This window comes from Populus euphratica, unplaced genomic scaffold (genome assembly GCF_000495115.2).
Source record: "Populus euphratica unplaced genomic scaffold, PopEup_1.0 scaffold64.1, whole genome shotgun sequence".
NCBI classification, from domain to species: Eukaryota; Viridiplantae; Streptophyta; class Magnoliopsida; order Malpighiales; family Salicaceae; genus Populus; species Populus euphratica.
The window spans coordinates 451,357-523,445 of record NW_011499923.1 but is presented as its reverse complement, the minus strand read 5'-3'; the positions used below and the strand labels follow the sequence as shown (position 1 = coordinate 523,445).

At 31.4% G+C, this 72,089-nt stretch overlaps 6 protein-coding genes across 8 annotated transcripts; 5 read left to right on the top strand and 1 right to left on the bottom strand.

Moving 5' to 3' along the window:
• Positions 1-4,968: 4,968 nt before the first annotated feature.
• On the top strand, positions 4,969-9,976 carry LOC105135365 (uncharacterized). Its single transcript, XM_011040217.1, has 10 exons — positions 4,969-5,194; positions 5,569-5,665; positions 5,777-5,881; positions 6,020-6,097; positions 6,846-6,901; positions 7,405-7,462; positions 8,099-8,224; positions 8,348-8,443; positions 9,176-9,247; positions 9,738-9,976. Exons 1-10 carry the CDS (start codon positions 5,088-5,090, stop codon positions 9,798-9,800), a joined length of 858 nt encoding a protein of 285 aa, XP_011038519.1. The 5' UTR covers positions 4,969-5,087; the 3' UTR covers positions 9,801-9,976.
• A 655-nt stretch (positions 9,977-10,631) lies between these two features.
• CDC5 (cell division cycle 5) lies at positions 10,632-18,000 on the top strand. Of its 2 annotated transcripts, XR_844163.1 has the most exons (5): positions 10,632-11,006; positions 11,415-13,133; positions 14,873-15,154; positions 16,270-17,433; positions 17,589-18,000. XR_844163.1 is itself a non-coding variant. In XM_011040216.1 (4 exons), exons 1-4 carry the CDS (start codon positions 10,830-10,832, stop codon positions 17,302-17,304), a joined length of 3,213 nt encoding a protein of 1,070 aa, XP_011038518.1. In that variant the 5' UTR covers positions 10,632-10,829; the 3' UTR covers positions 17,305-18,000. The 2 variants fall into 2 exon arrangements, 1 of the variants encoding a protein (XP_011038518.1); XM_011040216.1 differs by having other exon boundaries at positions 16,270-18,000.
• Positions 18,001-23,158: 5,158 nt separating this feature from the next.
• LOC105135362 (probable low-specificity L-threonine aldolase 1) lies at positions 23,159-27,400 on the top strand. Its single transcript, XM_011040215.1, is given in 11 exon segments — positions 23,159-23,374; positions 23,987-24,434; positions 25,602-25,713; positions 25,896-25,946; positions 26,051-26,122; positions 26,229-26,361; positions 26,472-26,530; positions 26,738-26,755; positions 26,757-26,830; positions 27,036-27,102; positions 27,193-27,400. Coding segments are annotated over 10 exon segments (1,071 nt in total). The 5' UTR covers positions 23,159-23,374; positions 23,987-23,991; the 3' UTR covers positions 27,235-27,400.
• An 11,061-nt stretch (positions 27,401-38,461) lies between these two features.
• On the top strand, positions 38,462-40,163 carry LOC105135361 (protein LIGHT-DEPENDENT SHORT HYPOCOTYLS 1-like). Its single transcript, XM_011040214.1, has one exon. It carries the CDS (start codon positions 39,172-39,174, stop codon positions 39,763-39,765), a length of 594 nt encoding a protein of 197 aa, XP_011038516.1. The 5' UTR covers positions 38,462-39,171; the 3' UTR covers positions 39,766-40,163.
• Positions 40,164-42,496: 2,333 nt separating this feature from the next.
• LOC105135360 (protein LIGHT-DEPENDENT SHORT HYPOCOTYLS 1-like) lies at positions 42,497-44,193 on the top strand. Its single transcript, XM_011040213.1, has one exon. It carries the CDS (start codon positions 43,202-43,204, stop codon positions 43,793-43,795), a length of 594 nt encoding a protein of 197 aa, XP_011038515.1. The 5' UTR covers positions 42,497-43,201; the 3' UTR covers positions 43,796-44,193.
• A 15,484-nt stretch (positions 44,194-59,677) lies between these two features.
• On the bottom strand, positions 59,678-68,868 carry LOC105135359 (putative lysine-specific demethylase JMJ16). 2 transcript variants are annotated; one of them, XM_011040211.1, is made up of 12 exons: positions 68,316-68,868; positions 67,388-67,698; positions 67,173-67,247; positions 66,746-66,823; positions 66,076-66,603; positions 65,695-65,919; positions 65,188-65,349; positions 64,185-64,553; positions 62,173-63,589; positions 61,963-62,066; positions 61,041-61,238; positions 59,678-60,382 (listed from the first exon to the last, which is right to left on the bottom strand). In XM_011040211.1, the coding sequence occupies exons 2-12, from the start codon at positions 67,691-67,693 to the stop codon at positions 60,050-60,052; spliced, it is 3,795 nt and encodes a 1,264-aa protein (XP_011038513.1). In that variant the 5' UTR covers positions 67,694-67,698; positions 68,316-68,868; the 3' UTR covers positions 59,678-60,049. The 2 variants fall into 2 exon arrangements, with proteins under 2 accessions (XP_011038513.1, XP_011038514.1); XM_011040212.1 differs by having other exon boundaries at positions 67,173-67,244; positions 68,316-68,867.
• Positions 68,869-72,089: the final 3,221 nt, after the last annotated feature.

Below are 72,089 nucleotides of genomic sequence, written 5' to 3'. Positions count from 1 at the left end.
ATACTTTTAAAGCTTTAAATTTAACCCCAATAATTTAATTATTTTAAATTAATAAAATTTAATTTAATTTTGCTAAATCAAGTGACAAAATATTTTCTCAAATCACGAGCCACATATATAAATATAAAAAATAAATCATTAAAACCAATTACAAATCAAAATAATATTAAAGAATCAGATAAAAAATAAATAAATTGAGTGACCAAAATATAAAAAAATAGAACTAAATAAATAAATAAAACAATTCACTATAAAATATTGTTGTAATTCACATTACTCTAAGAACATTTCAAGCATATTTAGTTTTCTTTTTAATTTAATTTTTATTGAAATGACAAGTAAATGAATTTTATCTATAAAGAATGTGAAGTTTCTAGGTTTTTTTTGGGGTCAACACATACATTTTTATATTTATTAACTTGGTAACCCTTTGAAAAGGGCTAATTAAAAATATATGGTTCAGTTACAATCACACAAGCTAGCATATGCAAGGGACACCAATTAAGGTTTGTTTGAAGGTTAATGGCTTACACAATTTATTTTAACTTTATTGATAGTTATGATAGTGTGAATCATGTAATTCTACGATAGATAACTTGTTTATAATTGAACTAGAGAGGTTGATTAATTAACTTCTGTTCTAGAAAGCTGGCCTGAGATTATACTTTATTGTTAAAACAAAAATGGTTTATCACATTGGTCCTTCTATTGTTTGTTTATTTTTGTTTTTATTTTTTAAATTGCATTTTACACCATAATTAATTATTATCAAATTTAATAGTTTTACTAATAAAAACTTTACTATTTGATAATGTATCGTAATTTGGCACATGTAAGAGATTGCATACTCTCTCCTCAAATCAAAGACGACATTCTCTCTCCTTTTCAATATTCTTTCCTTCATGCCCTTCTATTTACTCTCTTCATCATTTTTTTTTTGTTTCAATCAAAACCTTAAATTGTCACACACAAAAGATCAAAGTCCATACCAACAATTTTTTCTTGTAATTTTTTCTAACCTAGAAAATTTCACCATACCCCTGAGAAAACTCAACTATACGATTTTAATTTTTTTAAATAATAAAAATAGGAAGCTCACTTGGTTTTTACTAAAGCCACACGATTCACTTGGTAATTGGCAGTGTAGGTATAATTTGGAAGTGAATAAAAAAATTATTTATATTTTATATTGTAAAGGAAAGTATGAGATTTATTGTATAGTAAATTAAGTGAAAGTTATAATGAATGAGCTTTTCTAACTAGTTTTTTAATGTTATTATATGAATATTTATAATATAAAATAAGATGGCACTTAAAACTTAATTAATATGTTAATGAAATTAATTTTTATGAGTTTATTTTTTTAATTTTTATAATTATATTTAATATTTATAACTGTTTGGATACAATTAAATAATATCTATTCAATTTAATCTATAATATAATTTTTTTTTATTAATAGTCATATAGTTGTATTAATGAACTTAATGTTTCATTATAATATTTCAAAGTTTATATAAACTTCTTACTACACAGAAAAAAAAAATATACAAAAAATATTTTTTTTTGTAATTTTTTAGAGATTTAAAGGTCTTAATTTTATTATAGAGTTAAAGTCTATCTATGTAATAAATAAACATTTTAAAAATAATATTTAACAACTATAAACCAACTTTTTTATTTTTGTCCGTGCCTAAATAGTTTACCAATAGATAAAAGCCCATCCCCAAAGTCTATTAACATCATAAACAAATTATTTAGAGATAAGAACAATATGGTTTTCCTTTGTAGTGTTTGAAGTTGTAAGACAGTTGCTGAGCGGTTCTCTAAATGCGAGAGACTGAGATTAGCCGCAGAACATGACTTCTTTCTTAGGTAAATTGGTTCATTTTTCAAACTAATTCAAAATACTAGGTTTAAGGTGATTTAATTTGAAATTAATGATTGCGTATTTGTGTGTCTGCAAGCTAACAAGATATGTAAAGTGGGAGACATGCGTCCCTGTAACAAATACCACTTGGAAGCATATTGTAGAGCCTGTTATGTAGCTTTACATTGAAACAACATATGGGTCTATGATCGAGGACAAGAAACTGCACTCGTTTGGTGTTATCCAGACTTTGCATCATACCAAGTTAAAGAACTTTCTATAGTTAAGAATGGGCAGAACATGGTGAGAATTATGGGGTTTAATTTGGTAAGGTTATGTAAGAGATGTGATAATTTTTTTTTTCAAATGAAGTGTTTGATGAAATACTACAATGAAATTTTAGCTCTTTTTTTTTTAATTTTTGGAAAAAATCTAATATAAGTTTAATGGAAAAGTGGTAATTATATATTTTATGCCAAGTTGTATTATTAATATTGGAAGGGTTTAGTCATTAAATGAATAAAATGACAATCCTATTAAAAAAAATCAATGTTTTAGGCATGTTAACATGATGATATAAAGTATTATGAAATTATAAATTTTATAATTTAAAATATAATTTTAAGAAAATAAAGACAAAACTAAAAAAGAGCAAACTATAAGAGACTGGGTGTAAATAATATATTGACACTACAATATCATTGCATGCTACATTATATATTGCATTGTGTAAAAAAATAAAAATTATATCTTATTGTTATTTGAAAAGGTGTTATATTACATTATATATAACCCTAAATTCTAAACCACTACTTGACCTAGTTATATTCATAAATATTTAAATAAAAATTTGATATCTTCAACAAAAACTAATAAAATTTTTGAGTAAGAGTGTTCATGAATATAATTAGATCGAGTTTGGAATTATAATTATATACAACCTAATTTTTAATAATTTACAAATTATAAACCCGATTCATTCAATTTTTTTAAATATGAGTGTGTTAAATATATTAGGTTATGTTAATTTTTTTTTATGGGTATTACAAATATTCACAAGTTCGGCTTGCATTAATAATTCAAGGCAGGAATGAGGTTTTTTATGGTTATGTCATGAATTAGCAGAGTTATTATATTTAACCATAAATCCATGATTCATCCCATAAAATAAGTCTCTTGTTGAAATAAAAGACAAAATAAATTAGCTAGTGTATGAGTGTGGATGTGAATGGAGAAATGTATGAAGGGAAAATTACAACATGAAAGAGATTGTTTTAGTCTATGTTTCCAAAAATTAGAGCATATAACTTACATGGACGGGATATCACTTGCTTTTTTTTTTTGATTTATATGGGTGTTCAGGCTAACTTGCGCGTACCACGACTAATCTCACGGTCCACTGAACATCCTGCAAGCCCAGTGAGCATGTAAGGTACCGTGGGGATGACAGACGTGCACAATAAGATTCGAATCCGGGACAGAGAAAGAAAACAAGTCCTTTCCACCACTGAGCTAAGACCTCAAGTGTAATATCACTTGCTTTCTTACTTGATGATCAGGTATATTTATACATTCAATCTTCAAATTTATCTCATGATAAAGGAAAATATTTTTATATGACGTTGGTGTGAGCTTGTATGCCATACTAGGCATTGATGAAGACGCAAATAATAATATTTTTTTAAAAAATTTGTTGTATTATTCATGTTATTGATAAAAATATTGGTTTTTTTTGCTGTGATGTTTTGTCATTTAATTAGTGATAATGATGATTAGCCATTGTAGGCATGAAGAATAGGCTAATTAGACATTCTAGTCTTGGAAAGTAGTGTTGCAATTATCATAAAAATATGTTGTTTGGATGCAAATAAAAATTTGTTTGTGTACTTGTTAGTGCTTCCAGAGGACTTATGTGTGTTGCAATCATGCTAATGAAAAATGCAATCATGTAGAATGCCAGAGAGAAAAAAAAAGAAAGAAAAGATAAAAACTTTAGTCATTTAATCTATAACTAGAATGGTTAGCTATTAGAATATTCTAAATAAATAATTATTTTTAAAATAAAAAATATTACATCACCAATCAACAAACAAGTATCTAATGCTTGCCAACCCACCCTTGTTACTTCAGATACACACCATCACCTATTATGAATTATGGTAACAATTTAATTGTCATGTTTATTTTATAAAGAAATTTAACAGTCCTAACAATCCAATAATCCATGTTGTATGTTTATTTTTTAAAATTATATAATAAAATTAATTTCTAATCAATTTATTTATTAAACAAGCCTAAATCCTTTTAAAAACAATTTTAAAAGTATACTTCCTACATTAACCTGGTATATTAAGGGGTTGTTTAACATTGTGACATCGACTGTTTTTTAAAATATTTTGTGATTTGAAATATATTAAAATAATATTTTTTATTTTTTAAAATTTATCTTGAATATCAATATATCATAACAATATATAAAAATAATTTAAAGCAAATAAAAATAATTTAAAAAAATATGTTTGTACTAAAAAACAAAACAAACATGCATAAATAATTTTCTAGTTTGAATCTGAAAAATAATAATAAATCAAATAATACTTAAACATTGATTTTATTAGTTGAATATATTGGACAGTAACCAATTTATATTAACTTCATTTAAGAATAATACTAATGCAACAATTTGGTTTTTAATTAAAACCAAAAACAATTTATAAATTGATATTATCAACTCAAAAAACCCCTCACATATTCCATGTATCAACACCAAAATTAAGAAAAATGCATAGAAGCTATAAAAACAAATCATAGAGCTTATTAAAAAGCTCGAGAATACATGTGTGTGTTGCTATTCTAAGATAATATTTAATATTGTAGGAATGATTATTTTTAAAATTATTTTTTATTTAAAATAATTAAAAATTAATATTAGTATATTAAAATAATTAAAAAATATTAAAGAAATTAATTTTATTTTTTTTTCAAAACTTTCAAAACGCACAGCGTACCGTGAAAACAAGTACGGCCATGGAGTCTTCCAAAGCCTCATGGGAGAGATTTGTAAATTACTCAAAAGAAGGGGAAAGAAAAGGGATTCCCAGGAATTGAATTGAATTCCCCTAACGGATAAACCTGTAAAACTAACACACTCCAATTCAAAAACCCTTGAAAAAACCCTAAAACTCAAATTCCACAATTCCCTTCCACATTGAAATCAATGGCTTTGGCTGTCTCAAATGTCCTTAACTGCCCAAAACGCCAAATTTCCCAAAGGAATTACACTCTCGAAAGCTCAGTTTTAAAATCCCCCCCTTCTTTTCTCAGGTAACTATGAATTATCGTTAAAATCCCGATCTTTGCATAATCTCAGTAACCAAACAGAGAGTCTCATTGAAATGTCACAAATATTAGTATGTTTTATATAAAGGAGCTAAACCTTTTGCTTGGAGTTTAGTTTATGCAGTGATTCTTAATGGGTACAGAGGCTTATGAACTGTTTGTTTGCCGAGAAAATTTTACAAAAAGAAAATATACCAAAGTTTGAGTTTAATGGGTTTTCTTATCTTAAGACTCAGTCTTAAATGAAAATTAGTAAATTCAGTTGTGTATAAGTATACGCATGCCATCTTTGTTTTTGCTTATTGGTTTAATTGCATTGGGGTATACAATAATGTTAGCATTGTTTTTAATTTTATCAGATTTCCTAGAGTTGAAAGGCAACATAAATGTTTTATTTATGCTTCTGCGTCCGCAGCAGGAGGCTCTAGGTCAGATAATGACTTAAACCCATATGAGGTAATCTTTGATAATTCTCGGTTTTGCAGTAAGGATTTGATGTTATGGAATTGTTGTGTATGGTGGTGTGATGCTTTTTGTTTGAATTATTTTTGGGTTTGGGTGTTTCAGGTTCTTGGTGTGAATCCCGTCGAGGGGTTTGATATGGTCAAGGCAGCGTATGCAAAAAAGCGCAAACAGGCCCACATAGAGGGTGATGAAGTAGCTGCTGCTCAGGTATGCTACTACTTTATCTCACTATAAAGAAAAAATATTCTGTTGATAACTTTTTTGTACTAGCATATGTCTTTATAATGAGGACTTTGTCTTATGCTGGGATTCTTGTCTTGTGGTTTTACCATACATGACTTTCAGCTAGAGAAGGCATATGATAAATTGATGATGGCTCAGTTAAGTAATCGGAAGAAGGGTGTGACTTATGGTTCATTCAAGGTATGTTTCATGATTTGATATTCTTTTAGAACCTTTTCGAATTGATGAATTAAACGTGAAATATTAGATGATATTTGTGGTGGTTTCCATGTTCTTCTGTCCAGGGAAAATTGAATGAAATTTATAGTGTGTGGGTTTCTGGATATATATATACACTTAATTTTTCTAACGACTTGATATATTATAAGAGTATAAAAAAATTATCAGCTTTAGTGACCATGTAAAAAACAACTAGAAGAACTTAATATGCTCCTAATAAGTACACAAGCTATCTAGTTTAATCTACACATTCATGGAAGAAACCCAAAACAGGCTTTTCTTACACTAAGTTCATGATTGCTTTTCTTTTTACTGAGTGAAAAACTTATCAGTTACCATGTCAGCTTTGAAATGGTTTGGCAATCTCTTCTTAACCACATAACTAACTTGGGATATATCAAGAACCTCGTGCAGTGCAACATTTTGCTTTGCAACTTCTGGTGGCTGTCTTCACCTATTCCCACCCATATTGGTGTCCACAAGGGTGTATGGAATTTATAATTAGAATATCAGGACTAACAAGATCAAGTAGCAAAGCTGTATTCTTGATTACATGCTTTTGTGCAAAACATTTTTGAAAATTTCGTAGATATTTTTTAGATACCTTATTTTAAAGATGTTTCATTGATGTTCTGATGTTCATTTCTAGGATCCATTTTGTTATCATATTGATTATCCTAATATCCTTGTATATATTTTTAAAATGCAGGTCTCAAAGGACATAAAATATGCTGATAAGCAGCCCATTGTACCATGGGGACCAAGGTCTTGTGATTGCTCCATATCAGTATTTTAAATAGAATCTGGTGCAGAATTGACTTATGTGGTGCTGTGTACTTTAAATCTTTATGTCCTGTATTACCTTTATTTGTAGTTTATGATTCTGCTAGCACCCATAGAATAAACCTCAGGGAGAAAATGATGAAATTGATAATAAGTTACCGATAGCATAGTTATACTTTGGCTGCCTGGAGAGGTGAGGTCTTTCTAAAGTGAAGGTGTGAGGACTACTTCTCTGTCAGATAATGGGAAATGCCTTGCGCAGCATTACACATAAACTTATTGGGACGGCATTTTGTATATTTTATAGAAGTTATGTGCAATTTGTTTTTATCTTTTAGTTTTTCTTTGCAATTTCCATTGAGGATGCGGACTGATTTACTTTGCTTTGATGAACTAGTAGATATCTCAGAATAGTTCCTTTTCTTTTTCCATGTATGTTATATTCACTCCTTCAGCAGTAATGTTAAGTCTTCAATATGTTTCAGGTTTTCCAAGTCCAGTGAAAATGACATGCGCATCAACCTGGCAATATCTGTTGCATTTGTAAGTAATTAATTGATGTTCTTTTGTGAAAATTCTCTGCATTTTGTGAGTGCCTGTGATATGCTTGGGCAAGGAAGTCATTAGCTTCATTTATCCATGTCAGCAATTTGGAAGTTGGTGGGCACTGTCATAGGTTGTTGATTCTACTGTCCATTTGTCTGTTTTTCTTATTGTTTTTATCTCCGAGCTTAGTTTTATGAACTTGCAATTCATATAATGACATTTTTTTTTGGTGTGATTGATTTGGTCAATTTAAGTTTTCATGATGAGGATTTATAGCTCTTTGAACCCCTTCTGCAATATAAATGAACTTATGTTACTCTCAGGTTTTTTCTGCAACCCTCAGAAACATGCTCTTTTCTTTGTTCTTTTTTCTCTTTATATATGAGTAGAAAATGTCCACAGAAATTTATCATGCTAATACTGGGTCTTGGGTGTACCAAAAATGTCAATAACAGAGGGCCTAGTTAAGTGGCTAATAGTTGCACTAGTGATTCTGATCAATCCATCAGGAAGAATTGTTGTGTATAGGTGTTAGCTTGTTATAAATGAATACTTTTCAGGTCTTTAGTAGCAATGATGCTTTCTTTGTTCTTTGTTGGATTCCATTCTCAAGTTGTGCTTGTCTTTCTGCAGACAGCTTGGATTCTTATCAAACGCAGTGCTGAATATAAACCTCTTCAGTTTTTGGCTTTTGCATTTGTATATCGAATTTTTGAGAAGTTAAAAGCCTTTGAACCTCCTGTTTCACAAACATATTCAGTGAGTGAAATTTATAATAGTAGCATTCTTCCGTCTCATGGGACATTAGATGTGGAGGCACTTTCAATAATTTTGACATGCCATAATAAGTTTTTCCAACACCTGAGATGTTTTTGGCTGCAGGAAGAAGGTGAAGAAGAGGGACGAACGCTGCGCTTGGGAAAACGGATTCTTCGTTCCCTCGCACTAGTGTTTGGCTCTGTTGCTTTTGCTTCCTTGGTATTATACACTTCCCTACCTTTTGGTGTGGTTTTGGAAAGGTTGTCATTAAGTTCACATGTCTGTGGCTTCAATATGCAAATGCTCCCTGAGCTAAGTTCTTGGAGAACTAATTGGGATGCTATGCAACACACATTCAAATAGAAGTAGTCAATCCTGAGTTTCTTATGATTGAGAAGAGAAATGTTCCAAAACCTTTTCTGTCCCTCATTAGTGCAAGGCTCTAAATAATACTAATAACTTTCCTCTGGCATTTGCATTATGAATTTTATGGGTGATGGACCAGCTTTTGGGGGGGGGGGGGGGGGGGGGGGGGGGGGGGGGGGGCCGATCTGCGGCTGGCTGTGGGGGGTGTTGTATGCTTCAAAGTATTTGATGAAGATTCTGTAAAACCATTAAAGAAGACCTTTTATGTTTGTCCCTCCTCTAAATCCTTGTTTCTGGCCAATAAATTTTTGAAAATGTTCATGGCTAGACCATCACCAGTTAAATCATGCTTAGTTTTACTTCCTGTTCCTTTTCCTTTAAGATCTTTAGGAAAGGACTTCTGCAAGATCACCAGTTAAATCATGCTTAGTTTACTTCCCGTTCCTTTTCCTTTAAGATCTTTAGGAAAGGACTTCTGCAAGCCATTGGACAGGATTATGTTTGCCTCTCTGATTTCTCTACATTAGAATCTTAGTTTGGTTTTAGATTATTGTTCATTGATAACCATTGGCTGATACCTTGCAGGCTTACACTGGTATTTTGAATTTGATTGAGATGGCTGGCAGTTACATACCTGTTTTTCTTTACAATAATCAGGTAGTGACCTTGACATATTGTCCTGAATAAAGGAGTTCTTCGTATGTATATTTTTTGTGCAAAAATACATTCGGGGATCACTTTGGGTTTATGTGATTTTAACAGATAATGAAAATTGCTTGTATTCTTAAGGTTCTTTGTAAACTGGGAATGGCAATTAGATCTCGCATGTGTGCATATGGGCTAGAAAACCTAGTTTATTTGCATTTGCTATTTGATTTTGCAAAATCCCCTAGATTTCGGCATGCACTGTTGTGGTGATAAAAGTGATCTCGTTGCAGTTTTTCTTTGACCTGTGTGCTGGATATAATAACAACACGGCTTTACCTGCTTCATGCATCAAATATTAGCTTGTGTGAAACAGGCAATTATTTAGTTCTTGGATACATGCTCAACTGGTTATATTAGTTATCCGATGGTGTTTCTGTCTATATTTCTATATGTTGAACGCAATGATGTCTGCTCTAATGTAATATGTTTTCACCTGCAGGAACTGCTAATCACCACTGCCACATCAGTCATTCTCTACATCCTGGCATCATATTATCGGTAAAGAATCGGTCAAGAGGTTGAAGGGGCATGCAGAAATCCTTAATCCTGTATCTTGTTTTTTCCCAGTTCATTCAGTTGTCAAACGAAATGAGGAACCTTGTAAAAATGGAACGGTAATACAGAAAGAAAATTTTGGTTAAAATAGCGTGGTTAGATATTTGACTCAATTTTTATTTACAAGTGTGGTTAGTGCAGAAACAGCTCCACCCAAATGTGCTCTTAGTGGACCTCATTTACAAACCGAAATTCCATAGAATCCACGCAAAGCTTAGTTTATTGTCTGGAGTACGATAAAGGTTGTATTTTAAAGGTTTTTTTTTTAAAAAAAATATATTAAAATAATTTTTGATTAAAAAAACACTTACAAAATTAAGTTTTCTAAAAAAATTTAAATTTTAGATAAACATTTTTTTTGGTGCAATGCCAGTTACAGCCTGAATAAAGAGAAGCGGATTTCACAGAAGTGATGTAGAAATGTATCTCCTAAGACACCTGTTCTTACATTCTTACATGGTTATTATTTTTGTTTAATCGACAACTCGTTTCAAAACTTGGGTTATAGAATTAACAGCTTAATTTATATAAAAAAAATCAAAATAATATTATTTTTTAAGAAAAACTTTTTAAAATCGCTATGTGCTTTCAGGTCAATCTGAAAGACTCATTTGACTTGCTGGGCATAACCGAGTGCCTTTGCCTGGGGGTATTATCATACGTATCGAAATATCTAAGAAAATGGGCAAGCCCAAAGGTATAACAGAAAACGCCCGAAGTCCGATACAACAAGCTTCGAAATTGGATGGCCCAATAACTTATAAACTTCTTCAACTCAGATTCATTCATTATCAATCAGGAAAAAAAAAAAAAAAGAAGATTTGTGCGCAAAGTCGCATATCTCATGCTTTGCTAGCTTGCTTGCCAGAGTGACCAGAAAGAGAAACACAGAGACCCTAAATCTTCTGCTTCTGCTTCTTTTTCATAGAAAATCTAAAAGCGAGCTTAGTGGGATTCAAAAGAAAAGGCAAGCAAGATGAGGATCATGATAAAAGGTGGGGTATGGAAGAACACGGAGGATGAAATTCTAAAAGCGGCTGTTATGAAATATGGCAAAAACCAATGGGCTCGTATTTCTTCTCTTCTTGTTCGTAAATCTGCTAAGCAATGTAAAGCTCGTTGGTATGAGTGGCTTGATCCTTCCATTAAAAAGGTATGTATTTGTCCTACTTTACCTTTTCTTTATTTATTTTTATCCCTCTTGGATTTTGGTACCTGGGTTTGATTTTTTTTAAAGATAAATTATCGTTTTATTTTTTGGATGGATAATGACAGTGTAGTGTTTTTATTAATAAATGGTTAAGTGGGATTTATTTTTTAGGGTTTTTTGAGTGATTATTTAGTAAAAGATCGTTTTTTAATTTTTTGGGGTAATAGTCTAGTCCTTTTTTTTGATAAATGGTTCAGTGGGTCTCTAGAATTTTGAATGGTTTTGTGAGAAAATTAGGAAAAAATAAGCATTTTTATCTGCTGCAGTGATTTATGGATTATGAAACTGTAGTGGTTTTATTTATAAATGCAAGACAGTGAATTTTTTTTTTTTATGTTGGGATTTATGCAGACCGAGTGGACTAGAGAAGAGGATGAGAAATTGCTTCATCTTGCTAAGCTCATGCCCACGCAGTGGAGGACGATTGCCCCGATTGTTGGGCGTACTCCTTCACAATGCCTTGAGCGTTACGAGAAGCTGCTTGATGCAGCTTGTGTTAAGGATGACAACTATGATCCTGGTGATGATCCACGGAAGTTGCGTCCTGGCGAGATTGATCCGAACCCAGAATCTAAGCCTGCTCGTCCCGATCCTGTTGATATGGATGAGGATGAGAAGGAGATGCTTTCGGAAGCACGAGCTAGGTTAGCAAATACTAAAGGTAAAAAGGCTAAAAGAAAGGCTAGGGAGAAACAGCTTGAAGAAGCGAGGAGGCTTGCTTCCTTGCAGAAAAGGAGGGAACTGAAGGCTGCTGGTATTGATAATAGGCAACGGAGAAGGAAAAGGAAGGGGATAGACTATAATTCTGAAATTCCCTTTGAGAAGAGACCTCCTCCTGGATTTTATGATGTTGCTGATGAAGATAGACCTGTGGAACAGCCTAAGTTCCCGACCACTATTGAAGAAATTGAAGGGAAGAAAAGGATGGATATTGAAGCACAGTTAAGAAAGCAGGATGCTGCAAAGAATAAAATTGCTGAAAGGCAAGATGCCCCATCAGCTATTCTACAAGCAAACAAGCTGAATGATCCAGAAACGGTTAGGAAGAGGTCAAAATTGATGCTTCCTGCACCACAGATTTCAGATCATGAATTGGAGGACATTGCGAAGATGGGGTATGCTAGTGATCTTCTTGCAGGAAGTGATGAACTCATGGAAGGGAGCGGTGCAACACGTGCTCTTTTAGCAAACTATGCCCAAACACCACGGCAAGGAATGACACCTCTACGAACCCCTCAAAGAACTCCTGCTGGTAAAGGTGATGCTATAATGATGGAAGCTGAAAACCTAGCACGGTTGAGGGAGTCGCAAACACCATTATTAGGAGGAGAGAATCCTGATTTGCACCCTTCAGATTTTTCTGGAGTTACCCCTAAGAAACGGGAGATTCAGACGCCAAACCCAATGCTGACTCCTTCTGCAACTCCTGGCGGTGTTGGTCTGACTCCCAGAATTGCTATGACACCATCAAGGGATTCTTTTGGGATCACCCCAAAAGGAACTCCCATCAGGGATGAACTCCATATAAATGAAGATATGGATATACATGATAGTGAAAAACTTGAGCAACGAAGACAGGCTGATCTGAGAAGGAATCTGCGTTCTGGTCTTGGTAATCTTCCACAGCCCAAGAATGAATACCAGATAGTCATCCAACCACCTCCAGAAGACAATGAAGAACTAGAGGAGAAGATTGAAGAGGATATGTCTGATAGAATAGCGAGGGAAAAAGCCGCGGAAGAAGCCCGGCAGCAGGCATTACTTAGGAAGAGATCAAAAGTACTGCAAAGGGAACTCCCTCGGCCTCCTATGGCATCATTGGAATTAATTAGAGATTCTTTGCTGAGAGCTGATGGGGATAAGAGTTCCTTTGTTCCTCCTACATCAATTGAACAGGCTGATGAAATGATAAGGAAGGAGCTTCTAGCCTTACTAGAACATGATAATGCAAAGTATCCACTTGAAGAGAAGCCAAGCAAGGAGAAAAAGAAAGGCTCCAAGCACCCTTCAAACAGATCTGCTGCTTCTATCCCTGTGATAGAGGACTTTGAAGAAGATGAGCTGAAACAAGTATATGTTTATTGTGTCATTGCTAAATTACATATTCTTCCTTTTCATAATTTTATTATTCTTTCTGTGGTCATGCTTCGAATGTCTTTATTTTTGTTTGTTTGTGTGTGTGTGACCTTATGTGCTTGTGCTTAATGTAGTTGATTATGGACTTGGCTCCTTGTCAAGCATTTACTTTTGTTCAGCACATTGTGTCTGTCGTGTATGTAGCTGCATAAATACCACATTTTAATGTTCCTAATTCATATTTCCTATGCCTTTTGACTCTTTGAAGATAATTATATCAAGGAAAACCTTCCCAAGTTACTTTTGGTGTCCATGGCAGTTTCTCCCTTTGTGCAGCCTAAGGATTACACTTTCCACGACCCACCCACCCACCCACCCACCCCACACACACATATTTTAAATTCATTAATAAGTATCAGAATTTCAACTTAGCAGGATTTGACTAATTTATTAATGTTATAAGCATGGGTAGCATTCAGACATAGTCAATGTCAGTACGTGGCTATTTTTTCTTCCCTATATTGCAGTAATGGAAAGTCTCATTTTGAACTACATTCTTAACTGAAATCATATCCTTTTTCCTTTCAAATTTTGTCTGCCAGAAGCCATGCCTTTTTGACATGCTACATTGTGGAAGATCTTATCTCATTTTCTATTATTTGACCTTGACATAGAGGCTCAACAGAAGCCGAAGATTAGGAAATGAGTGACCTTGTGGCAGATCATTGATGAGAAGATACAAAGATGGTTCTAAATACGTGCTGTTACCTTGTATCTGTGCATTTATTTTGGTTCCAACTTTATACTAATCCCTGTGATGTAGTTGTTTTGCTATTCACCTTGGCAATGGGTATTGCAGCTGGCTATCATGTTACATGATGACTGAGCTTTCAAATTAATTACCTTCTTGGATGATATATTGTGGTTCTCCCATTGTATTCAAATTTTTTCATGCATCTTCCATTATTTCAACGTTGCATTTCTCATGATTCCCCAACATGGTGGGTCCTATAATTTTGAAGTCTGATGGAAGATATGTACATTAGGAACATAGAAGCTTTATTTTGCACCTCTACCTCTTAATTTAATTTCTATTCTAACTTCACTGAATTCTGAACATGTTCTTCCTGATTTAAAGATTTAGGGTAAAAACTCAGCTATCAAATTGTTTTTGCAGAAGTATTTTTGAACTCACTTTATGCTGTGTACATCATAGTTTACACTTCTATCTTTTGTGGTATCATTGCCAATTCCTTCCTTGGAGACAATGTGCCAGAAAATGCTAACAATTCACTCTTATGAGTTTTGTAACACCTATGTGGCCACAACCTATTTACTACGGGCATACATGTTACAACCTGTTTACCATGAGTGAGTGCATGGGCATTCTACTTGCATGTCATTTACCATGAGTGAATGTTTGTCAATGCAGATGGATTTGCCATGTATCTTTAAACCCATATATTTCCTGATTTTAATTTATGTTCTCTCATTGCTTTTATCTTGGTAGTCGTTTTTTTTTCCATATTGAGATACAGCATACAAGGCAATAATTTACAATTTGTGTTGGATATGTATTCAATAAATGCAGATTGACTATTTTTCTGGATGTTCTTTTGGTCTTGTATTCGTGATATTGAAAAATGTATTGTCAATGAGGACCTTACAAGCATTTGTAGTGAAGAGTGATTGTCCATTTGCTCACTGACTGACGATCACATTCTTCTATGCAGGCTGATAATTTGATAAAAGTGGAAGCTCAGTACATACGTGTAGCTATGGGACATGAAGATGAATCCCTTGATGAATTTATTGAAGCACACAAAACATGCATAAATGACCTCATGTACTTCCCTACTCGCAATGCTTATGGTCTCTCCAGTGTTGCTGGAAACATGGAGAAACTCGCGGCATTGCAGAATGAATTTGAGATAGTGAAAACAAGGTTAGAGGCTGAAAGGGAGAAGGCATTACGGCTTGAGAAGAAGGTCAATGTTCTCACTCAAGGTTATCAGGTATAATGCGGAACAACAACTGGTTCTTTGTTCGGACTGTAGGCGTGCTTTATGTTACTGCCACTCCTTTGGCTGGTGTTTTTTTTTCTTTTTTGGCTGTTATTTTCTTTCCTTTTGACATGCAACTTGTCATTGATTTTCTCTCTCGTGGCAAATTATATGAACTTTTTTTCCCATTTAATTAGTAAATTACTGTGTTAATTGGTATTTGTTTCTGTTTGTTTGAGTTTTCACAATCTTTTTTCAGTTCTCAGTATCTGCATAGTTTCTATTGTTCAAATTGATGTTTTTAGTGAATTTATGGTCACTGGATTTGGTGATATCAAAGAGCACATTAAAAGAGTGTTGCATTTTATCTTTGTTGTAGAATATAGTTATAGCCCTTTGATGGTGCCACATAAATTGCTGCGAGATTATTTGATTATTTTGTTGGAGGTCCATAGGTTCAAAAGAATTTATTTGGCAGTTGCTTTATAATCAACTCCATCAAATTCAGAAGCACCAAACTCTGTATTAAGATCTCTATGCAACATATCTTCCTGTGATATCGTGCTTTCATTTTTCTGTTTTTCATATTATTCTCTTTCTGTTTCTGGATATAAGAAATAAAATAATAGCTATTAGAACCAATTGAAGGAGATTTGTTTGTTAGCCTTAAGCACAAAATGTGGCCATGGCTCTCTAATGCTCACTGTATTAAGATATCCAATGCAATATAACTTCTTGCAATATCATGCTTTTTTTCTTCTCAGTTTTTGGTATTTTTTCCTTTGTTTTTTTCAGTATACAAGTAATTAAATGTTAGTGATTGAAACCTATTAAAGGAGAATTGTCTGTTAGCTGTGAGCACAAAATATGGGCATGGCTCTCTAATGCTATGTTATACAATTAGTGAGACAAAAGGAGGTAGGGGCCTTTTCCACCTTTCACCTAAGCTGCACAGGAAAGGCTGAAAGCCAATCCCAGGGAACTTTGTAGTGAGACCTGTAGATTTACTGACTTTAGAACCCAAGAATACTGATCTCTAGTATGATCTTATGTTTTTCCCATTCACCCGTAGAGCTTGTCGAGATCACAATTCGTAGGTTACTAATTGCTGATTTTTGAATGATCAGATACGGGCAGAAAGGCAACTTTTGCCTCCAATTGAGGTGACCTTAAAGCAGATGGACACTGCTGGAACAGAACTGGAGTGCTTTCAAGCTTTGCAGAGGCAAGAGCAATTAGCAGCATCACACAGGATCAATGGTCTTTGGGAGGAAGTTCAGAAGCAAAAGGAGCTAGAGCAAACTTTGCAAAGGAGATATGGAGATCTTGTTGCTGAGCTAGAAAGGATACAACAGCTCATAATTAATTACAGAGCACTAGCCATAAAACAAGAAGAAATTGCTGCAAAGAATCGTGCCCTCGAGTTGGCCCAAGCCACAGCAAAGCAAGCTGCTATACTGAACACTGAACCGTCTGAGCCCATGCCTTCTGATGAACTTGGAAGTTCTTTGCCAGTAGGTTCATCTGATGAAAAAGGTTCAGATCAGCAAATGGATATTGATTCAGAGAAGGTGCACGGTGCCCGGGCCACAGATACAAGCTTGACCAACAATGTGTCTTCTGAGCCTATGCCTTCAGATGAACTTGGAAGTTCTTTGCCAGTTGGTTCATCTGATGAAAAAGTTTCAGATCAGCAAATGGATGTTGATTCAGAGAAGGTGCACAGTGCACGGGCCACAGATACAAGCTTTACCAACAATGTGCCTTCTGATGAGGTGCAGAAAACACTTGTACAAGGTAGCGGTCATGAAGCTTCTGGTACTTGTCCCTCTGGTTCAGATATAAATAACCAAAATGGAGTTCCAGGTCCAACAGGGGACTCAATAAACAGAGGAGATATTATATCTGACGTTGGCGTTGCAGTGGAGAATAAGGTGAATGATGATTCTGTTGGAGTGGATGCTGGTGATGCTGTTATGATTACAGAAGTCATGAAGGACAGCTCAGCTGCCATTGAAGGAGAGAGTACACAAGAAAGAGTTGATGGCTTTGCCACTGCTGATGTGATGCAGGTTTCCAGTGGCGGAGATGATAAAGTAAATCAAATGAAGGATGAAGGAAAATTGCCTGTCATTGTTGTGGATCTTACTAGCTCTGAATAGGCGAGTGCAGAATTAGATGGGGATGGTGTCCTAATTTGTTCATCAAGGGAGAGAAACTGCTGAAGAACCCATGAAAATACTCCTTTATTCTTCAATAATTTCTGTGAATGAATGAAGCACGGTTCCAAGGTTAATCTCTCATGTTGCTGCCTGATAATGATACGATTATTGTTGTAGTGATTAATCAGGGATGTTGGGGAGTTTCCTGTCTTTCTTGTTTTTTTACCAGAACTGGAGATGGAAGCCCATCATTTCGTTCTGTTTTGAATGACCAAAAGAACCAGGTGAAGAACTAATCTGATTGCATTTTCTGTTCGGTGTAGCTGTTATTACGCTGAGGAACCCTTTATTTTAATGAAGGATATATGCTGTGCTCACTTCTCCTGTCTTGAGTATTCAATTAATGGATGAGAGATTTTGTAATGAATCAATAAATAGTAGCTGAGGGCCACGGACCCTGGTCTGTTCGAGTTTGTCAGATGGGTTTAGTGCCCCATTGGGTTGAGCTTATCATACTTGTGTACTTGTGTCCCATTGGTTGAGATTTTTTCTAAATGTTCTTGCCACAATTTAGAAGATGGTAAGAGACGAGTTTCCACGTAATGGCACACTTCGGCTATAATATTTGACAAGCTTCAAAAATGGTGGCCTGGAGCTATGTCTTCTTACAGTTTTTCTTATGTCATCAGCTTTGCTCCAAGAATTTTTGAACCTTACCATTTGGGATTTCTCAATATTGAAGGTCCTTGCATTATAAAAAGGCTAGTGATGCTTAGGGTTCAAATTCCACTCGCACAAAGAGAGGACTTCTCTCTTTTATTATGTCGCTAAAGATTTTTATATTTTATCATAGGGCTCTTAGCCCTATTGGTAGGTGGCCTCTTCTATCATGATGAAAACCATGTCGCATAATGTTTTAGATGGTGTTTGGTATTCGGTGTTTTTAAGTTATTTTGATGAATTAATGTTAAAAATAAATTTTTAAAAATAAAAAAATTGTATATTGCTAAATAAAAATCATTTTAAAAAATGATATCTATCTTTTCTTACACGTTGAAGACTAGCTAACCAAGGTTACTTGGGCTCGTCTCAGTAAGAAGTAACACACGCACAAAAAGAATTCATTGGAGCATGGAAAATCCTCCTTTGATTCCCAAGATAAACCTACAGCATTAAAAAAAAAAAAAAAATTTTAAAATAAATTTTATTCTTAAATTACATAGAATTGATTTATTAAATATAAATAAATATCCATTTCATTTTATTTTCTTCAATTTATTTTTTTAAAATACGTTCTAGCAATCCATGCAATTTCCTTTTATATTGTTCAAGATTTTGTAATTGGATTTAAACTGTTTCAACAAGTTATTTTTTTTTTAGATTAACGTGGGTGTCCGGGCTAGCTTGCATGCACCACGACTAATCCCACAGGAAGTTAATGACCATGTAAGCTTCCAGTGGCCATCATATGAGTAACCAAGGACTTGAACCTGAGATTACAGAGGAAATAAACCCCTTACTCCCAAGTCTTTATCACTTGGCCACCACCTAGATAGTTTTTTTCAAGATACGGTCTACCAATCCATGCAATTTCCTTTTATATTGTTCAAGATTTTGTAATTGGATTTAAACTGTTTCAACAAGTTATTGTTATGATAAGCTATGTCCATAATAGAGTGATGGTGGTTTCAATAAAAAAAAAAAAATTATTTTTCTTTCATGTATATAATATTAATAACTCATTTGTTTCGATTAACAAGTTATTGTTATGATAAGCTATATCCATAATAGAGTGATGGTAGTTTTAATAAAATAAAAAAAAAATTTCTTTCATGTATGTAATATTAATAACTCATTTGTTTCGATTAATCGATGTAAAATGTTTTTTTTTTTTTTTGCAGTTCTTCTATGATCATTACTTATAATTTAAATCAGATTATTAAACTAACGTGGAATCAGCTGTGTGCTCACCATTCGGCTTCCGTATCCGCTCATCCGATGCGCTTTTGGGTTTTGGCGTATCCAATCCTTGGCTACTGTTTTTATATGTCGAGGAAGCGTAAAATGAACCTCTCTTCCTGCTGGGGGGTAAACGATTTTTCTTTGCAAAAACAAATTAGAAAAATTAATTAAAAAGTATTATCACAATTTATAGCTTGTTATTATTTATAATAAAGACTTCCAATACAGATCATTAAATTAGCATGAGAGGAAGACAAAAAAAATAAAAAAAAACCCTTTAAAACTCTAATTAAACACCAAAAATACCACTAGAAAAATCTTAATAAAATTATATGAGTATAATTTTTTTTATTAATATAGATATCCAAATCAATTTATATATATCTTGATTAATTCTATAAATCTTAAATCTAAAAACTATATATACAATGTTATACAATGTTCTCGGCTGCTATTGATGATGCTGGTGGGAGTGATTTTTCTAGAATATCTTTTGGGGCCTTAAAAAGTAATAGAATGCAAAATATTCTGAAGTTAACGACCATGTAAGCCTTCAGTGGCCATCATACGAGTAACCAAGGATTCGAACCTGAGACCACAAAGAGAGCAAATTCCTTAATCCCAAGTCCTTACTACTTGGCCACCATCTAGATAGTTTGTTCTCGACTGCTATTGATAATGCTGGTGGGAATGATTTTTCTAGAATATCTTTTGGGACCTTAAAAAGTAATAGAATGCAAAATATTCTTGGATCTCACTTTCCTTTTTTATGTCAATTTGTTTTTGCAAGATAATGGGTAGCATCTCTCATTGTCTCTAGATCCTCATTCCATTTATTTTTTATTTAAACCTGGAATCTCTTGAAGTAGAAGGAATCCCATGTCTTGGCTGCTTTTTTCGTGACAGGAGCAATTATACATTCATAATTATTTTGTATTGTATTCTTAATAGCGCGTGATAAAATATAATATCAGTTTTTATTTTTTATTTTAAAATATATTAAAATAATATTTTTTATTTTTTAAAAATATATTTTTAACAATAACAAATAAAAAAAATCTAAGCATTATCTATTTTGAAGTAAATTGTCTTGCATTTTAAAGCCTCGATTGATGATATCTAGATGATCTGGTAGTCGCTAATTCAAGTCATAATTCAATGTTGAAAAGATAATGATATCAATGACGGTTAAGTAAGGTATTATAGTACACCTTGTAAAAGTTGTTTTCAAAATATATATTTTTATTTTTAATATCAATATATTAAAATAACCCAAAAAATCTAAAAAAATAATTTAAAATAAAAAAAATAGTTTTTAATAAAAAAACAGAATCAACCTTATACTAATTATAGCTCAAAAGTAACAAGAGGCCCATATTGTTTTAAGAGAAAATTGTCAATTAATAAGTCCCAAATAAAATTGGCCCATTAATTAACATTTACATATATTTTTTTATTATGTTAATTTCTAAATTAATTTTTTTACATCGATAGAAACCACTTATATTAAACATGATTTGACCGACCCTCGTTGTCGTGGTTAGATCTAAATAAACCTACAGTTGATTTAATTAAAACTAGTTAATTCTTTTTTTAAAAAAAATGTCATGATAACATTTCAAATTAAATTAAATTGACTAACTCTTAAATCAAGTCTTGCACCAAGTCAACTTTCAGATTATTTTTTTAAAAAAATTTCTTTGCATATTATATACGCTAAGCATAAAGAATACAAGAAAATTTATTCCTAGACTTGAACGTAAAAGTCAAGAATGAATGAATTAGAAAGCATGGCCCTTTAACCATTAGGATTATTGTACGTAAATTATTCAATGAGCATGCAAGGTCTATTTATTACACCAACCAATCAAAAAATTACTAATATAGTTCATATGGTAATCCTAGCCAGATAAAGGGCTGAGGTTGTGTGATCTGATTAAATAAACTATTCAAGGCAAAATCAAACACCATTTACAAGAAGAAACACACAAGAAAGCTACCTTAATTAACTGTCGTTTTGCTGGATTATGTGCACGCATTCCACCAGTTAAGAGCATCATCAAGTTGCTGTCAGAAGGGAGAAATCACATAAATTTATTCTAAAATTACGTTAGAAATAAATTTATTTTATATTTGTTCAACCATGCATGTATCTGTCTATGCTGGTAGAGTTTTATCCTGGCATTCTCTATCTGTAAGCAGTACTGATTTAGTTAAAGATTTCTTGTCTTCTCTATTAGGTTGGGTTTGTATTTTGGATTCTTGTTCGAGATTTTTGCAATTTTAAAAGGCTCTGAGAAAGTAGAGGGTTTCTTTCATTTACAGTGGCTGGCGGGTCAGGTGGGTTTCTTGGAATTTTGTTGAATTACATTGTATATATTTAAGGAGTTTTTTTTAGCATCATAAAGGTAAAGATCTGGCTACCGATTAAAAAAGATTTGATAAAATAATATATTTTAGTATGATCATGTTTCTAAAAAGCCACAAAGTAGATGTTTCGCTTCAAAAACACATATTAATAAAAACTTAGACTTGAATTGAAGAATACATAATAAATACATAGCAATACTTTATCTTTTTCAAAATCAATAAATGCTTTCATTTTCTCTCTACAAAACCCATCAAACACCTTCATTTAGCTCATTAACAACCAAAAATCAAACCCATTAAAGGTATATAAGCATTATTAGATGTTTTTACGTGTAAAATTGATTAATCTATTTCTCATCATTGCTACTATCACCACTCTAATTTTTTTTTTACCCCAATTTTCTTTTTTAGCTACTATCACCACCTCAATTCTCTTTTTTAATCTTATAAGTAAGGTAAACATATTATATTCTTATAAGGTAAACATATTATATTGTTATAAATTTATATTTTATTTGGTTAAAATAAAATAATTGTTTGGGTTGGATTTAGGGTTTGTTGAATTAATGTGAAATTAATTAAACATATAATTAATTATTATTGATTTAATATAGTTCAACATAAAAATAAGTTAAATTAATTATGAAATATTTATTTTGATTAATTATATGTTGTGTTTAATTGATATGAAGTTGTCAAATTAAAAATATAATGTGTATTGTTGAAATCAATTAATAATATAATTAATTACACTTTATGATTTCATGAATGAAAACATAACTACGATAAAATTATGACGAATTAAATATTTTGTTAAGTTGTTGATAATTTAATGAATTTTATATTTTTTAATTATATTAATTTTATATTTATTTATATTTTATTTAATATAATTGAGCATTAAAATATTAATAAAATCCCGTATCATAAATTATGTTTAATTTATGATTAATTTGTTTATTATTAAATTTTAAAAATTTAATTGTATTTAATTTGAATTTTACCGATTAGTGTAAGGATAATGTAATTTAATTACAATTACATCCTATTAATTGAATTTTTTTATTATTATTATAATATCTTATAATATATTAATGTTATGTCATTACACTAACATTATTATTTATGATGTAAATAATAATTTAATACATAATAATAAAAAAATTTATTATTAAATGATAATTTAGATATATCACGTGAAAAAAATGAAAGAAATCATTTGATATAGATTTTGGTGGAGTTTAACATACAATAATTAGGATAAAGCAATTTAGTTGCTGGCTGATTAGGTGACTTTATTGGAATCTAGTCAAATTACATATATATATATTTAAAGATGACATGCACGACTTTTGATGGTTTCTTGGAGCTATAAAACGTCACGGGTTGTGGGCTTAAAGAAATTATGAAAGTGTTCCTTTTGGGCTCAACTTTTGTGCTGCAAAGTGTTATAGCTGAGACATTATCGTTGCTGGTAATTTAGTGCTTTTTGTTGTGGCTTTTGGTCTGTTCATGCTGACATGCAAGTTAGAGATGGCTTATCTGAATTTATATACGCAATTATACCTGTTCAGAGTGTAAATACAAGTACTTTCTGTCGAAATTCTCATGTTTCAGGCATATGTGCAGAATTTAAGGAAGTGGGTAGCCAGTCCAATTGAGAAACTGTCTTGATATCAAGTTTAAAGGTTCAAGATTTTTAGAGGTTAAGAACAGAAAAGAATAGGAAGTTGCACGGGTAGTCCATCTCTCTCTCTCTCTCTCTTCCTTTATCAAATTCTTTCGTCGGTTTTAGCAAAAAAAAATCTCTCCAGTTTCCCTTAAGACTAGTTCAAGATGCTTTGGACTCGCTCTGCCGAGCCCTCCAGGTTTTTGCTTTGACCAGGGCATCTCAACAATATTACCAGTGACTAGGACAAATCCCACTTCAATTAAGGATCAAGTTTAGTTGAATTTGGTTTCTGACCAGATCTTTAACTTCGGTTCTGTATTAAATAAATTTCTATGTTGTTACTCGTAAAAATGACTGTTGTCATGACTTGTGAGTTTTGTGGTTACCTTATTTTTGGTTACGAGGGGGTTAAAACCCAGCAGCCTTGTGGTTAATTTAATTTTCCTTCACAATAGATAATTTCAAGCATTGCTCTATATTTTCAAACTTTGTTAACGATTACAAGGATATTTTAGTGGATCAACCAAAATGGTTGCAGAAAGTCGACACTGTAAGAATTAATCTGTCTGGAATTATTCATTTGAAGTCATGAATTCACAGTTTTGTAGATGTATGTGGCGGTATGAATCTCGTAGCATAGACTGACATATTTTTTTTATCTAACATTGTACTTCTTAGCAAGAATGGTGACAAGAACGGTGGATCTCCGATCTGACACTGTCAGCAAACCAACTGAAGCAATGAGAGCTGCTATGGCAAATGCTGAGGTTGATGATGATGTTTTGGGTCACGACCCGAGTGCGTTGCGGTTAGAGACTGAAATGGCGAAAATCATGGGCAAGGAGGCGGCTCTATTTGTTCCATCAGGCACCATGAGTAACCTTATTAGTGTGCTTGTGCATTGTAACATTAGGGGAAGCGAGGTGATACTTGGAAATAAGTCTCATATCCATATTTATGAGAATGGAGGCATCTCAACAATTGGAGGTGTTCATCCTCGAACTGTGAAGAATAATGAGGATGGAACGATGGATATTGATTTAATTGAAGCTGCAATCAGAGATCCAAGAGGGGAGATTGTTTATCCAACTACTAGACTTATCTGTTTGGAGAATTCACAAGGCAGGTGAGTATTTTTTTATGTTGCACAATGGTTTATCCTACTTGTTTCAGAGGGCCTGGTTATTCTATTATACTAATCTTTTGTGGCTTGGGAAGCTGAGTTCATATTTTAATGTTGGCATATTCCTTGAATGTATTTTATTGTTATCACCTTGCATGTGAGGACAACATTGATTTCTCCCTTGGTTGTCTGCCATTGTTAAGGAGCTCAGTGATAGTATCACTGCAGATAGAAGATGCACATCTCCTAATTTTGAATTAAAAAAATGGAGTGAACTTCACCTTCCTGTAATTTGCTGGGAGGGACAGTTGATAGATTTTGTTTGATAAAGGCTTTTTATTTTATTTTTTCACTTTCCTTTTGCTTTATTAGTCTTATGCCAAGTGTGATGCTTCTGACAAGTAGGTTTGCCATCTGCAACTGATGTTGGTGACTTCTACGAATGTTAAACAATAAATGTTTCTTATAGTACAACTGGATGGATTTTGAATTTTAACAGAGAATTACTCATCTAGAATTGGATTTGAAGGAACTTTTAAAGGAAAGTAAAAATTAATTATGTGACTCTGAAACTTAATGGAGCATCAGGATTGTCCTGGTGAATTCATGTTCTCTGTTGTTGCTTCTTTATTGACTCAGATTTGGAATTTTTGTTCAACTGAGTTGATACTGACTAGCATATCCACTGCTGAGATATTTATCATCTTTTTGTTTTTTAAGCAGGAAGATGATTTTACTCTTGACAATTCTATGTATCAAGGTTATGATCAAGAATAAATCAACCCTCCTGCGAATCAACTGGGACATATACATGCTCCTTTAGTAAATTTTAATTCATTAACAGTGAATATTATCATCTTGCAACCCTCTCAGAAACGTGAATATGTATGAGAAATACAATAACTTGTTATGTTCTGTTTTATGCTCGTAATGATTCTGCACCTAGGAATTCAGAGTTGTCTTGAATGATTTGCAAGGATAATTTACCTCTACAACATATTACTATTACATAGAAGATGATTCAAATGTATATATGGATTGTCTTCTTTCTTATTATCTAATTTTCTGAAATTTCAGTATCATTGGAAAGTGATTCATAGTTTTTTGTGGTACCTTCGACTTATTTAGTTCAGCTGTTGTGTCTTATGGGATGATTTCTAATCAATGCAGCTGCGGTGGTAGATGCTTGTCTGTAGAATATACTGACAGGGTTGGAGAATTAGCTAAAAAACATGGTTTGAAGCTTCACATTGATGGGGCTCGCATTTTTAATGCATCAGTTGTGAGTAAAAGAGATTTCAATATGCTGATTTATGAATACTGTAGTAAGTTGGAGCATGCATTGCTCTATCATCCATCTGTTGATTGAGATAAAGCAAATGCTCCATTTTTTTTTTCATGCTAGGAAAAAGCATATGCAAGCTAAAGTTTACAGTATCTGATTCAACAATATTGATATCTCAGGCACTTGGAGTTCCTGTTAGTAGGCTTGTACAGGATGCAGATTCAGTTTCGGTATGATTATGTGGCCAAGAAACTAATAGTCACTTTCTTTCTCAAATGATACATGTTCAATTAAAGAATTCTGCTCCTTCATTAATCTCAAAATTTTGAACCAGGTGTGTCTGTCAAAAGGTTTAGGTGCACCAGTTGGCTCTGTTATTGTTGGTTCCAAAAGCTTTGTTGCCAAGGTAGGGATGGAGATTTACACTGAGGAATAACACCAGCTATTCTGTTTTCTGGAAGAAATAATCTCAAACTCTTTTTTTTTTTTGTTTTTGCATATGTTCTCTTTAGGCTAGAATCCTAAGAAAAACCTTAGGAGGTGGAATGAGACAAGTCGGTGTCCTTTGTGCTGCTGCTTTAGTTGCTGTACAAGAGAATGTTTCAAAGCTTGAGGATGATCACAAGAAAGCAAAGATGCTAGCAGGTACATGGTCTGGCTATTTATGTGTCTTACATGCCATTGTTTCTGACCTTTCCCTTCCATTGCTTTGCAATATAGAGTTACTGAATGTCTTTTTAACTTTACTTCATTAGAGGGGCTGAATCAAATTAAAGGACTAAGAGTGAATGTTGCTGCTGTGGAAACCAAGATTGTAAGTACCTTTATTGCCAAAGTTCTCAAATGTGCAAGTCACAGTTCTTCACTTCAGCTTGGATTGGAAACTTCTCTCTAGCTATTGCTTCCCTTTGTTTTGTCGAGTAATTTTTCATTGTTCCAACAAGATTTTGCACGAATATGAGAACACCTCTGGAACAGCATGGTACATTTACAGTGTACATTTATAATTTTGTTTGACCAGATATACATCGACGTGGTAAGAGGGCGCAGCAGAAAAGCTGTGCAAGAACTTGGAACAGCATGGTATACTAATAATGCAAGAGAGTCCAATCAGGTGCGTTTGAACCCCAAATATACCCATGAATCTAGAAAAAAAAAGTAGAACAAAGACCACACATTTCATTTAGTGTTGCATCGCACGAAATCACAACTGTTATTTATACCAGCAACCATAGCGAATTTTAAGGTTATGGTGCATGAAGATGTATATATAGCCTTCTAATGTTGAGCTGTTCTCTCATCTTTTTTACCACTTTCAGCATTAGGGTTGTCCTTCACCACCAAATTTCAACAAGCGATGTGCAGTACACTCTCTCCTGCTTTCAGGTACTCGATATCACACTGCTCTCCATTTCTATTGCTTAATGGTCATTCAAAAGCTGAAACTTGCAAGCTCTGCTCGTTTTAATATTGCAGCAAGCTTTGACTGGGGCGGTGAAAGAGGATAATGGCATCTAGTGGAAGAAATTGCTTTGCCACAGGTGGTTCAGTGAAAATGTTCTTGGGGCTCATGAATAGTAAAATATTTGTCTTTGAATCGAGTCTTTTTGTGGTTAAATAGTGTAATAAACAATGAATTTATCAAGTCCAAAAGCGATCTCTGCCTACATCTTGTGCATTCTAAGAGCATATCTATGTTATCTTACAATCATTTGAGGCTGCCAGCTAAAATACAGGTGCAGCGGTGAGCAAAATAATCTAATTAACTACAAAATTAATTGAAAAAATTAATCTGGGATATCACACCGAAAAAACCATTAGAAAATTTTCAATTTTTTTGGGTCGTTTCATATTTCGAAAGCCAAATTGAACCAAGCTGGTTTTTCTTAATAGAAAGCCTAAAAGGAGCCTAGGTTTATTAAATTGTTTAAAAAGCCATAAAAAAAAATTCATGTACTAATTCTTTTTAAAAAAAAGAAAAAATTTTAAATTGTTTAAAAAGCCATAAAAAAAATTCATGTACTAATTCTTTAAAAAAAAAAGAAAAAAAAAACGAAATTGAACCATTTTGATCGATCCGGTTCTTTAATTCAAAAATACAAAAATCCCTCAAAAATACAAAAATCCCTCCTAATGAGCCACTTTGATGTGGGAGGCGTAAAATCACTAGGAAAGGGACCGTCAATTAGTACACATAAAATGTTAGTTTTTATATTTAAAAAACGTTTTAAAAAATATTTAATTTTGAAATTTTTTTATAATTATATATCCTTTTAATATTTTAATCTTTTATTTTAAAAATAAATTTTTTAAAATAAAAAATATTTTAATATATTTCTAAATAAAAAACATTTTTAAATAACTACAACCGTAATATATAACATTATCAATTTCAGCTGGAGGTGTAATAGTTATAAAATAAAAAACAAAAAATCAATTCATGAATACAAGAAAATTACCTAAGAAAATTAATTTTTCTCCTTTAAAAGTTAAACCATCGTTATAATTGCTACAAAATTGAATAAAATTAGATTTCAAAAACCGTCTCGGCAGCATTTTGTGGGCATGTTCATCCTAAATATTGAAGTACAGATACAGAGAACTGCTTTGAAGGTTCCTGGTTTGTTTCTTCTGTTTATTTACAACTGAAGAAATCTAGAGCTAGTACTTGAACTTAGATGCTCGAGGTTGTGAAAAAGTCATAATTAATTTGACAGTACACAGGCATTTTGTTTTTCAAAGAGAGGTTAAGTTACGTAATTTTCTAATTAATATGGAAAAATCTTACAGGATATTTTCTTTCAGAGTTATTATGATAAAAAAGAAATGGGATTTCTATTTTCTAATTTCTGAACCTATCCACAAAAATATTAGAAAAAAAAATATTACATATATAATGGAACAATTCGCACGCAAAACATCTAGCAATTATATATTTTAATATCTGTCATGTGCTTGTGTTAGGTTTTCATGTGTTCTCGATTCCAGCAGCCAGAAAAGGGAGCCAATTATATGTCACCTCCATAGCAGCCATGCAATCCTCTTTGTAGCCTGTGGATTCCAATGCAGGAGATGTGTTTGTTACTCAGAATGGAAGTATATACACTTGCCTTTTTGTATGATAAGAGTATTATGCTCTTTTATCTAGGAAGGGATATATTATTCTTTTTATTTATTTATTTAACCACAGTGATGATAATCGAACCCAGTAAGATATTGAAGCATGCACAGAAAACGTCCACAGAAGCAGGATCCGATGCCCTTCTCAACACAGACAGGTCTTGATTAATATTCTTTAATTTCCATCCCTTTTTGTAATAGTCTAAAGGCTAAAGATTTAGAATTTTCTATCAGGTTTAAATCTTATAATTAATGGTTTGAGATTTAAGGATTTGGTTTCTATTGTGTAATTCAAAATCAAGTGAATAAAAAGTTTATGCATGTTCTTATAGGTGTTCATCAAGAACATGAGTTCTTACCTATCGCATAAACCTTTTGTTTTCTGGAAAAACATATTATTGGATGTGGTTGCATAAAAAATTGTGATACCATATGAATAGGGGATCGCTATGTCGGAAACACTTAACAATCTTTTGTGAGAGCGGATCTATTATTTTTTAGTTCAACAAGAGGCTCAATAATGCACACAAATAAATATAAGATTTACTATAATAACTTTCTATATGAATATCACTTTTATGGCTGTGAGAGAATATTATATCTAAAATATCTAATAATCTCTCGTAATTGTAGCCTCGTGTTATTTTTTAATTCTTCAAGAGATTTCAAATTGCATAAAAAAAAAATATTAAAAAATTATATATATTTTATCTTAAAACCTCACCTAATAATTTAAGATTTTAGTTGAGATGATTAATTCTTTCATGTAGTATTAGAGTCTTAATCACTAAATAATTATAAGTTTAAATTTTATCATTTTATCATCACTAAATAATTATAAATTTAAATTTTATCATTTTTATTTTATTTGATAAAAATTAAATTTAAAAAGATTTTATTTGAAGAAATATATTAAAAAATTATATAAATTATATTTTAAAATATCATCCAACAACTTAAACTTTTTAATTGAGATAATTATGTGAGATAACTCCTCCCCTTAAATCCCACCAAGCTCTGCCTAGCTAGGGTTTGAATTTAAAAGCTTTGGTTGGACATCCCAAGTCATAATCTCTTTGTTTTTTTTAAAAAAAAAGTCAACATAAAAAAATTTGAAATTAAGCTTAATACCCACTAAACATGGAATTAATCTAATCATCACAACAACAATGATGAACAAACTTCGACCGCCTCTAGCATGGGATGTAAACAAACAAATTCAATTCTTAGAATTTGTAAAAAATTGAATTCTTAATCAAGTCATAACTTCTAATTGCTTAATTATGAGTAATGCTAAGAGGTAATGTTGTTGAGAAAATGGGAGTTTCTGTGTATATATCATCTGAATCTGAAAACATTACTACATAACTATATGTGCAAGTCATGTCATCTTGGAGACAAAAAACTGTATTGCTTTATTACTTAAGCTAAATAATAGAAACTGCTTTATATGTAACAACAACAACAATAATATAATGAAAATAAAGACACCCGATCTTCTTTTTGTCGGATCGCAATTTTATTTTTTTATATATAAAATAAAGATAAAAAAAAATTCAAAATGCCAGGAACCGTTGGTAAGGGATGACGGGAAAATTACAGAGAGGAAACGATAGGTTTTCTAAAAAGGAAAGAGATATCAAAGCTGTCTACTCGAGCCATCACACCAAAATAACTTTGAATCATAAAAACAAAAACCTCCATCACGTCCATTAAGTTTAAAAACTTGTATTTTAAGTTAGATAGCTACTGGATTAAAAAAAGAAGAAGAAGAAATTGAACACCAAAATCATTTCTAAAATCAAATTATATGTATAAATATATATAAAAAGAATTATCTCCATTCAAGTATTTAATTTATTAAATAACTCTTAAAAAATGAGTTAATACTTTGTATTATGCTTTTTTAACAACAGTACTGCACTCTTCTTAGCTGCTAAATTAATAGTAATTAATGATCAAGTTATTTATTGGCTCGAATCTACTTCTAGCTAGGTTTTATATTCCTGTGTTGTAAATAGTGTTTTTATTTTTTTTTTAAAATAAAAGTAAATAAATATTCTTTATTGTGAAAGGAAAGCTAATGCAAGAAAATCAAGCCAGTTCAGGAAAGCAAGAAATCAAGGACAAGAATCTGCAGAATAAAGTCCCTGCCACTGTCAATTAATGTAGATTGATTTGGTTGTTATTTGTTTCCTTGCTTGCGAGCAAATCAAGCTTTAATTATAGGAAGTAGAATAGGATTCTGATGCAATAATAACAACACAAATGGCTGTAGTATTTGTTTTCTGTACAGTAACAGTAAAAGAGCAGAGTTCTATTTTAATACAAAATCTTTCTTCAATTATTTTTTTATTTTTTTAATGCTATATGTTAAAAAAAATTAATTTTTTAACATATATATATATATATTATTTTAATATATTTTTAAAAAATAAAAATAAAAAACAATTACCACCCCGCAATGAATCAGATTAGTTCCTTGCTCGAAGTGGAAGGTTAGAGGCTACCCTTTTACAGCTGTGTCTTCCCTTCACATATGCACGATAAAAGCTAGATTAATAATTTCAGGGTAAACTTCATACTCACCCTTTTAAATTCAGTAACTTTCAATTTCGGTCCCGTAGTCTAAATTATATCAATATCATTCCTAAATAATTCACGAAAACTAATTATATGCCCCTTTTTCAGTAAACGCTGTTCAAGACTCTAACAAGCCAGGCCTCTTACAGTATGAATTTGCGGCCAGAGATCATAGATGTGATGTGGGATGCCAACCATTGCCACGCATGAATTTGGTTTTATAATTTTAATTTCAAACTTAATGTAATTTTATTCCTTTAGGGTTAGTAAACTTTGGTTTTGAGAGTTTTACACAAATAATTCAAGTTTAGTAGCAATAAGATTTGTATGTTCAGCAGCAATAAAAATAACCCGAGTTATGAACTCCTCTAGATGAAATTATTTTTTTATTTATTTTATTATATAATAAAAATATTAAAATTAATTCATAATAAATTAAATACTAAATAATAAAATTTAATAAAAATTTAATACTAAATAATAAAATTAAAAAAAACAAAGGGTGAATAAAAAAAATCATGGACCTATTAAAAAAAATCTAGGTATTTGGGACTGAGATAGACCCGGGTGTTTGGTCAATATTTTTTTTAAATCCCCCTTAAAAAAACAGAGAAAATAGGTTGTCTAGAGACCTGTAAAAAAAAAATAATAATAATAATTTTTTTTTGGGAATCAAATGTTATCAAACCATTAAAATAATAGATTAACCTAATTCACCGTTAATATAAACATTTAAATCAACCCTAGTTCTTTTAATTATTTTGATAGTGTACCCAAATATATATTGTGACTAAATAATTTTACTAAAATGTAAAATAATTATATCTTGGCGTTATTATTGTTTTTTTTTTTTTTGGTATCCAAGAACCGAACCAACGAGTCTTGAGTTACACAATGAATTTCGTTTTAATAGATTTTATTTCAGCCTTTTTAGATATTTTGAACTTAAGACCTCTTAATGGGAGTTGGAACTCTTAAATATGTAATTATTGGGTTGTTCTTTATCCAGCGTTTACTTATTATTTCAGAATAAAAATATATTTCAATAAAAAAATAAAAATAAAAATACCATTGAATAATTTTAAATTAAATTTTTATATTTTTAAAATAGAAGTTCTAGAATTATTATAACTAGAATTATTATATTATTATTAATTTCAACTACTCAATATAAACTAAAGTATATATAAAAAATAATATTCAATTATATTATTATTTTAAATATATAAGCTTGACCATAATTTATATTAAAGATTTTTTTTTTGTTTACCATCAACCAAATAGAATACAAAAACCATTATTTTATTTTGTATACCATTATTATCTCATTATCTTCTCAAGACAGCAATCACTAGGGGACATTCTTGGATCTGATAGTAGAATGCAATTGAATCAATAAATCTTAGCGTTCATTATTTTGTGATTTGCATACAATCGTGGAAAAGATTAAGGTTAAACTCCCGAACCTTTTTGTAGTCAAAACTTTAAGTAGAATGTAATTGCTCTTATGCTAATTGTTTTTCAATATGATAGTAAAATGTTTACTGAGCACGCACCCCAGATTCTGGTGAATGGCTGGCGCCACACACCCAGGGGCAAATAACGCGTCTGAAGTTCAAAAAATGACAAACCCTCTTTAAGGTTTGGAACGAAGAAACACCTTTCTAATGCACTACTTACAGATGCAAAGAAGGTTCTAATCACAAGGTGCCTCGAATTGTTGATTATCTTCACCTTTTTCTTTCTCAATAGTAGCTGAGGCCAATTTGATGAATCTGGTTCGTCTTATCTCACGGCATGTTACTACATTCATGTATTATTCATGTTCTCCTGTAGAATCTCAAGCTGCATCAGTCCAAAAGCTAAAGTAAAGGAGGGAAACGAACCTGCAGATATGCCCCATATCATCCATGTCCGTGATCACCCCCCAATTAGGATTAGTTGTAATGTGTACACCATGTATTTATCCACGAATATTTTCTGCCGGGTGTCCACAAGGTGGCGTGCAGTTTGGTATCGGAATAATAGTTGTCGTTTTTTGAAGTTTTTTTAATCTAAAACTACATTTTATTCTTAATATTAATATACCAAAACTATATAAAAACATTTAAAAAAAAACAATAATTTAAAAGTACGAAAAGAAGCAGTATCATCTCTTATGAATTACATCTCCATGGCTTGGTGGGGGAAGGAACAGCTTGAAGATTGTTAATGATTGAGGCAACAGTCGTGCCCTCAGCATCTGAGCACCGGTTGCAACGTTGGAATCTTTGTTATCGCAAATTTACTCACGTATAACTGTTCCTCCAATAATTTGCCTATGAAAAGAAAAGGGAAGAAGACATTTTGCGTGAAGGCACATCATCTTTACACATCCTCGTCAAAATACCCATGATAAAAAAAGCTAGGTATAAGGGCCTATGAAGATCTCTTACAGTAACCCAGACATCAAAAAGATATCTAGGATTAGGAAAATACCACCATACCTGGCTAGCTAGCAAGTAGCTACAATTTGAGCTTACCCCACCAACCAAATGCCCAGGTACCTGTCACCCTTTTAGTTTTCAACCAGTGAAAAGGTTCGCAAGCTGTCACTTACTGTTCTTCGAAATCTGTTTTTGTTTAATTATATAAAAGTTTTGTAGTAGATATTCATAAGATATAATGAAGAAAATGTAGTTTTTTTAGTCAAAATTATCTTCTCTTGTTTATATGTTTAACAGTAACATGTTTTTTTATTAGAAAGTTTTTCTAAAAAAACCCAAATCTCGGTATGGTAAGATAATTCTTTAAAAATCATTTTAATAAATTTATTTAAATAAGATTTCATTCTGATATTAAAAAAGTAAAAGAAAAAAATTAAAGGTTATTTAATATAAAAAACCAAGCGTGCCTGGCCTAAGAGAAAATGTCCAGGTGTCCATTGTTATAGAAGGCTGGGCCCGCATACCTGACTTTATTTCTTTTCTTTTAAACAAGAGAGACAACATGTCATTCAGCTCAATTGTTTTTTTAAAAAAAATAAAATGGACAGCGTGCTGTCTTTTGGTTTATTTTTTAGTCATCTCCGGTCATTTGAAAGTTTTTCTAAAAAAAAGCCAAATCTCTGTATTTTTTTAACTCGAAACATCTCAAAAATTTTCTAGAACCCTGTACAAAGTTTTCTAGAACCCTGTTAAACATCATTTAAGCTAATTTGAGTTAAAATTAATTTAAAAAAATATATATTTAATTAAAATTATAGATAAAATTAAATTTAAATAAAATATAATTTAATGTATTTGATTAAAATAATATTTTTTAAATTGAGGTTATAAAATAATATATATATATATATACTAATGATTTTTAATTTAAATATTGTAGGTTTAACAACTGTTATTATATCATGAAATAAATAATATTTATATCAAATATTTTTTATTATTTTATTAAATTATGTGCAATTTCATTATATATAAAATCTATCCAATAAGAACTATATTCTTCATGGCTTTTTAAGTACGCAACAAAAAAAACTGAATTTTTGTTGCCTCATCAAACAATCTATTTCTAATTTTTTTGAATAAAATATAATTAAAAATAAAAATAAAAACTAATTTTTTTAAGTAAGTTGAACCCTACAAGAACATAATTGAAATTGCGATCAAATTTTAAAAATACTATGTCATCAAACGATTTTCTTTCTAATTTTTTTAAATAAAACATAACTAAAAATAAAGATAAAAAATGAATTTTTTTTACTTGGGTGAGACCGGCAAGAACAAAATTGGAACCGCAATCAAATTATATAAATATTACGTCATCGAGCAATTTTTTTCTAATTTATATATTATTATTAATTAATATTAAATAAAAAATTTTCAAATAATTTTTTTTTATATATTATTATTAATTAATATTAAATATAAATTTTTCTAATAAAAATTAATTTTTTTAATATAATAAGCTTTTTACCTGACATGATTCACGTGAATATTATCTAAATAAATTACATGAATTCACCTGATTTGCATATGTGAAAAGCAGCTCTTTCAGTTGCTTCATACAAATTAGTGTTTCAACAAAAAAAATTATGGGTTCCACATGAGAAAAGCTAGTTATATTTTATATTACTAAACTTAATATTTACATAGTAAATTTTAAAAGTAGAAGTTATTGTATAAATAAATATCTTTTTAGTAAGTTTAAAAACGATAAATCAGATAAAATTCACAAGTCTTAAATTTTTTTTAGCATGTTTGAATAGCATAATCAACTTTATTGAACTTCTCTCTAAAACAAATCAATTGATACTTAGATTGAATTTTTTGGTGAATGAAATGTTATTAGCGAACACTTACTATCTCCTCTCCCTCTCCCTCTCCCTCTCTTTTGCTTTGACTCTCTCTCTTTTTCGTTGACTCTCTCTCTCCCCTTCATCAGCGTCCTAGTGATGTAATAGAAATAAAATTTAGAGTTAAAATAATAATAAAAAAAGAAGATTCTGGTTTTTATTTTTTTAATTATAAATAAAAGTTTAATTTTGTAACATGGACCTTTGATTTAATGTTGAAATGTTTAGACACCTCGGATATATTAGAATGTGTGAATAAAATAAAATTTTAAAATATAAAATTATGACAATATATTAATACAAGATTATGAAACCAAAAATAAATAAAATTTAATAGTTGTGTATTATATAATTTTTTTCAAGGATTATTTAAAAAAAACGAATTGTGGATAAATCCACAATACACTCAAGAGATTATGAAGAATAACTGCAAAAATATACTACAATTTTTTTTTAGTTTATTTTATAACTGTAATTAATTGTGCCACTAACCTGCGACATTTAACAACTCATACATCTATAAATTGGAATAGGTGTAGTTAATCTGCATGTCTTTCATATTGTGATATAGAATATTTTTTATTTGAAAGTATATTAAATTAATTTTTTTAGATTTTTTTTTAATACCAACACATTAAAATTATAAAAAAATATTAATTTAATAATTTTTTAAGATAAATACATCTAAACACAGTTAAAAATGTAATACCAAAAAGACAGTTTTGTTACACTGTAAATCGTCAAATCCTGGTTCTCAGTTATATATTTGCAGTATTTTTTTATATAGATATTTTTTGTATTTCTAATATTTCAATCTGCCTAAATTTCTAATATTTCTTGCCCAGTAACACCATTAATTTACAGTCCTTTGACAGCCAAAAGTGGCCCCATATTTCGGTTTTTTCTAGACTAATAACACGTGTTCTTCCGTTAAAATTTTGCCGACATATCTTCCTTGTCTTTGGACTATTTACAAGGCGCTTCGCGGCTCGCCGTGGGTTTTAAGAAAATTAATTTTTTTTTAAATTAATTATTTATATTTTTAATTTATTTTAATATGTTAATATAAAAAATAATTTTTTAAATATATTTCTGATTAACAAAATTATTATTACAATATTAAATAGATATTTAAATATATATGATGTATGACAGTGATAGTTATTACATGGGTGAGGGGGATTCCAAGTTAATTTTTAATGTTTGAAAGAAAAAAAAAAAGAAGAAGAAGAAGCTAGTATCATATATTATAAAAAGTTACTGAGGAATGGAATAAAAAAATTAAAAATGCTAATCAAAAATTAAAATGGAACATTTATCTTAACAACGATAAGCAAATGCAAATATTCTACTTGTACTGTACTTTTAGTTTTATTTTGTATATATTTTAGAGGTTAATTTTGATAGCATTATTATTAATTTTAAAATTTATAAAAATAATCGAGATACACATAAATTTTATTCTGTATATCTACATTAATAATAATAAAAAAAAATCCATCCAAATATATATATATATATATATATGAATCATATTAATCTGTATAAAATTTAATATAAAAAAATAAATAAATTCCAATACCTTGTTGATTTTTTTTTCAAGATAAGAAAGGAATAACAAGTTTTTCATTTAATGGTGGAATATTTGGGGATACTTACACATGGGCAAGTTCATGCAAAGAAAATATATAAAAACACGCTAATAAACTCTTAAAAATAAAATTACAAAGAAATAAAGTACAGTAATTAAAGTGTGACAAAAATTCAAGTTCTGAATAGAAAAGAAAAAATAAAAAAAATAAATGCGTGAGTGGATAGTTCACGCACCCTACAGTGAAAATACTGTGATGTTTTCCTGCATCTTTTAGTTTATTATACAGTCCACACGCATAGACACAAACATACGAAAGCAAAGAATAAGAGCCATCCAATCTTAACCATCTGGTAGGTAACCCGTAGCAAGAACTTGGAAATTAAAAGGTTTATTTTTATTTTTTTATATTATTAATTTTAAAATTTATAAAAATAATCGAGATACACATAAATTTTATTCTGTATATCTACATTAATAATAATAATAAAAAAAAGCCATCCAATCTTTATATATATATATATAAAAGATTTAGAGCTATCCAATAATGATATCACAACTCTTGATCCTTACTCCAAATTGCCAAACACTCGCAACGACGCACTTTCTTTTATCTTTTTTTGTTATTTTAATTTTTAATTTTTATGCTTTTCCCGTTTGAAAAGAGGATACACCAACACGCGATCGAACTGCTGACAACCAATTAATGACTAGAATGTTGTGTCCAGGAACGAAGAGAGGAGCCATTTGCAAGAACAACATGATTTCATGGAGATTTGAAGTCGCAGAGCATGAATTTGGACAGAATGGAGTAGCTGAGCAATTGCTGTGAAGATTCCTCGTCTTCATCCATGAACTTGTGCTGCTATCGTCAATCTTTTTTTTGCTTTTATACATGGGAAGAGGGCAGGTTTTGTATGGCACGCGCTTGGAGTAGACAGTGGTGCATATATGTTAATAGTAATGGCATATTTTTGTGTACTGACTCTATTGGTGTCACCATCAACCACTGCTCACTGCCAAGCCTGTCCTGTTATGGCAAAGCAAGCAAGGACCCTCTCTCTCTCTCTCTCTCTCTTGTCATGTTCCTTCCTTTTAATTACTAGCTCTAGCTGAGGGCAGGGCAGTCTTCGTCTGAACCAATGGAACTATTTGACTCTCTCTTTCTTTCATCTTTTTCCAACTTTATCTACAGTCTTAACTTGAGTTGCTTGCCCTTTTCCCTGATAGAAAATCTGATGATCTGATCTTCTCCTCTCTTTTAAGCATATCTCAGAAGCTATCTCTGTACCCAATAACTGCAGTCTTTCAACCTTTCTTGCTGACTGCACTCACTCTCTCTGCAAGCAGAATCTTTCAATTTTTCCCCCCTTCAAGTTGTTTACTACATTTCTTAATTCTCTCGCCTTCAAACTATTCAAAACAAAAAAAGCCTCACCTCTTCCCCACTCTCATAAAAACCATGCAGATTCTTGCACTTTGATCATCCCTTTCGTGCTTCGTTTAATTCTCACATCACCAGCACCTTGAGAAGTTAATCTTGTAGCTGCAAAGAGCATAAACCAAAGCTTCCGCCTTTTTTTCCTCCTGAAGAATGGAAACAGTATCGCCCGGTTTTCACCTAAAATAAGGAAGTGATTTCACTCTCTGCGTCTCCTTCTCTCCACTAGGGTTCACTCACCTTCCCGTACAAGCAAGCAACAAAGAGAGGCAAAACAAAAGGAAAACAGCCAGAAGCAGGACAACCTACAGGGTCTTCAAAATCAGCTCCTTTCAAGATCCCGATAAAGAAAGCAATAAAACCCTAATCTAGATCTTCATCTACATGGATTTAGCTTCCCTATCAACAAACCCCACCTATTCAAGCCCTGTAATCACAAGCCCCACCACCACCACCACCACAAACACCACAACTTTGGCCACAACCACCTCCCCATCTTCCACTCCAAGTCGCTATGAGAACCAAAAGAGAAGGGACTGGAACACTTTTTGCCAGTACCTTAGAAATCACAGGCCTCCTTTATCACTCCCTATATGCAGCGGAGCCCATGTTCTTGAATTTTTAAGGTACCTAGACCAATTTGGCAAAACCAAAGTCCATAACCAAACTTGTCCTTTCTTCGGCTTCCCTAATCCACCGGCACCATGCCCTTGCCCCCTCCGGCAAGCATGGGGAAGCCTTGATGCACTCATCGGAAGGCTCAGAGCTGCCTACGAGGAGCATGGAGGGAGGCCCGAAGGAAACCCATTTGGTGCAAGAGCAGTGAGGATTTACTTAAGGGAGGTTAGGGATTTTCAAGCTAAAGCAAGAGGAGTTAGCTATGAGAAAAAGAGAAAAAGGCCCAAACCAAAGGTCACAGCAACACCACAATCAGCAGCAGCCGCAGAAGCAGCAGCAGCTGGTTCCAGTGCAGGTTAGTGGTCAAAATTAAAGAATCGATGGACCTGGAGTTGAAGATCGATATCGAGGCTATATATGTGTGGGTTCATTCACCAGCAGCTTTTAGCTATATGGGGTATATTTTCTGCTCCTCCTTTTTACTATAAAGAGAAGATCAGTTATAAAATGAACTTTGCTTATATTTCTAAGAGGATATGTTGAGATTTGTGGGTACCAGTTGATTTGCTCTTTAAGGGACAGCTGCATGGTAATGACCTTGTAGTATCAGCAGCGGCAGTAGTGGTAATAAATCATATACTGATACTCCCCACTAGACAAAGCAGCTAGCCGAAATCATGGAAGCAAGTGTTGTTATACCTGTGTTCAAAAATTAACATGTACCTAAACAAGCAATCTAAGTACTTGTTAATTAAAAATGCTCTCAAGTCTCTTCTTTAACTTGCAATTTCACCCCTAATCTTTAGAGGAAGTTGGGATTTTTCTCTACTTATTATATCCCTATCCAAGTATCATATGCATATGAATATTGTTTTCCCCCGCTAAACAACTTAATTAATCAGAAACCTAAGATTTTAATGACATCTGGTGATGAATATTGAAGGAGAGGCATTGCCAACTTGAAGTAGAAGACAATATTGTTTAATGTATTTTCTATTTATCTCAAAAAAAGACGAAATATTTCCTTTAGTTTAATAGAAATTGTTAATGCAGGACAGAACATATTTTAGAGAGGTGTATGAGTTCACGAGCATGTATTGCGAACAGTAAAATGATCAACTAGCTAGATAAAATGGTATGTATCCATTTAAAGAAAATCTAAACGGATCTATATTTAAGCAAAAAGACAAAACCTTAGATTCATCTTTTGTAATGCTGGTGCCAGCTAAAAGCACACATGCTGCAATAATCTACTAAGTAATTCAATACATAAGCCCACATGAAGAAATGGTAGAATTTAAATCTTGAGTGGCTATTTCGGAATCCGCCTGGGCCGACATGCTTTGGAACTTGATTAACAATATACGAGTGTTTATACATTAAAAAATTGTCTTCATGGGAGTACTATATTTAGGATCACAGCTTTGCAGGATTGCTCCATCATTAATAAATGCAGGCAGGGGGCAATGTTCTCGTAATTTAAAGGGGAGTTGTTTGTATTCTTGTGTAGAAACCACTGATCATTCTACTGTTTTGCGGCCGGCGTCTCTAGATCATGTTTCTTCTCGAGTAGTTAAATATTTTGTTTAGTAGCATGCATTAATCACTACTTCCATAAACTATATGATAATGTCAAAGTTTATGTATAATCATATATCATCGAGTTAGGTAAGCTTTTTTTTTTTTTTCCTTTTTTGAGAAATGTTAGGTAAGATTATATGCTATCAATTCTAGCTAGCTAGGGTGCCATGGAACTTGATTGATTTGTTTGCATGATCATGTAGCTCACTATCCATCACATTGTTAGGGATTCAATACATGAGCATTTCCCTCGAGTGATCCACCACTCGTATGATCTTAAGCAATTTCTTTGGTTGGATTGCTTCCCCCTCGTTTTTTAATCTCTCTACCTCTATCTGTCTGGGGGTGGAAAAGGGCTTCTAAATTGAATACATGGCTGATATTTTTAAGTACAATATCATTGATCTTGCTTCAGTTTAACTAGTCCATAAATATACTGTAATTAGGACTTCAGGGCAGATTAAAGAAAGAGATAGGGAATAAGTTTGTAGCTCGGAATTGTATTCTTGTATGAGCTACAAGGATGAGATCTCTTTCCTTTATCATCAATTCATAAATAAATAAAAAGATTAGAGATATATTAGTCTTTTTTCATGCTTGCACATTTGATGTGTTCTTATGTAAATAAGGTTTTAGCAGTTCTCTCTATTTTTATTTTTATTTTCCCGTATCTGTTTCACTGTAAATTTTATATCTTTTTCGATAAGCGGACTCCTTCAATGTGTAATGAGCTGTGAAATTTGCTTTGAACATGTAGATAGATTTTGTTCCTTGATGGAAAAAAAATTGAAGATTTCCTTGAATCTTTTTATTTAAATTATTTTTGGATCCTAAAATCCTTATTTTAAATGCATGATTTATGTCTATGCATGGCTCTATTAAAAGATCTATGGAGCTTAGTTTTTTTTTTTTTTTTGAGAAGTATAATATTGCATTAGAAGACGCCAAGGTCTGGCAAGGAAGACATAGAAAATCTGCTTACAGCTCAAGTTTAGCAGACCATGAAATGAAATAATCAATAAATTAAGAAACCAAAAATAACAAATAACAGCTCAACTTGATGCCAAAAATAACAAAATAGCAGTTAAAAGATGTAGATTTGATGCCACACCAGGATGAATTACCGAGTAGACTTCCACCTTGATCCAGGTTTAAATTAAATCAAATTCTTTCCATCTCTCTTTTTAACCGAAAACATAATATAAACCAATATTTACACCAATCAAAAAACTTTTTGTGAAAGTTAACTTTCAAACCTGAGCATAATTAGAACCAGTTAAGGATTATCTTAACATTCTCCAGAGCTCCAACATTATTTGGATAAAAAATCATTGTATCATTCATGTATAAAAATAGTATTGATTGGTGAGAAGAAATCTGAACTCCGCATGGAAACCACTCCTCTATGGTCGTTTAAATGACACTGTTAAACCTTTCATGGCAATATTCTCTCTCTCTCTCTCTCTCTTGTCATGTTCCTTCCTTTTAATTACTAGCTCTAGCTGAGGGCAGGGCAGTCTTCGTCTGAACCAATGGAACTATTTGACTCTCTCTTTCTTTCATCTTTTTCCAACTTTATCTACAGTCTTAACTTGAGTTGCTTGCCCTTTTCCCTGATAGAAAATCTGATGATCTGATCTTCTCCTCTCTTTTAAGCATATCTCAGAAGCTATCTCTGTACCCAATAACTGCAGTCTTTCAACCTTTCTTGCTGACTGCACTCACTCTCTCTGCAAGCAGAATCTTTCAATTTTTCCCCCCTTCAAGTTGTTTACTACATTTCTTAATTCTCTCGCCTTCAAACTATTCAAAACAAAAAAAGCCTCACCTCTTCCCCACTCTCATAAAAACCATGCAGATTCTTGCACTTTGATCATCCCTTTCGTGCTTCGTTTAATTCTCACATCACCAGCACCTTGAGAAGTTAATCTTGTAGCTGCAAAGAGCATAAACCAAAGCTTCCGCCTTTTTTTCCTCCTGAAGAATGGAAACAGTATCGCCCGGTTTTCACCTAAAATAAGGAAGTGATTTCACTCTCTGCGTCTCCTTCTCTCCACTAGGGTTCACTCACCTTCCCGTACAAGCAAGCAACAAAGAGAGGCAAAACAAAAGGAAAACAGCCAGAAGCAGGACAACCTACAGGGTCTTCAAAATCAGCTCCTTTCAAGATCCCGATAAAGAAAGCAATAAAACCCTAATCTAGATCTTCATCTACATGGATTTAGCTTCCCTATCAACAAACCCCACCTATTCAAGCCCTGTAATCACAAGCCCCACCACCACCACCACCACAAACACCACAACTTTGGCCACAACCACCTCCCCATCTTCCACTCCAAGTCGCTATGAGAACCAAAAGAGAAGGGACTGGAACACTTTTTGCCAGTACCTTAGAAATCACAGGCCTCCTTTATCACTCCCTATATGCAGCGGAGCCCATGTTCTTGAATTTTTAAGGTACCTAGACCAATTTGGCAAAACCAAAGTCCATAACCAAACTTGTCCTTTCTTCGGCTTCCCTAATCCACCGGCACCATGCCCTTGCCCCCTCCGGCAAGCATGGGGAAGCCTTGATGCACTCATCGGAAGGCTCAGAGCTGCCTACGAGGAGCATGGAGGGAGGCCCGAAGGAAACCCATTTGGTGCAAGAGCAGTGAGGATTTACTTAAGGGAGGTTAGGGATTTTCAAGCTAAAGCAAGAGGAGTTAGCTATGAGAAAAAGAGAAAAAGGCCCAAACCAAAGGTCACAGCAACACCACAATCAGCAGCAGCCGCAGAAGCAGCAGCAGCTGGTTCCAGTGCAGGTTAGTGGTCAAAATTAAAGAATCGATGGACCTGGAGTTGAAGATCGATATCGAGGCTATATATGTGTGGGTTCATTCACCAGCAGCTTTTAGCTATATGGGGTATATTTTCTGCTCCTCCTTTTTACTATAAAGAGAAGATCAGTTATAAAATGAACTTTGCTTATATTTCTAAGAGGATATGTTGAGATTTGTGGGTACCAGTTGATTTGCTCTTTAAGGGACAGCTGCATGGTAATGACCTTGTAGTATCAGCAGCGGCAGTAGTGGTAATAAATCATATACTGATACTCCCCACTAGACAAAGCAGCTAGCCGAAATCATGGAAGCAAGTGTTGTTATACCTGTGTTCAAAAATTAACATGTACCTAAACAAGCAATCTAAGTACTTGTTAATTAAAAATGCTCTCAAGTCTCTTCTTTAACTTGCAATTTCACCCCTAATCTTTAGAGGAAGTTGGGATTTTTCTCTACTTATTATATCCCTATCCAAGTATCATATGCATATGAATATTGTTTTCCCCCGCTAAACAACTTAATTAATCAGAAACCTAAGATTTTAATGACATCTGGTGATGAATATTGAAGGAGAGGCATTGCCAACTTGAAGTAGAAGACAATATTGTTTAATGTATTTTCTATTTATCTCAAAAAAAGACGAAATATTTCCTTTAGTTTAATAGAAATTGTTAATGCAGGACAGAACATATTTTAGAGAGGTGTATGAGTTCACGAGCATGTATTGCGAACAGTAAAATGATCAACTAGCTAGATAAAATGGTATGTATCCATTTAAAGAAAATCTAAACGGATCTATATTTAAGCAAAAAGACAAAACCTTAGATTCATCTTTTGTAATGCTGGTGCCAGCTAAAAGCACACATGCTGCAATAATCTACTAAGTAATTCAATACATAAGCCCACATGAAGAAATGGTAGAATTTAAATCTTGAGTGGCTATTTCGGAATCCGCCTGGGCCGACATGCTTTGGAACTTGATTAACAATATACGAGTGTTTATACATTAAAAAATTGTCTTCATGGGAGTACTATATTTAGGATCACAGCTTTGCAGGATTGCTCCATCATTAATAAATGCAGGCAGGGGGCAATGTTCTCGTAATTTAAAGGGGAGTTGTTTGTATTCTTGTGTAGAAACCACTGATCATTCTACTGTTTTGCGGCCGGCGTCTCTAGATCATGTTTCTTCTCGAGTAGTTAAATATTTTGTTTAGTAGCATGCATTAATCACTACTTCCATAAACTATATGATAATGTCAAAGTTTATGTATAATCATATATCATCGAGTTAGGTAAGCTTTTTTTTTTTTTTCCTTTTTTGAGAAATGTTAGGTAAGATTATATGCTATCAATTCTAGCTAGCTAGGGTGCCATGGAACTTGATTGATTTGTTTGCATGATCATGTAGCTCACTATCCATCACATTGTTAGGGATTCAATACATGAGCATTTCCCTCGAGTGATCCACCACTCGTATGATCTTAAGCAATTTCTTTGGTTGGATTGCTTCCCCCTCGTTTTTTAATCTCTCTACCTCTATCTGTCTGGGGGTGGAAAAGGGCTTCTAAATTGAATACATGGCTGATATTTTTAAGTACAATATCATTGATCTTGCTTCAGTTTAACTAGTCCATAAATATACTGTAATTAGGACTTCAGGGCAGATTAAAGAAAGAGATAGGGAATAAGTTTGTAGCTCGGAATTGTATTCTTGTATGAGCTACAAGGATGAGATCTCTTTCCTTTATCATCAATTCATAAATAAATAAAAAGATTAGAGATATATTAGTCTTTTTTCATGCTTGCACATTTGATGTGTTCTTATGTAAATAAGGTTTTAGCAGTTCTCTCTATTTTTATTTTTATTTTCCCGTATCTGTTTCACTGTAAATTTTATATCTTTTTCGATAAGCGGACTCCTTCAATGTGTAATGAGCTGTGAAATTTGCTTTGAACATGTAGATAGATTTTGTTCCTTGATGGAAAAAAAATTGAAGATTTCCTTGAATCTTTTTATTTAAATTATTTTTGGATCCTAAAATCCTTATTTTAAATGCATGATTTATGTCTATGCATGGCTCTATTAAAAGATCTATGGAGCTTAGTTTTTTTTTTTTTTTTTTTTTTTTTTTTTTTTTTTTAGAAGTATAATATTGCATTAGAAGACGCCAAGGTCTGGCAAGGAAGACATAGAAAATCTGCTTACAGCTCAAGTTTAGCAGACCATGAAATGAAATAATCAATAAATTAAGAAACCAAAAATAACAAATAACAGCTCAACTTGATGCCAAAAATAACAAAATAGCAGTTAAAAGATGTAGATTTGATGCCACACCAGGATGAATTACCGAGTAGACTTCCACCTTGATCCAGGTTTAAATTAAATCAAATTCTTTCCATCTCTCTTTTTAACCGAAAACATAATATAAACCAATATTTACACCAATCAAAAAACTTTTTGTGAAAGTTAACTTTCAAACCTGAGCATAATTAGAACCAGTTAAGGATTATCTTAACATTCTCCAGAGCTCCAACATTATTTGGATAAAAAATCATTGTATCATTCATGTATAAAAATAGTATTGATTGGTGAGAAGAAATCTGAACTCCGCATGGAAACCACTCCTCTATGGTCGTTTAAATGACACTGTTAAACCTTTCATGGCAATATTAAATAGAAATGGAGATAAAAGATCCCCCTAATATGTGTTTCTTAATCCATGAAATCCATCTGCCTCCAAAACCCATAGCTTCACATATAAAATTCCAAGAAGCAGAGTCAAAATCTTTTTTAAAATCAACTTTAAAAAGAAAGTTTTAATTAAACATGTCTCAACCTATCAACAATTTTAGCTAACATATAACTATTGAGAATTTGTCTCTCTAAAATAAAAATAGATTGAGAATCATTAATCACCTCATCAATAACATGCATAATTCTCAATGCCAAGATCTTGGCAATCATTACTAGAAAATCAGCGAAAACTAATGGAATTATCCATAGAATTTTTTGTATAATTTTGTCTCTAATTTTATCAGTATCTACCAACAGACCTTTGTTGTTAGTAATAATTATCAACGGCGTAGAATCTGTTGACAATATGGTCGGTATGTACCGACAGAATAATTCCATCGGTATATACCAACTGTATTGGTGATAAAATAGATAGATTTTTGAAAAGTTGCAACGATGTGATGATGTGGATTTTTTTTCAAACAATTTTACCGAGAATTCAAACCAAGATCTCTATATAGTAATGTGACACATTCACTGGCGAACTTACCAACGGGTATATCGACGGAACATGTTTGTCGATGATTCCATCAGTAAAAGCCTATGTTAACAACAAATCAAGTTCCTTTCATAGCTCAGGTGTCGGTTATACCATACATTATGGGCTATGAAAGTGCCAAGCATTTGTTGTACCAAGTGTTATATAACATAAATCAAGATTAGTCATTTAACAAGCAAAGTATTAAAGAGTGAACAAGATAGCAAATATAAAACATGTTAGTATCAAACATTAAAGTCCATATTAAGTTTACATTATACTTATTCTTACACCATTAGTGTAACCTTTTCACCTTGACATAATTAACTTAGCTAGACATAATGAAAGAAAGCAAAATAGATAAACAAAATAAGAACATAAAAGTTAACTAAGTAAAGGAAAGGAAATGAAAGGCATAAACTTAATATTAATGAAAACAAAGCATAAAAAATACAAAGAGAGAAAGGAAGAGCATGATCTTGATCTGGAAATCAAGATGCCTAAATGCATGGCAAATGCCTCCTTTTATAGGCCAAAAATGGGAACTATTGATTTGATGACTAATTGATAAGTGGGTGACCAACTTTTGACTTGGTGACAATCCTTATCTTCTCTTGTCTGCCCAAAACGTCATTGATAACGTCAAAACTGGAGCCAGTTGCAAACATGAAAGTTGTAGGCAATTGTCTCAGCTTTCTTGTGTAAAACATTCAGCTCATTTGGACTTCTAGAACTCCAGATATGGCCAAAATACCGAACAGTGCTCGGGCTGGAAGACAGATTCGGGCTTCTTTGTTGTTGCTACAATTTGGACTTGATAATGGCCTTTTTAGATCTTGGGCTCCATATGAAAGTTGTAGGCCTATGTCTTACCTTTCCATCCATATAAATTGGACCTAAATCTGAGATATATAGCTCTAGATATGACCCAATTACCGAACAGTGTTCCGGTTTGGATTGCACCGACATCTCTTTTCTAAGTTTGGCCATCTCTTTATCCTTTCAATTTCAGTTCTTAAATTCATCAATCAATCCTTTCATTTATGTGATAGGCTTGCATTTAAAATGAACATTTACCATAAATTAAAGGTATTAAGTATTATTAGATATATTATTATAAAACATGCTTTGGTTAAGGAGTTATTGATACTTCAAGTGCAAAATGATGATATAAAACCTTGATAAAAATGCACTTTTAAGTACTAATCAATGTACTCACTTTACCGACTCTATCTTCCTCTATTTCTCATTCTTCTTCCCTATCCCAACTCTCCCTTCCCAAACTGTAACTAACCACCCATCTCAACTTTACTCCTCTTCTCAACACAAGCATTCAAGTTTCTTATACTTTTATACGTGGTCATAACATTCATTCTCTAATAAATTTCTTGTGAATTTTATTATTTTTTGTAAGTAAATCTATCCATTTTAGTTTTAACATTTAAATATTATTTTTTTTAGTATATGTATTTTGTTAATGTATGTACTTGTTTTATTATTATTTGTCAAAGAAACTTGTAGTATGAATGTATAATTTTATAGTTGTTATAGTTTATTTTAAATTTTGTCAAATTGTATTTGTTTATAAATTATTTTATCAAAGAAACTTGTAATATGAATGTATAATTTTATAGTTGTTATAGTTTATTTTAAATTTTGTCAAATTGTATTTGTTTATAAATTATTTTATCAAAGAAACTTGTAATATGAATGTATAATTTTATAGTTGTTATAGTTTATTTTAGATTTTGTCAAATTGTGTTTGTTTGTAAATTATTGAAACTTTGTTTGAATTATATTGAAATAGATGTGTTATGATGAAATAGATAATAGCTTATTTAGCGGGTCCATTTTAATTTTTATCAATTCTATTGCAGAGTTATTATTTTTGTAAATTTATATATGTATAAATTTGTATGGACGTTGATAATTGATAATGAATATTTAACATAAGTGTTTTTTTAGTTTGTTGGATAATGTTGGAGCACACTAATTTTTTTGCAAATTTATTTACGTAAATAGTTAATTAATACATGTTTTCATCATAATTTTATAGAGATTCGATAAAAGTCATGAATGATCATTCATAGATGTATCGGGACTCACTACAAGGATTGCGGAGGATGGATTATTGTAACGGGGTTCAGGGTTTTATTAATTTTACAACATCGATTATGAGGAATTTTATTGATGATAGTATTAGGTGTTCATGCAGTAATATAAAAATAAAAAGTTTCTGTATCAATATATTGTAACGATGCATCTTATAACCAAAGGGTTCATGGAGGATTATATATATTGGTTTGCATACAGAGAACTATTTATTCCTAATGAGAGCATGGTAAAAAGGGTGGTTGGGTTAGCTTCTAGTGCCAGCGATGTATATAAAGCTGTAAATGACATCATTAATCCTTACAAGAATATTGTTATGGATGCAATGAGAACGAATGAAGATAATGTCCAATAGTAGAAGAAGAATCTAATGTAGATGCAGCAAGGTTTTTTGATATATTGAGAGATTTGGATAAACCATTATGGGATGGCTGCATAAACTAAGGTAAATTATCATCCATAGCAGAGGTGTTTACTATCAAGTTAGATCACAGGTTAAGTGAGGTCGGTTATAACAGAATTATTAAATAGGTGAAAAACATTTTACCTGAAAGGAACAGAATAAAAGAGAACTTATATGTGTCAATTTGTGATGCTGCATCTTTTATAGCAGTTTCACAACGTAGAGGCAATGTGGCTTCACAGACGATTAACCAAGTGTAACTTAATTGTAAATAAGTTTTAGAAATTAAAGACTAGGGTATAATATAATTATAGACCTAGAAAAATCAAGTGAAGACTTGATTGCATACATTTCTAATAAATGTCTTGAAATAAAATATGTGATTTTTTAAGAGGTAAATTGATATTTTATCACTAATAGATATATTAGGTTTTCTCTATAAATAAAATATTATGTCTTGTACTTTTGTGTAGAAGATATAAGAGTTCAAATCACAAAATACGACTAGATTAATGGTTCACGCTATGCTAGAAGTTGTATCAATTTTTTTCAATGTAAAGAAAAAATCTAAATATTGTTAATTGATTAGTACTTAAAAATATATTTTTATCAAGGTTTTATATCATTATTTTGCCTTTGAAATATCTATAACTCAACTAGAGCATGTTTTATAATAACAAGTTTGATGATATAAAATATCTTTAATTTATGATAAATATTCATTTTAAATTCAGGCTTATCACAAAAATTAAAAGATTGATTGATGAGTTTAACTACTAAAATTGAGAAGACAAAGAGAGGGCTGAACTTTAAAAAAAGATGCTGGTTGAATTGAAATTTGAACACCATTTGATTATTGGATCATAATTAGAGCTATAAAACTTAGATTTCGATCTAGTTTATATGAATAGAAAGTTAAGATATAGGTGTAAAACTTTTATAAGACTCCAAAATTCAAAATGATCATTTTTAAGTTCAAATTGTAGCAACAATAGAGAAATTAAAATTTATCCTACTACCCAGACACTCAGTGTTCAACCTATATCTCAAGTTTTAAAAGTTCAAATGACCTCATTCTTGTTTTGTTAGAAAGCTGACATAATTTTTCAGAACTTTCATGTAGACTATCTGTTTAAATTCTGATGTTAGCAATGACGTTTTTGTCAGACAAGAAAATAAAAATTGTTACCAAGTCAAGAGGTGGTCACCCACTGGACAATAAGTCATCTAATCAATATGTTTGAATTTTAGCCTATAAAAGGAGACATTTGCCATGAATTTAAGCATCTTGGTTTTAATATCAAGATCATGTTCTTTCTCTTTTTCCTTATATTTTTGTAATACTTAAGTTTTGCTTTCATTAATCTCTTGTTTATTCATTTACTATACTTATATAATCATGTTCTTTTCTTGTTTGTTTATGTTTCTCTTATTCTTTATGTTTAACTAAGTTTATTTTGTCAAGGTGAAAAGGTTTCACTAATGGTGTTAAGATAAAAATAATATAAATCTAATATACATTTTAATGATTATATCTTAAACAACATGCTATTAACACGTCTTATTATTTTTATCTTATTAATTATTAATACCTTGTTTCTTAAATGGTTAATCTAAATTTATGTTGTATAACACTTGGTACAACAAATGCTTAGCACCTTCATAGCCAATTGTATAGTATAACCTACATTTGTGCTATAAAAGGAACTTAATTTGTTATTAATATAAGTTAGCATCATGAATACCTGACAATATTTAAGTTTGGTATTACTTAAATAAGATAATTAATATGATTATGTTAATAATTTATAATGAGCTATTAATGACAAATCATCCAATTGAAACCTTCTTTGTGTGTGGTTTCTAGTTGAGTAATAAAAAAAATTTATATTATACTTATTTGAAATATCATTAGTAGATCCTTTAATCTTAACAACTATTTTTATCATTGTTTAATCTTCACATTAATCTTATATCTCAAAGTCTTTTTTAACTCATCATTATCATCATTAATTTATATAGTTAGCCTCCATGTAGTTCGACCCCGGTCTTGCCAAGTTATTTATTATTTCAACACTTCTACACTTGAAAGAAGACATCAATATTTTGATCATGTCATTAATATATTTTCTAACATATGAAATTAATATATGATGCATATTGGATAACGTCTTTTTAAAATATTAAAACGGTCACATATTGAATGTTATTTTTTTAAAAAATATTGAGATAACAATATATTGGATTTACTCAATTTAACCTATCAAATATGTTACCTTGGTTATAAGACTTTAGTAATCCTATAGAAAAAAATTAAAAATATTATAAAGATAAATTCTTAATTAATAAAATAATGAAGGATGAAGTTAAAAAAATAAAATTATAAAAAAAACAAAAAAAAAACTATGTATGTCAACTTAGGTTAACATGTCAAATCTGTAATTCAGGTTATGAAATTGAGATAACCTTATAATAAAATTAAAAAATGTTATGAAATTCAATTTTCATCTAATTCAATGTTGAATGATGAAATAAAAAAATAATTATAAAAAAAATAAAATAATAACTCAAGTCAACCTCAACTAACCTATTAAACTTATGATTTAGGTTATAAGATTAATATCACTTCATGAAATTAAGATAAGTTTATAAAAAACAAATTGAAAAACATTATGAAACTTAATTCTCAAACAACCTAATATTGAACGTTAAAATTAAAAAAAAATTGTTGGATGGTGAAATTGAAAAAATATATATTCAATTAAAAAATAACAAAAAAATAGGTCAACCTAGGTTAATCTTACAAACCTGTGATCAAGATCATAAAATTATAATAACCTTATAGAAAGAAGATTGAAAAAAACTTATGATGCCCAATTAAAAATATTTAATTAAAAAAACCCTTAAAAACTAAACAAAGTCAGGCTGACTAAACCTATTAAACTCATGATCCGGATCATGAAATAAAGATAATACCATAAAATTCAAATAAAAAAATTACATAACCCAATTTTCAATCAACTTAATATTGAAAGATAAAATTAAAAAAAATCAATAAGAAAACAATGACCTAAAAATTGACATGAGTTAATCCAGATTAACTTATAAAATTAAAAAAAAAATCAATAAGAAAAAAATGACCTAAAAATTGACACAAGTTAATCCAGATTAACTTGTTAAACCAATAATCTAGGTTATGAGATTGAAATAAATTTATAGAAAGAAAATAAAAAAATTATGAAGATGCACTTCCAACTAATCTAATTTTAAAGACTGAAATTAAAGAAAAAAGTAAAATTCATTAAACAAACATATAATCTAATAAAAAAATAAAAAAAATAATGAAGTACAATTCACTAAATAACCTAATATTAAAGAATAAAATTAAAAAAAAACTAAATAAAAAAAAGATTGAATTATTAAAGACTGAGATTGAAAAAATATATATAATTATCATTATTCCACTAAATAATACTTTGTTAGTAAAGTAGACCTAAGGGCAATTGAAAAAAAAAACTAGAACTTAAAGTATAACAATTCTTTTTTTTAAAGGATCGAAGATATTTTTGATATGTTGATTCATGTGTATTATTGTTAAAGATTAAATAATTAAATAACATATGATTTGTAATAATTTAACTTTAAAGAGTTGATCAAACCCTAAAAACAATAATTAATCTCCACTTTGTAGAAATCCTAAACAACCTTATATTGTGTAATTAGATGCACGAGGCTTTAAAGATTTTTAAAATATTATTCATGTATTTTAGAAAACTTAACAATTGTAGTAGAGTCATCTATAAAGAAGTATGGTTATTAGTTGTATATTTTGATTATTATTAGTGTTAATCACAAATTATTCATAAATTATTTTTATGTGCAAAATCATATTTTTCTAAGAATTTTTTTCCTCTCATGAAAAAATAAATAAAGAAAAGAGGTAATGCAGAGTATGTTCACAGAATTTGAATTTCATTCAACAATTGAATTAAAATCTACATTTAATTATATTAGAAAACATATTTGACTTATTCCAATTTTTTTTAAAAACTAAAATATATTGATTTAGTATATAAATATAATATAATAAACATTCCACCAAATTTTAAATTTAAAAAATAGCAGGGCATGTTTTAGTTTTTTATTAGTTTTAATTTAAAAAAATAAAAAAATTGCTAGCTTTTTTATTTATTTATTTTAAAAATAATTTTATATTTAAAAGATTAAAAAAAAAGAGCTATATTTTTTTTAATCTTATACTTTTTAGCTAGATTTCTTTTGTGGATCAAAATCAATTATTAAAAAAAATAAAAATTTTCAGAGGAGATATAACTAAACCGATAAATTAAAAAGAGTTTATTTAGTAGCGTGGTTGTAGTTATTTTTTAAATAATTTTTTATTTTAAAATATAGAGTAAAATAATTTTAAAATATTAAAAATATATTAATTTAAAATAAATAAAAAATAAAATATTTTAAATTATTTAAAAATATCTTCAAAACAAAGAAATAATGTAAGTTGCGTTGAGAGAGCCCGCGTCCACCAAATATATTTTGTCTTTTGTCACTCATACAAAAGCTGTCCTCCCATGCTTGTCCGTACACAAAAATATCCCGTAATCCATGGTTCACTAAACAGCTGACACGTCCACTTCTTCGTGGTCCCCACACACTCGTCCTCCACGTGGACTTGTGTACTTCATGTTTCTAACAAATTACAGTGACCCTTCGCTTCGTATCTCGATCTTCCTCCTTCGCTTTTCTTCCTGACACGTGGATGTGTTCTCGGCCGTTGGATGCAATGGGTTTTTGCTCGCATCGAAGGGTGCCGTTTGTGCTTTCGATGGCCCTTGCCTCCTTGACCAAGAAGATTCAAATCCTGGCACTTGCCCTACTCGCACATCTTCATGAGATATTATTGGATTCTGAATGTTTTGATCTTATTATTTATTGGTTTTAAGTTTCCTTCCAAAATTATGGCTCAAATTTTAAATGGAATTTAAAAAAAAAATAATAACTTTACAGGTGCATATGATAAGTTTAAAAGTTGAATAAAATCTTTTTTTATTTAATAATAAGATGTATTTTTAAAGGAAATTACTTGTCAATTAGGAACCATTCTTTTTTTCCAATATTAAAAAAAAATAATCTCTTGCATCATCTGCTATTTTAAAATAAATTTAATAAAAAAATTTAATTGTTGATTATATTAATATTTGAATTTAGAAAATTAAGAAATGGGTGAAAATTCTTGGCCTAGAGTTAAATAAAATAAAACATAGTAAAAAATATTTTAATAGTAAAAAAAAAACAGTGTATAGTTTATACCCCAGCAACAACAATGGATATTTAAAAATACACTAAAATCAAAAAGGGGTTTTAATGGTGTTTTTATTGTAATTCTAAAGACATTTTATTGTCAATTACAACAATAAAATTATTAATTTTTTCCTCGTTCAAATAACAAATGGCTTTTCTTTAAAGGTTATTAGGTTCCTTTTGTTTTATATAAACAGTTAAAATATTAAATTGTCATTTGATTAAAAATAAAATAAAATTATAAAATATTAAATTTTAATTTGAGTACAAATAAAATAAAATTATATAATATTACATTGTCATTTTATATGACTTTAATCCAGGAGTATTGTTGGTTTTTTCTATTTTAGGTTGAGCTTAGATAACTAGAATGTTCTTTAAATCAAAACAATTAAAGTTTTTAGTCGAGGGATATTTATGTTTTTTTATATTGATTATTTTGTTATTTTTATATTTTATTAAGGATATCATTGTATTTTACTAGAATAAAATAATATTAGATTTCAAAATATTGTTGACGTGTGCATTATACTCACCATAACATGGAAGGTGCCCGCTTATTTTAGGTGGTGTCTGCAACGTCTTTATATGGTTAAATATTGTCATCAATCACGTAGTTAAATGCATTGAAACCTTTTTTTTTTCATTTGATGTGACACGTGTCATTAACTGTGAGTGGTTTGCTGCTAGTGTATATATTGTTTTTTCTTTCTCTCCCCTTTAAAATTATTAATTAGTCTTCTTTGTTTTTTGGTATTTGTGATTTGGTCCCTTTTTTTTATTTCTTATTTTTATCCTTAATTATTTAATAAGAGTTTTATTTCCTTTCAATTTAATCTTTTGATTCCTTAATAAGAGTTTTGTTTCCTTTCAATTTAATCTTTTGATTCTAATTTCTAATAAATTATATTTTTTAATTTGAATTTTTTTTTGAATTTTTTTTTACTTTACCCTTTTATATAAGTTTTAATTTTCAATCTTACCTTCAATCCAAGTTTATTTTGTGATATTTTTTTCAATTTGATCCTTAATTTATTTTTTTGAGTTATATTTCTCTTGAGTTTAACTTTCCAAATAAAAAATTGTGTCTTTTTTCTTTTAATTTTTTTTCATCCTTGTTATTTCTTTTTGATTTAGTACTTCAAATTTAATTTTTCATATATTTTTTTTATTGGGTCCTTATTCTTTGAACTTCTTTTTATCTTAACTCTTTTTGGTTTTTAATCTCACCTTTCAAACCAAATTTATATTGTGTTATGTTTTTTAATTTTAAATCACTAATTGCTCCTATTTTTAAACCAAGTTTGCACTATCTAAGTATTATTTTGTTATCTAATTATTATTTTGTTGCCAAAGAACAAAATACATACTAGTAGAATAGCATAGGCTCATGCCTAGTGTTCACTAAAAAAAAATTTATTATTTTCTATGTGTATAATAGATCGGTTAAAAACAACACCCAATAATGTATTCAAATAAGTTTTGTTTTTGTGAAAACGTTTGTTTCTTTGAATTTAATATGTTTTTGATAATGTATCATGGTTTGAAAATATAAGTTTTAAAAAATATATAAATTATATTGTACTTTAAATAAAATTTTAAACAAGAAATTTTAATAAAACTCATGTAAAACTACCACGTGTTAATTGACCAAACACTTTAAAATTTATGGTTTGTGAGCAAAACGCAGACCACAAGCAAATAAAATCTTAGTGCCTGTTGGATATTATTGTAACTTATTAAAAAAAGCTATAAATTCTAACATTTTCTTAACTAAGACACAAGATAGGTTTTCAATAAGATAAATGCAAAGGCATACAATTATGTTATTAACCTAACATAATTAAATATGTTATTAGAGCAAAACACATCCCTACAGCTAACGTTCTAGGCGCCATGGCACCACAGCTCTTGGAATAATATATATAAACGGTTTCTACTTGACACTTAATATACTTTTTTTCTTTTTTATAAATAACAAGTCAACAAACCAGTGCACTTTTTCTTAACTGGGCACTTCTCTTTCGATTTTCTAAGCACTGTGTCAGCCCTCCTTCTTCTTCATTGTCCTTCAACTTCTCATCATACCCCGGAGGCCCAAACCCTGTTTTTTCTACATTTTCTTCATCTTCTTCTTCTTCCCTCAACTCCGACAGCCACCTATTCAACCACCGCACCGACAGCAGCCTCCTCGCCGCTCACTCAAACCCGATAACTTTTCTTACCCAATTAATGCATTTAGGGTTTTTGAGATTTATGGGTATAATCTGGGGTTTTTTAATTAGAGTTTAATTGTTTTTTTAATTAGAGTTTAATTGGTTTAATTTATAGATTAATTTAGGGTTTTTGCAATGGAAATAATGTCAAAAAATCCTTGTGATTTGATGTAGCTTTAACAGACAAAAACGAACTACTTAACAAAAAAGAAAACAATAATTTGTATGAAACTTGGTAGGCTTGTTCTAGAAAACATTTCCGTGAAAATGCTAAATATACTTCTTATAAAATTAAAAGGGAAATCTTAAGTATATTTATTAGAACAGTAAGAAGAGTGACTCATGAAGTGATTGATAATTCAAAGTTCTGTATCATTATTGATTAAGCTAGAGATGAAGCAAAAAAAGAAACAAATGGTAATTGTCTTATGATTTGTTGACAAATATAGTTTCACTCAGAGCGTTTTTTCCATGTTGTAAGATAGCACGACAATAACTCTAAAACAAGAGGTGTGCAATGTTCTGTCTCCTTATGATTTTCTTGAATATATTTGAGTTTGAGGTCAATGATATGATTGTGCAAGCAAATATACAAGATAAGTGGAATAGAATTCAAACTTTGTTTCTTAAATATTGTCTTCTGCTTATTATGTACATTGCCTAACTTATAGGTTATAATTAGTTCTTGTTGCTATCTGAAGAAGTAAAACTTGTCCATCATTTTTCTCAAATTTAACTTCTAATATCAAGATCAAGACTTTATCAATGTCATGAGTTTAGTTTTCACCGAAAATTCATTGATTCAAAAGTTACAGGATAATGAATTGGAATATTTACTTTAGATTGTCAAAGAATTTTGTATACAAAATGATATTGATATTCTTGATTTGAAAGGACATTATACAAGAGCTTGTGGCAAGTATTGTCATTAAAGTGAAATTCTTGTAACTTTAGAACATATTTTTGGAGTTGATATATTTTTAGTTGCAATTAATTTTTAATTACAAGAGTTAAATATTAAATTTTATTATTAAATAATTGAGTTTTTTATTTTAAGTTCAACATTATATCCTCAAAATTCTCATAACTCATTCAATATCTATTATGCATGTAATTTCATTGAAAATTTTATTCTAAAGATTTTAATAAATAATAGAAACTTCATTAGAAATTTTAATTGTAATATTATCAGTTTGATATACCAAAACATCCAAAATTTTAAAAATTAATAATTTTTTCTAAGTTGCGTGGAACAATAAAATCTTTTGAAATGTCAAAAGCTTATCATTATATTGATAGATTAATACTTAGTTTATAGTTTTTTTTCTTATTTATTTCTTTTATTTTTATGTTTATATTAAACATTTTTAACTTTTAGTATTTATTGAAGTGTTATAGAATAGTACATATAAAAAAATAAGAATTTTATTTTGTTATAATTATTGAGCTTATTAAAATGAAATTTTATTTTATTTTATTTTTACTGGTATCAATATATCTTGACTCCAAACTACAATTTCTAGTTCCTCCCTGCATAAATATACATTTAGATTTATTATATATGCTCATCTTGAGAATCCCTTGTCAAGATTCAATAGTAGGGTGTAGGCCCTCCGCGATTAAACCATCTTCTGAGCATTTAAGGCTGCATATACTCACGTTGATATTAAAATAATAGTGGTATATATTTAATCAAATTACGAAAAATAAGCCCTCCACTTTGAAATTAGAAATTTACCAATAATTACTTTCCTGTGGTATAATCTTGAGTGGCAGGAGGATGTAGTTTTTGCCAATAGAATTTAAGTAGACTCAAAGTTTTTATTAGTAAATTCATAAAAAATATTTTATTATCATCTTTTTAAAATTTGAATATAGCATAAAAGGTATGTATTTATCAGCCAAACTAAGCATAATTACATCTGGAAAGGTACAGAGTATTTGCCATTCTCCATCTAACATTACGAGCTACAAAACCTTGAAGGGCAAAAGAATCATTTATTTTTAATAATGATTGTGGGATCATTTATTTTTATTATTAATAATGCTATTTCACAGTAAAAAGGGTAAAAATAGAGGATGAGAAAATTACTATGAGTAATTAGATTGTTAAAACTTCCACATCTTTCCATTGGATCATTAATAGTTTTTCTTATATATATTGAAATAACATCTCTCCTTTTGAATTTATATTTAACAGCAATAGAATATCTAAGAGTCTTGCACTGCTACGAGTCCTCTATGATTGGAACCAACCATGTCAGGTCACCCAGTCTTTGCATCGATAACATTTGCCCAGAAAACCATCCATGCTAAATCTTACTTACCAGTACACCGGACGTAAATCCAAGCCGATCATCGAGCCAAAGTACCTAGCCATCGGCACTCTATTTCTCCTAGTATTAGGGCCAACAGGTTTTTAATTCAAAGTTACGTGAGCACCCTTGTAAATATACTTCACCTCTAACATGAAAGCTATGTCAGCCTCAAGAACGAGTCAACACATAAAAAGTACAACCACCATGAATCTGCAAGTGTTCCACCTTTTCAGACAGCAAGAATGATTGATTTATACTTGTCAAAAGCTCCACGAGCAGTACACTAAAAGAATCTGTGTTAGGAACCAAGAAAACGAATTCTAGAGATGGAAAGCTTCCCCCACTTGTGGACGCCATATAACATGGGAGTGTCCACTAGCAAATTCCCAGATTCTCTTCTACAAATAACCCTACAAAGAAGAATTATGCAGGATATATTTCCTTTTTTCTGTTAGTTCATTTCTTTTCCTCTTCCTAAAAGAATGGACGACTTGAATGAAGACGTATGGGAAACATAGGAGCCAAGAACTCGGAATTTACAGTGTCAAAAAATTGCGATGGAATTCAGTCTCAATCCTCATGAGACCAAATTAATGAATCATCTAGGACGATGGCAAATCTCTTCATTAAGAAGCTGTGCTATTAGACCAGGATTAGCTGTTGGCATATTGCCACTTAAAATACCACTCAGTGCGATCAATTCTTCTGGGCTTGCCTTCTTGAATAGACCTCTAAGTATCGTATGAGCTTCAACTGGTAATAACTGGCTCCCGGGGGCTTTACTAATATTCTGGTCCTCATGTGTTCCCTGGGACTGCCCTGCATTGACAATGGATTTAGAATGTTGCGGAATCTGTCCTTGTGGCCGTGAATATGGCCTGGAGTCCCAGTAATCTGTACAAACTCGATTCCTGTCTAATGCTTCTATGGCCTGTTTATAGGAAAAAGGCAGGAAGCTGAATTATATTCAATGTAAAAAGCATTTGGCACAAATAAAGCTGGGAAAAACAAAATCAAAATTCAGAATTGTAAGCAGTGAGGAACCATGTATATTAAAACATGAACAGGGTTTTTTCACCGTTCCAAAGACAAAGCAACTTAGGCCAGGTTCGACACAACATGATTGAATATAATAGGTTTGTCGGTGCCTCTGGAAAGCTTCTCGAACTCTTGCCATGAGGAGACATTTTTTTTGACTTGGATGATATATATATATATATATTAAAAAAAAACCCATGAATTTCAGGTACATCTGTTGTGTGTATTAACGAAGCTTACAAGTTTCTTTCTTTTTCTTTTTTTTTTTGAAAATTAAACACGGAAGCATGTACACGATGTGTACATGTTATAAAGTACCAACCTTACATGGCTTTTATTAGGCAAAAACAGTCCTCTTACCCTTGTGTTTCAAACCTAGTCTATTAAGTAACACCAACATTTTGTCAGATTTTGGCACCAGCCAGCTAAATTTGAAACACAGATAAGAAGACCATTTGCCACAAACACATGGGGCAAAGAGATAGTTTTGCCCTGCTATTATTTAAACAAAAAACCAATAAACTGGGGAAATCAGCACACTGGAAATTTACCTGCACAATTGCTGGTGAAGAAAACCCAAACATTTCAAAGCCATCAAGACTTCCAGGAGGTTGTAAGGGAGGAAGATTCATTCTTCCAGATTTATGCTGCTTTGTGATCTCCTGATTCACTCTCTCTCTCACCATTTCCCAGCATCTGGCTGCTGAAACATGAAAAAATACCTCATTTGGGCAATGCTCCAAGGAAACCTGAAAATACCAGAGCACAACAGATTAGACATGAAATGACTATCTCAATGCAAGGGCCATTGACAGTCTCAATCACAGGTTAGAAGTATTTCAAAACTACTGTATGGGAAGAACTTCGACTGTCTAAATCTAAACCATCCACAAGATTCAAGATTCCATTGCCTTACCCAATCTTTTTATTCAAATATGGGCACCCATCACTCAACTTTCAGCACAGCATGGAGTTATTTATAATTGGACCAATTCCTGGTTGGGTTATTCAATGTACTTCATTAATATCACTTCTACCATCAAACTAGCTACAAAACCAATCATCATAAACAAGGAGAGTTGTATCACAACTCTTTAGGAGGAAAGGTAATTTATGATGCCAGTAACTTGAATTTTTTACGAGACATTACCCCTGCTAATGCTTGCTATACACCAGGGGATTATATGTCAGATTTCAAACACTGTTAAAATTACATAACAATGACCAGTTAAATTTAGTGTACTGGAGAACAAGAGCAGCCATCAGATGCATCTGACAAGTACTAAGCAACAATCTTAAAATTCATTCCAAATTTCTTTTGTTGCTTAGAATTCCAATAAGGATCAAAAGAAAAAAAGGTAATGATGACCTCTCAGGATATTCAAACAAATAAATAAGTAGTATATTTTGCGACAATCAAAATGATGGATGATAAGGACATTAAATCCTGACCAAAGGAAAATTTGATATTACCATAAATAGAGGACCATTTCGCCCTGCATCCAGTATTTCGGAGACATAGTAACACATATTTGCTGGATCTAGAACACTTATGTACCTAACTCGACTTCTAAATCCTGCATCAAATAGAACAAATATGCATAAATACTGGTCTCTTCCTATTCCTTAGAATGACTATTCTTTAAATTTATGATCTTTGTATAAAACACATATGCAAGATACCTTTGGGAAAAATTGCTTGGCTGTTGCACCATGACTTTCCAGAAAGCACAACCCCAAATTCCAGAGGTTCAACATTGCAATTGATCCTTCGCACTACCTTTGCAATGCGGGGACCCTTCTGGCGGTAGTGTCTGTCCAAGTTATTTTGCGAGGAAGATGGGCTACCTGCCATAATTCTTGAGTTGTCCAATGAAGTTGAGGTGGCATTTCCTCCCATCTTGTCCGCATTGTTAAGCTTTCCAAAGCCACATGGCTGTGGATGCTGACTCCCAACATCTGCCATCCCATTATCCTTACTGGTATCTCTATTAGTTGAAGAATTCTGAACATTCCTACCAAATCCTGCAGTGCTAGGACCAGTGTGGCAAGAAACATTCTTTTGATTAAATTCCAAGACCTTTCCACCATCTTGATGATAGCCATCCTTCACTTGCACCACAGGACCAGATGATGAATTGTTTTTTTGTTCATCAGGTAATGAACTGACATTCTTTTCACTCTTAACTGCTCCATCAACCACAGGAACAGTTAAGATTGAATCTTTATTGTCATTACATGAACTATAATGCAAAATTGATAGCTTCCCGGAAACATTTTCTTTTGCCCTTTCTAAAATTGGCTCCTGTTCATCACCTTCATCATCACTAAGAAGAATAACATTGTCATTATCCAAAGTTGAAGGCTTCTTCCCTTCACATTTCTCTGAAGCCAGGCCTGCAGCATAAGATGTGTCTTCTTGAGACAACAGGCAAACTAGTGTTCTTAAATTGGTAGACAAAAGACTAGAACCTTTTTGGTTTAGCTTCAAATTGTCATTGTCCCTCTCAATTACTTGAAAAGAACTATGAGATACAGATGATGCCCTCACATCTTTTGAAGGAGTGCCTTCAGGTGGTTTCTTCTCTTCTTCCAAGGCTATCTGACTACAGATTCCGGATGAATTCATTCTAATATCACTAGAAATTGCTCTCCCTGGTAAATCTCTACAAGGATCTGCTGGTGTGTGTGATCTCACCGGTTCAGTTGCTGCTCTTATTGGAGAATAAGAAAATTTAACATCTTGCGTGTTGTCTTTGGAAATGAAACTCGTCAGGGCGAGTCCAAGATCTAGTCTTGCCCATCGGTATACTGCACTCAATTTTCCTTCCAATGCCTCCAGGAGGATATTTAATTCACTGATATCATAGCGAAACAGGAAAAATTTGGCACCCCAAGCACATGAGCACAACTGCTTTGCATGAGTCAAGCATGCAAACTTATCTGGAGAGCAATGACACCCTGCTGCAGACAGATGCAAATCAAAAAGGCAGATACTGCATTCCCTCTCGCTTGTGGCATCAAAATCACTCTCCATCTTCAAAGTTGGGGAAGAGTTGCAGAGAAATTGTCTCCTCACACGCTCTGTCTCCACACGTTCCTGAACCAAGAACATCCAAAGTCAATAGGGAAAAGGAATAGCACCAAAGTTTTCCAGTGAGAACTTTTATTGCTAACATAATGACACACTTTCAAGTTTCAAACTTAACACCTAGGATCTCTTGAAAAAAAACATATTAACAAGTCAATGACAAGATACCTGCAGCACACACAACACACACAAGACAAAAATAAAAAAAATTTAGTGAAAACTGAAAAGTAAACCAAGTAATAACTTCCCAGTTCATTATAATAATGGAAATCAAAATCAGACTGTCTGTTCTGTGAACAGTACACAGCAACGTTGCATAAAAGTTTTACCAAAAAATAGAGTTGAGATGGCATCTTGTAGCTCAGAACAGGCATCACAATCTACATGTGCCAATACCAATTTAATGACCGCATCCTACAACTCCAATTTTTTTCTAGTGGCATGTTTGAATTACTACCTTGAACCCAGGCAAGCCAGTCTAAATTTCAAACAGCCATCAATTTGACTTGAAACAACTGACATTGTGACAAAATATATTTCAAACTGTAGAATTCCAGTATGAAAATCAGCTGGATAGTCTCAAAGAGACAAACTAAAGTTTTACCTTGAATGCTTTTGCTAATATACCATTTTTTCCACACACGTCTTTCCATCTTAAGTTATCCAAGGTATTCCTCTTAAGTAAATTCAGTTCCCAATGTGCTCTCACTGCTTCCCTTGCTGCCCCAAGCAACAGTTTATCATGGGAAATGGAAGTCCTCCGTCTCTGCTCACAGTACAGCTCTATAGCAGTCTGTCCATGGGGCAACCAGTCAACAGGAGCTACATTCACTGCCTCCGCACAATTGAAACCGCAATTAAACCCTGAATGATATGCTCGAGGAAAGGTTAGCACAAACTCTCCGGAATTCTGAACACACCGATAGACAGGCACTCCTTCAGGTCTTAGTATTTTGGGGGAAAGCTGGGTCACCTGCAAGGGAAAAACAAGTTCAAGGCATGTTTGTCATTATAAAATAGGAGAAAAGCTACCATCTGTTAATAATCAATTCTATCCATGCTATCCTAGGTCATCTAAAAATGAAGCCTCTGTAACTGAAACAACTGAAAGCCAGGAACAAAGTGCCAATGATCGCAGAATTTCAGGAACAAAAACATAAGGCATCTGGCATTCCATGGAATAGAGCACTTTTGCAATTGAAGTTTCCTGCCTGAGTTCCATATCATTTGAGATTTATAAATCTCACCATAAAGAATACTCAGCTGAATTTTTTTTCTTAGTTCATTTCTCCAGAAGACCTCCACTTTTGGGAGCAAATTATTGCAGACTGGTGACAAAGGTTATTACACGTTTAGCAGATAAAAGAAGAGACCAAAAAAGGAATATGCACAGAATCCTTGAAAGATTCAGAGAACTTGGGTTAGCCACTGTAATCCAAGTTTATGAATCCAGGTGAAGGATTCCATAAGACAACAATGTGAACAAAGACCATGATTGGCTTTTTGATTTTTGGTTCCTCGACAAATGGTGTCCAAACAACAGCTAAAAGAGCATAATTTTATGAGAGCATCTAACATGGTAGCACAGTGCAAGAACTTTGACTCACCAGCTTATGAAGCAAGTCGGGTTGTTCTTCAAAAAGATCAGGCAAATGCTTTCTCATGGTCTCTTCCAATTTAATGGCATCCTTCCCTGGCACACCATACCACATCTTTTGTGCACCCCAATGCATGTAATTCAGTGAATATAGGTGATGATCTTCAACATGCTGTTCTCAACCATGTGAAAGAAAAAGACAAGACAAAAATAAGTAATCAGGCTCTAAAACAAATGCATAAACTATGCCAAAGCCTGTTCATAAGACAAATAAGAGCTGTTATTATAAAAATTGCAAAAATGAAAGTTGTAAAGCCTAAAACTGAACTGATTATCCATCTTTGGAGATGGAGACGTCAAGGCTCAGTTATATACAAGCTACCAATAAAAAGTACACTCCATACACACTCATCAAGAAACATAATAGAACAATATATTTGTTTACCTATGATTATTTATTTTGGACTGAAGCTAGGCTTTTTGTAAAATCTATAAAACAGTAGACATAAGGTCTTACCCAACAGAAGGAGGAGAAGCACATCCCTATATACAGCCATGGCACCAAAACACCAGATATATCGCCACTTTCAAAGGAAAGAACAGATCCAGGAAGCCTCGGAAAGTTATTCAAGTTCCAGCCTGATTTTGTATAACGATCATTTGTTGCAGAACTAACTTCATTAGATGTTTTTGGAAACCCACTGCCAAAAACCCCAGTTTCCAGATCAGCCCCATAAAGGACCTGCAAAAGACAAAGCAAATATAAGGAACTGCGACTCACATTGCATGCAAACAAGGGAGACAAATGACACCATACAGAACAACAACACAAATAAGTGAATTAATCAACAAAAGAAGATGAACATTCAAATAGCTCATATCCACTCGCAAAACACACCTCAATTTCTTCAGTTGCTTTCTCTACAATTCGCCAATATTCACCCTCAATATCATCCAATGTTGGTTCACAAGTCTTCTGAAATGTTGTAATATCGCCTCCCTTATTATTAGTATTCTCATTCTTCCTGAAGTACTGGGCCTTGAAATCGTCAGCATATTTCTGAAATGTATCCAAAGTAAACAGCGGACCAGGTTCAAACCCAAATCTCTCAGCTTCACAAACACCAGCATCATTTGACGCTGAGATGCTTCCAATATCTGTACCACAATCTACTGCCATTCTCATGCATCTTCTCCTTTTCTTCCTTGTATGATTAGACATTGTTGACATCTTTCTCATAGAGTCCCGGTTCTGCAGTTTGTCAACCCTCTGGACACGAGTTGCAAACGTAGAGCCCTCCCAAATAGTTTTTTCCTTAAGGGGACAGGGAGGTTTCCAAGAAGGAGGAGGAACAATGCGACAGATTCCATATTGTTCAGCTTTAGGCCGTATGCTAGCAATATATTTCAAAGTATCTTCAAACTCCTGGAAAAGCAATAGCATACACATTCACAGATCCTTATAATTGAACATAAGTAAATCACAGATTTGCACATCACAACCAGAATATGAAGAATGTCTTTTTTGAAATTACAACAAGCAAAATATAACAAGAAATGATGTAGACCTCTTCAGTTGGGTAGAATACAGGAGCATCCTCAATATCAAGCTTACAAGCACTTTCTGGATGCCATCTTGCACTGACCTGTACCAGATATTCAATTACCAACCAAGTAACATTGGTACAGATGATAAAAGACATGGAGTATATCAAAACACAACATCAGATCAGACACAGTTCCGATCCTCTAGGACCCTTGCAACTAGCAACCACAGGAAGCTACATTACAGTAAGAATCCACCCTTTAGTAGTGCAGCCAAATATATAGGGGCAGTGCCAACCATTAGAAATTTATTGTGGATGCCACATAATGATGGTTGTCCAGACAATAAAACAGAAATTGCTACAGGGGAATCAAGCTAATTAAACCAGACTGCATGAAAGGCTAAGCCAAGTAGGCAAGAAAAAAAAAAGGAGAAGAAAATAAAATAACCTTTTGGCAATTACTGCATTGTGGACATCCACGGATCACTCCCTTGGGAAGGTGAGACCTCAAGGAGAGATTCTGCTATAAGGAAATGGGATGTAAGGCATCCAGAGTAGACATAAAGGACTTGCAAGGGAAAATAGAAATTCAAATGCTAGATATGCATGACGTTGCTCATCATTTTCAAAGAGATAATGATGAAAATGATACTAAAAACTAACTTGATTAAGCTTCACAGAATCAGACTCGTCCTCTGAACAGCTATCCAAATGTTCAAACTTTATCCAGGGCCTGCGCCGAAGGGACCTTGTAACTTTTGCTTCATCCTCAAACTCTGTGTCCATCTTGACTGACTGTGATTCAGAAGCGCTTGTAGTGGCTGAACAACTGGTTACATTACTTTCTTGTTTTTCACCATCTTGCACCCTGTTCAAGTTGAAAGCTGCAAATGACTCAAAACCAGGTGGAACTGATGGGATATCATCATTCTCCTCCTTAACATGAACTCTCATGAGTTCAGTTCCCATTACGACTGTAAACAAAAATAATCAACAGATTAATTACAAAGCATGTTACTAACAGCCAACAACTGAAAGTCCAATTCGACAATAGCCTCATTTCATTGCATTAAATTTTCCTGGGCTTCCAGAAAATTACTTTAGCCTGTAACAGATTCATTTATAGTTTCTTATCAGAAAACAAGGCGCAGATTATGTTATCACTCCTTGCCGTTCAAGAACCAACTCACATTCTCAAAGGATCATAACCACTTGACATGAGCAAATTTATATTTATCAAGCATCACATATCCAGACTAATGTATGAACTATCTTAAACACGGAAGCCTCAACTTCCCCTCCTCAATTCCACAATTCTACTTCAAAAAAATTATTAACTTAATTTTATAATTAAAACAAAATGTGTACACAGGATCAAATTTATGGTACTGAAAAAAATCCTAAATCACAATTTTCTATAAGAAAATCTGTAATACTTAATCCATAAAATCATTAATAAAATCAAACTGAATAGCCAAACACAAAAAAATACTAAAAATAAACTCCTGAGATATTCAATTCATAGAAAAATTATAGAATTCAAGCAAGATATTTATAAATAATTAGTAAAAAAAATCAAATTAGAGCTTACATGATCTTGATCCAGAATCTGTAATTCCCAATTCAGTCAAAGCAGCTGGAAACTTCACACACACACAAGTTCTCCGACTACACCCGAATTTCCAAACAAAAAGTCAAAATCATTAAAATAAAACAAAAATTAAATTTGTAACCCTAAATTCAAAAGGAAGAAACAGGAATTCACAATCTGATCTGTTACAGATCTAACCCTAACCCTAGATCCTAAAGCATCAGAGCAAAACACGCGTTTTGTTTTCAACGGGAATTTATTTTTATTTAATGGGCATACAAGAACGAAAATATTACAAACAAGACCCTCACAAACACGCGTTTCCTTCAGGTTTCAGTTTCAGTGATCAATCAAATCAAAAACAAAATCCATTTGTTTTATATTCAACCTTTTTTTAATAAGAAACAAAAAAAATTCAAGCGCTCATTGAATTATCTAGTGCAGACAAGGGTGAATCTGGGAGATAATTTTAGGTTTTTTTTTTTTTACTTGGATAATAAATTTTCTATTAGAGGAAAGAAAATGAAGTGTTGAAGTTTCTAGAAACCTAACACAAAACCAGAATTCTATGCGATCAGACACGTACATATGCATATACTTATACATATACATACATACATATATATCATGAAATGTTTAAAAAGAATTTTATTTTATATTTAAAAGTTTACTTATACATATACATACATACATATATATTATGAAATGTTTAAAAAGAATTTTATTTTAAAAAATAAAAATTATTTTAGAAATAGAGATAGGAACTTATTCTTGTCCCTGTCTTCACAGTTAAATGTATATTTAAAAGTATTGTTGTGGTTATTTTTTAAAGTATTTTTTATATTTAAATATATTAAAATAATTTTTTATTTTCAAAAAAATATTTTTAAAATAATATATCAAAATAATTTTGAAACATGTAAAATAATTAATTTTTAAAAAAATATATAAAATTATATAAAACATGATTTGTATTATATTTCTAAACTATACCTAGAAGTATTTTCTATCTTTAATGGTGTCTTGATCTTGTATTTAAAAACAAATAAAATAAAATAAAAAACTACATGAAGGGAGGGTAAATATCCTTAGTAGGAATGTGTGTAAGTAATATATGAAATTATGCAGGATATATAGAATGAGACTGGACAATTGTTTTATGAAACCAAATATGATTAAAAATAATAAATTATTTTATATAAAAATATAATAAAAATTATTTTTGAAGAAAAATAATCCAACCATAACTCTAATACCTCTAAATATCTTTTGCCTTGATCATTATATCTTGTACCTTAATTGTGGTGACTGCTACATTTTAAGAAATTTTATAATTTTAGAAGCTGCTATCATCTTTGTTTTATTTTAACAATAGCTAGTCTTGAGATAATTAATTTACATAAACACTGTCTTTAATATAATAATTATATTATGTGCATTTATGGCTATATGAATGTTTAAATACATTGCATGCAACATGACGTGACCAGAACATATACTAGGATAATTTTAAAAAACTTCCTTCCTGTATTTGGATGGAATAAAAAATAATTTTTATGCTATATATGAGCACTTTAAATAATTTTATAAAAATATATATATTATATCCGGTCCATTTTTATGTAACATACCAAACATTCTCCTATGCATCGGCTAGTTGCTAAATGAGATTTGCAGGCGGTCCAAGGAGTAGCTAGAAAAGACTGAAATTGTGAACGTGGCTGTATAAATAGATTTTGCAGAAAAATTAAGAAATATTTCATGTAAATAAATATTCAATTATTTTATATAAAAATAAAAAATATTATATATAAAAAGATTGAGAAGCATTACATAATTACCTTCCATGAAAAAATTAAAGAAACATTTCACTTGAAAGCAGGTTATAAAAAAAATTAGAGTCTGAGTATTCGTAAATTATTTTAAAATTTTAAAATTTATTTTAAAAATATAAAAAAATTACAAAGTTTCCCTGGCTAGTTGTAAATCTGGATTTTAACTATTTTAAATTACAAAGTTTAGTCACGTATTTAATGTGTATAATTTCCAAGTCTTAGGAGTTTACTGTGTGCCGTGGAATAACTAACGGGGAGACCATGGGCTGGAGGGGACAGGCAGATCAAAAGGGTAGAAAATATCAGAGGTGTGTTGTTTCGCGAGTTCAAACTCCGAGAAGACGAGAGAATCAACAGGCGCCCCCCGTGAAGTTATGAGCAGTTTTCCTGAAAAGGAGCAAAAAATGCCTTGCTGTGCGGTCTTTGGATACCATAGATTTTTTTGGCTTCGGCTGTGTGTGGTGGGGGCCCACGTATGGAGCTCTCACGCTATAATTAGATATATAATCTTGTTGACATTATCGAGGCAATAAACAGGTAGGTATGGTAATTTTCAAGCCACGGGAGGGCGACATGCGAGACCCGGGCCACCTTTAAAACGAAATGCATGTTCGCTCGTGGGGCCAACTTTGAAAAGAAATGCAACATTGCGATGCAAGCTGTGTTTTAAAATATATTATATTTAAAAATAATATCTTTTTATTTTTTCTATTGATATATTAAAAATATATAAAAACATAAAAAATTAATTTTAAGCTAAATTTATTTATAAAAAATAACAAAATAACAGTTCTATAACAATGTCAAACAGGCCTGAAAACAAAAGGTCAACTCTTATATTTACTGTTTATTGGCTGCATAAAAATTCACTTTGATATTCTACGTTTTATTTTTTGATGTTTGTATTTTGAGGTTTTAATTTTTCAATCCTAAATTTTATTTATTTTATATTATGATATTTAGAATTTGAGATGAAAGAGAAAATTAGCGGGTACGAGAGATGAGAGGAAAAATAGTTAGCTGAATATTTTCTAGTAAAAAATAAATCCAAATTTTAATATTAATGTGTTTTTTTATAGTAATAATGTCATTGAGATATTTTTAAGTTTTTATCTTACTAAAAAAATTGATATTAATTTTAAAAATATTAATTTAGTTTTGTATTTTTAATCGTTTTAATAACGTTTCTGATTACAAATTGGTTTATTAAACTTTTTAACGTGTTTATTAAATATTTTTAAATAAAAAAATTAAAATAAAAAACATTAACTCAACTTTTTGTTGACTTTTTAACCACTTTTTTATGGCTAAAAACTAAAAAAAATATATAATAAATCATTTTTTTATTTTTTAAAAATAAAAAGGTTGACAATATTGTTTTCCCCCACCGTTAACCATAAAAAAATCAAGGGAGGCTACAAACGTCCTTTGATGGTATTTGTATACTTAGTTTTTTAAATATTTTACCTGTTAATATTGATTAATAATCTATTTTTTATTGTAATTTTTAAAAACAATTCAAAAAATTTATTCTCACATATTTTTTATACACACGAGAAAAAATGACCGATCACTTTTTTTTAATTTTTCTAGTTAAAACATACTTTGACAATCACAGCAAGATTTTCTTAAACAATAATACTTTTCTTTAAAAAGCATGTTTTCACGAAGATAAAAATATGTGTGTGTCTTATTTAATATATATTTTCCCGTTTTAGTTTAAATCACCCTATTTTTTCCCAAATTATTTTTTTAATTGTTATTTTTAATGAATCATGCTGCTGCTAATAAAAAGATCATTTTATTGTCAAAATAAAGAAAATCACATGGATTAAAAAAATATAATTTTAATTAAAAATATATATTTCTTATTTGTAATTTAGTCGTCATGTTTATTATAAATAAATATATATATATATATATATATATATATATTATA

Bases quoted from the DNA above. Each gene is read 5' to 3' on its own strand.
- CDC5 (XM_011040216.1), top strand. From the start codon at position 10,830: ATGAGGATCATGATAAAAGGTGGGGTATGGAAGAACACGGAGGATGAA. The intron at 13,134-14,872 runs GTATATGTTTAT...TCTTCTATGCAG, and splicing joins AAGAAGATGAGCTGAAACAA to GCTGATAATTTGATAAAAGT. The intron at 15,155-16,269 runs GTATAATGCGGA...TTGAATGATCAG, and splicing joins TTCTCACTCAAGGTTATCAG to ATACGGGCAGAAAGGCAACT.
- LOC105135365 (XM_011040217.1), top strand. From the start codon at position 5,088: ATGGCTTTGGCTGTCTCAAATGTCCTTAACTGCCCAAAACGCCAAATT. The intron at 6,902-7,404 runs GTCTTGTGATTG...AATATGTTTCAG, and splicing joins ATTGTACCATGGGGACCAAG to GTTTTCCAAGTCCAGTGAAA. The intron at 8,444-9,175 runs GTATTATACACT...GATACCTTGCAG, and splicing joins CTGTTGCTTTTGCTTCCTTG to GCTTACACTGGTATTTTGAA.
- LOC105135359 (XM_011040211.1), bottom strand. From the start codon at position 67,693: ATGGGAACTGAACTCATGAGAGTTCATGTTAAGGAGGAGAATGATGAT. The intron at 65,350-65,694 runs GTAAGACCTTAT...GGTTGAGAACAG, and splicing joins GCTTCTCCTCCTTCTGTTGG to CATGTTGAAGATCATCACCT. The intron at 61,239-61,962 runs GTAATATCAAAT...TGGTATTTTCAG, and splicing joins GAAATGGTCCTCTATTTATG to GTTTCCTTGGAGCATTGCCC.
- LOC105135360 (XM_011040213.1), top strand. From the start codon at position 43,202: ATGGATTTAGCTTCCCTATCAACAAACCCCACCTATTCAAGCCCTGTA.
- LOC105135361 (XM_011040214.1), top strand. From the start codon at position 39,172: ATGGATTTAGCTTCCCTATCAACAAACCCCACCTATTCAAGCCCTGTA.